Source organism: Juglans regia, chromosome 10 (assembly GCF_001411555.2).
Source record: "Juglans regia cultivar Chandler chromosome 10, Walnut 2.0, whole genome shotgun sequence".
Classification (NCBI taxonomy): domain Eukaryota; kingdom Viridiplantae; phylum Streptophyta; class Magnoliopsida; order Fagales; family Juglandaceae; genus Juglans; species Juglans regia.
The window spans coordinates 33,365,240-33,437,328 of NC_049910.1; the positions used below are offsets into that span (position 1 = coordinate 33,365,240).

Sequence of the window (72,089 nt, forward strand, 5' to 3'; positions counted from 1 at the left end):
CGTTGGAATAGAGCATATTATTAGCGGCGATTAATAAAATTTTAACGACGACTATAATTCACCGCAAAAGTTTTCCCGACGATTTAATAGACAAATGTAATGGGTATTTGCAGCGTTTTATTTTGAATTTGCTGCGAAAAAAAATCGTTGGAAAATATAACATTTTTTGCAGCAATTTTTTACTTCCGTTGGGGTAGATCAGAAGTGGAGGGATAATACTGGAGAATATGTAGCGATTTTTAAATCGCTGGAAAAAGTTAATGACGGTGATTTAGAGACTTTTCCCAGCAAAAAAAATCGTTGGGAAAAGTCATTTCTCTTGTAGTGGAGCCATGTTTGGCTTCCGGCCCTATGCTCCCAAGGACACAGCCAGCACAGAGCTTGTCGCTTGGAAGGATAATGTAATTGAAAGAAGCATTTAGGAAGCTTACATTAATGCCATTAGATGAGCAAAAAGCTTCACACACATTGAAATCTTTCTTGGGAGCTCATTCGGCTGGAATTCACATGCCTTGAAGGTTGAGGAAATTGGTGATGTGAATCTTATTCCAAAAGAACTGTCACTCAAGATTGTCATTCCAATGTGGCCTGAGGGTATCCCGGATAGTGCATCCGTGTAGGAAATATTGAATTAGCAGAACAAGACAATGTAGATGATGTACAAGGGCATAGTTCAGGCCCTCCAAACCTTCACAGAAGCCAGAACATTACGTGACACACTTAGCCTACGAGAATGGAGTGTTACAATTTGGTATCAGAGTTGGTCGAGAGATTCTGTAAACTTTTTGAAAAGAAAAACAATTACTATTAATTCTAAGATAAAGTTACCTTGGATGCTTTTGACCCGCTCGAGAGTTATTGGAATATTTCATATTAAAATAAGTCGTTTATTAGCTTTCAGTAGATAGTACTATGATATTGTTACTGTACTCGGAATTACTGTTATTATTATTGTTTTAACAGAAGCCAGAACATGATTTTGATTACTGTAGAGCTCATATTCATGCTAAGATGATGATAGGTAAATTGGTTCATCAATGTTTTCTAGAAGGATTGAAGTACCTAGCTAGCTATCTCAGTGTCCTTCAATATGATCTCTCCATTTTAGCGGAGAAAAAACAAGAGGGTGCATCCAAAATCCATATAAATATCAACTCAAACTTCATACATAAATCCATTTAAAATCAACTATGCTTTTTTTATGATTGAGTCATTTAGATTCTTGCCTGGCCATTTGCTCTGTTAGTCCATTGATCTTACTGAAGATTGAAAGGTGATCACAGAGCGAACTGGGATAGAATTCTTCGCAGACACCAAATCTGAAGTTCTCGGATCCAAGTCTAATTAACTTACTTCTGACTCCGATTCTCACAACATAATTGCCTTGCTCTGATTTTAAGAGACAAGCTGTTTCTTTTGTCATATGAGGTCTCGTTTAGATAGTGAGATGAGATGATCTGTAAATATTAATGAAATGATTTGTGAATAATATTGAAATTGTTTGAGTTAGTATGTTTTATAAAATTTTAAAAGTTGAATACAAATATTATAAAGTTAACATATTATTATAATATTATTTTCTTAATATTATTTTTATTTTAAAATTTAAAAAATTGAATTATTTTATATATTTTATTTAGAAGTTTGGAAATGATAATGATAGACTTACTACTTCCTACCACCTATTTATTATTCTCTTTATTTTTTTAATTTTTATTGTTATTTTCTTTTACTTAATAATTAAAGAAGTAAGGATGTTATAAATTACTTAAAAGAAAATAATAATAAAATAATAATAAAAAAAAAATACACTATGGAGTAGTAAAGATAGGGGTGGTACGAAGTAATTAGTTTATCATTATTCTTTTGGTATTTAGATATTAAAATAAGATAAGATGAAATAAATTACGAAAAATTTTCTATCAACTTAAAATTCCCAATGAAATGGATGTTTGTTAGATCTATTTTAAAAATTGCTCATAAAAACTAATTAAGAACTGATCATCAGATCCTGACATCCTGTCAGGTCAGCATTTATCATTTCATAATTAATAAAAATATACAACAGCTCATAGTTTAGGGATTTAAAGTTTACTTAATCCCTAATTAAATATGGTATATATAGGAAGATGATAAATGCTAGGTTGTTGTATATATATATATATGTGATAAACGTGGATATAACACTGAATTTGAGGCTTTGCATGCTATCATAATTTATATAAAGATCAACTTGATAGATAACCCTAAACTCATAGCTACAAGTCCTTAGTACATTAAATATTGTCAGTTTGTCAAATTTATATGGCAACCGCATGGATTAAGTAATCGGTCCCCCACCAAACTAGGGCTTGGGAAATCCTCAGCGCCCTTATCCACTCAGGATGACATTATTAATTACTTTGAATTCTTTATTCAATCATAATCTTCTTCTTCTCCTCCTCTCACTCTGTTTTTTTTTATTTGAAAAAAAAAAAAAGAGCTGGTAACCCCACACACAGTTATCCCGGCCCAAACTTATTAAAAAACCCTCACTTATCACGAAAGAATACCGTGATTACAATTCATATACTTGGAATTACAACATTCATCGATAAACCAAATCCCAAGTATTCAAGAAACACAACCAACTTATTAAAAACCAATAGCCAACAAATCACTCTGTATGTAATACCAATATGAATAAGGAAATACTCTTAGCTACAAAGAGATTACACAAAAGTAATCTCACAAACTGACGTGGTTTGATGTGGTTCGTCAGATTATAAAGTTACTTTTATTGTAAAGTAGATCTAACGGATCAGATAAAATCACGTCAGTTTGTATGATTGTTTTTGTATAATTTCTTTGTAGATGTAGCAGTCATCTTCAAATCAATCATTAATGAGATTCACTACTTTTTTAATTTTTTATAAAAAAAAAAAAGTTAAATTCATCTCAACTTACTTCATACATTTCAACTTAAAAAGTTAAACACGTCTCAACTTAAAAAAGTTAAACACATCTCAATATGACCTATAAAATACTACTATTTACAACTCGATTTAACTCATCTTAATATTTAAATATAGTCTTATAATCTTCATCTTTTTATATTTTCGACCCTTTTGTTTTGAATGTATTTTTTTTTTTTTAATAAATCACGTAGCGCCAACATAATAGTACCATATCAAAAAGATCATCTAGACAATAAGTTTCAGATAGTACAATAACAATACTCTACCAATATTCAATGTTTTCAACTGAATTGGGGTTGCTAAATAGTGACCAACTAACTGCTTTGAAATTGAAGCCAAAACTGCACCTTGTTCACACTACACCTTTTCTTTTTCTGGTAGGTTCAGGCATCTAATTTCAAATATCTAATTAAGTACTCTATCGGATCATCATGAAAAATAAAATAAAGTAGTTTCACTTCTACAAGGCTTGCAGATTCTTCAAGACCATAGTACGTAAGCTAAAAAAATAATAATAATCTAGAAGAGATTTGGATGGTTCCTCGTCTTCATGCAGTTCACACGACTTCCTTAATTACCCCTTTTTTCCTTCTACAGTTTCAGTAATCTCTATTATTTGGTCTCACGGAAAACTATAGCCACAAATTAATTAGATGCCTTAAATGTCATATCATACGATTAAATTGTGAAAAGGTTGTATCAATATTATCCGATCATTATTAGGTAGAACTGAATTCTCATTATAAGAAAAATAAATATTTGTGACGAATTATTTGTAATGATAATGACTATTTATAATAAAAATAAACTCATTTTAATAGGAACTAATCATTTTCACAAAAAATAACTATCTATAAATATGCAATTTTATTATAATAGATCTAGAAGAAATATTATAATTTTGGCTAATTTTTAAAAACATCGTATGGAACATGTATTTAGATCGTGAACGTAACAACAACAACATAATAATAATAATATGAACAGTGTCATGGAGCTATTGGGTCAGCCTTGGGAGTTGGGAGTCGAAGGTCTGAATACAATATGTGATAATTAAATTAATAATTCCCGTCGGTCTTTAGGAATGGAATGGCATGCATATTGCATGACTTAAGGTCAGGGATGACACATGCTACGTATATTTAACGAAAAACTGTCATTGTGGAACATGTAAGTTGCACGCGCTCTTCTACAATTTGGGATCTACTCTCAATTCATAGGATTGTAGTTATTAAATAGTCTTTGAAATATGGATAAAATATCAAAAATAAGCCCGTATTATCACAATTGAAATAATCAATTTTTAATAATATGATATTCAGGGACCAACTTCAAGTCAATCAAGCTTAATGATATATAGTAATCATATTCCTCAACTTGTTTTACAACTAATTAAGTTATATAAATATATATAATTGTGTAAATTATTTTCATAACTACTCCCTATTATTACCTAATAATGACCCAAATCCCAATTTGATAAAAATAGATTTCTAAACTTGTGCCGTTATATTATTCATTTCTTTTTCTTTATGAAAATCTTAAAACATGATTAAAGAGAGACACGTCAACAATTTCATAAATTCTAAAATTGGCCAGATGCTAACACTTCTTTCGATCGCTCTCTTCCTCTTCTCTGACTCCTTACTCTCACCAAACTCTCTCTCCTCCACAAGCTCTCTCTCCTCACTCAACAAATTCTCTCTCTCTTCAACTTTGATTCATAGTCAATCTCTCTCTTCTCACTTTGTGAAAAATTAACGTTTCGTTTGTTTTCAGAAAGCATCTCATTTCATCTTATCTCATATCATCTAATCATTATAACTTTTTCAACTTTTAATACAAAATAAAATAAACAATTCAACTTTTTTAAATTTTAAAATAAAAATAATATTAAAAATATATTCTATCAATATTTTATTCAACTTTTTAACTTTAATTTCATCTTATTTGTAAAAACAAACGGACCTAAATTGAAAGAAATGAAATTTATGAAGATGGAATTTGATTTGTTAGGAGGGATTACTGGCAGGTTTGGGGCCAAAACCAAAACACAAAATTCTCATCTCATCTCATCTCATCTCATCATTACACCTTTTTCAAATCTTCATACAAAATATAATAAACAATTCAACTTTTTCAAATCCCAATACATATTTTTCAAATCTCAAAACAATAATAATATTAAAACTTAATATTTTAAACTTTAAAACAAAACACAAAATTCTCATCTCAATCCCCAAACCTACCCTTAAGGCTTTTTATTGTATGATTAGGTTAATGTATTGGAGATTTGTTGTAAATAATTATTAAAAATTTGTTATAAAGACTTTTCAAATAGCATTACTAAAAAAGTCTCTCAAATTTTTATTTGAACGAGAGAGGCTCAACGTACAAATTCCGGAAATGAATATACCCGACAAACTGGCTTACACGCGCAGCCATGACGCTGGTGGTGAGTGAATTCACGACCCATGTGAGACACACGAGCTAGTTAAGCCTGTCTTTGGCACTGCCGTGCGGGGCACGGGCAAAAAGGTTGGTTGACGGTCGCTTCCTTCAAAAGCCAAAAACACATGCCATTGCTGACATGCATCCTCATTCTTCTACATTTTATTAATTTTAAAAAAATAATATTTACAGTTATAAAATATAAAAATATTATACAATTATTTTAAAAAAAATAAATAAATATATGATCCACATAAAAGAATTAATTATTTTAATAATATATATCATTCTTTTTTAAATAATTACTCAACATTTATATACTTTATAATTATATATAACATTATTTTTAATTTAATTTTAATCCAATCAAAAAACAACCTACGAATAACGAATCAAAATTCAAAGAAAATAATATAAAATAAACCCCCAACCAACCAACCCTTCATTCACACTCTCAAATAAAATAGGACGATGCTACAGCCCCGATGGGCTTTCGCTGGGGTGTAGTATTGTTTTAATTTATGTATTATATAAATTTTTTAACATTTTTATATATTTAAAAAAAATAAAAAAATATTTTAAATATTATTAAAAAATATTTTTTTAATCAAAAGTAAAAAAGAATTATTAAAAACACTTTCTTAATCATGAAGTAAATACTTCATGATTAAGAAAATATTTTTTAATAATATTATAAATTTTTTTATTTTTTTTAAATATTTAAAATCATTAACAAAATCTATATAAAAAAATTAAATAAAAATACATAAAAAAAAAAAAAACACACATAGCCAGAGCGGGACGCTTAGCATCTTCTAATAAAATAATACCGATTTTGATTCCATTACAATATTTTTAAAATCTGGTCCTACGTCACCAGTCACACCACCATCTTCGAACTGAAGAAGAACTATAGTCCCCCCAAACCCCAAGAAAAAGAAAAATAAAAATAAAATAAAATAAAATCCTCAGCCTTTTTCATCATCTCATTTATATATAAATATACTTGTGGTTGAGTCTGGCTTGCTTCTTTCTTTCTTTCTTTCTTGTAGCGCCATGTCTTCCATAATAAGTCCACAAAGTATGGTCCTGGCGACGGCCATGGCTATCTCCGGCACCGTCGTCCTCCTCGTGCTTCGCCTCCAGAAGTCTCTCCCAGTCCCAGCTACACAATTGCACGTTGACCCAGTTTCCCAGTCCTTGCCGCCGACGACAATTCTACGTTCTTGTATCTCAACTGGTACGCCAAAGTGAATACTCCTCCTCACATGCATTCAATATTTCTTTCTGTCTCTGCTAACGGGTGGTGTCTTTTCTTTTTTTTTTTGTATTATTTTATACTGTATATAGAGGGGACGAAGAGTAGTGAGAAGAAAAAGAAAAGGAGAGTGCACTTTGCAGAAGATGTGGTGGATCCGAGTGGGGATGGGGAGCAGTATAGGAGAAGACAGATATTTAACAAATCTTCTTCTTGTTATTCTTCATCAACTTCACCATCAACAAAGCTGGAAAAGAGCAGCAGAGGTGAAAGCAGAGGAATAATGGATATGCCTGCCAATAGGGTGGCTCTCTACAATGGAATTCTCAGGAATCGTGGGGTTCAACGATTGGCCTACTCTCACTGATTTCTGAACTTTGTGTCTACAACCTTTTCAAGTTCATTGTCTGCAGCGTGGGCTTTGTTCCAGCTTTCTACATCCAGTTCTCAGAAGCTGATTAATTGGGTATAGCTAGGTTGGTTGGATCCTCTTTAAAGTGATGGTTTCTGTTGATAATCCCAGGAGAAATTTTCTTGGGTTTTGTTCATAGTTGGTGTCTAAAGAACTGATCTCTTTTGTTTTTTACTTTCCTCTTGCCTTTTCTAATTTGCTTGTTCTCTGTTTCGCACATGTATTCAAACAAATCACATGTAACCATAGTCTTTTTTTTCTTTTACCCCCTCTTCTCAAACTTCATTAATATTTAATTTGTAGGTATTTTCATTTCTTTTCTTCGTCTGACATGTAAATATATCGACTGCTTGTATAAAGCAAATATTAAGTGCACTTTTTATTAGTTAATTTGGTTAATTTCTTTTAAATGGGCTTTGGAATTTGACTCGTCTTCGTTTAGATAATGGGATGAGATGATATAATTTTAAATGAGTTAAATAAAATATTATTAGAATATTATTTTTTAATATTATTATTGTTGTGATATTTGAAAAAATTGAATTATTTATTATATTATATATAGAAATTTAAAAATGTTGTAATCATAAATGAGATGAAATGAGATGAGTTGAAAGTGTTTTTATATCCAAACGATGCTAAACTACATATCATTTTTTGCACGAATTTCATAAAATATAATTATTAGGTAATATATGAATGAAGCCATGGAATCATCCTTACCATATTTTTTTTTTAGAGAAAACTACCGTATTAATGGTTTTTTTACTTCTTTTTTATTTTCAAAAGTGATATTCGTGGTTTTAAGAAGTTTCAAAGTAATAATTATATTTATGGTCAACTTTCAAATTGGTCTCTCAGTCAATAAAATTAATAATAATAAAAAATTCATAGCCAAATATACATGTACAATAATTTTTCTTATTTTTTAGCATATTTTTATTTTGTGACACTTTTTTTTTATTTTTATATACAACTTTGAAGGAGAGAAAAGGGAAGAGAACTAGGTTTTGTGAGGTGGGCCAATGAGTAGTCTTGCTCACATGCATATGCCTATGTCTGTAAATGCACACAATGCATAATGTGAACATGACTTTCCGCATAGATTCCTCTCCTTTTTCAACCCAAAGCTCTTTCTCTCAACCACCCAACTTAAAAAAAAAAAAAAAAAAACTCTCTCCATTGACCCATTGACCCATAAAGCCATATAATTGAAGTCAACAAAACTTCGAGACCATGAAAATTTAAATTATCAAACTTTTTTCTATTTCTCAATTATTGATCAAGTCTATTTATAACTTGATCACTAATTTTTCTTACGATCATACTAATTGATGCTTTGCATTTTAAGTAATTCGTAAATTAATCAACAAGCAACTGAGAATTAATTTTGGTGGGTTGAATTCGTGACTGCAACAAAATCATTTTATCTGCTGCTTTGTGATCATCTTCTCGTGCATTTTTTGAGAAAAAAATATATTTATAACTGTGAATTGTATAATTATCGCGTAATTATTTTGAAAAAAATAAATAAATTAAATATGACACTCACATAAAAAAAATTATTTTTTTAATAATAAACTCTATTTTTTTTTTAAATAATTACGTGATAATTATATATTTTATAATTATACGTAGAATTACTCTTTTATGAGTGTAGTGGTATCATCACCTCGTCGTTTGTGGGGGTTCCTTTTGAGACCGATATTTCCTTTGTTATTATTATATTTTATTTACCTAAATATTATTATATTTCAAAAGAAGAAGAAGAAAACATTTCTGGGTCCCTAGTGCCTGCAGCAACTACGTGTTCTAAAATTCCAAAAGGCTGGGTTACAAGGTAAGGTTACTCGACCTATGCAGATTCGATGTTATGAACAATCATCCGCACAACCAATAAAAGATAGAAAACTTAGAAGTAGTAGGCTTTGTCACTCTGATGAATAATTAAGGTATCAATTCACTTTAATCACTTTCCTAACAATGATTTTTTCCGCTAAATTGGGCAATTGCCCATCCTTTGTATGAACAAGTCTGATTTCAACAATACTTTTGCTTAAAAAAAGGATCATATGGAGGATTGAAAATAGTAAATCAGTCAGAATTTGGTCTGACAAATGGTTGCCTCAACCAATTACTTTCAAAGTACAAAGCCCTATTAACATTTTGGATGTAGAAGCTAAGGTTGAGGAGTTAATCAACTCAGATACAATGAACTGAAAACTTAGTTTATTCAAAGAAATCTTTACAACAGAAGAAGCAGATCTCATTAGTCAATTACCCATCTGTCACACAAATAGGCCAGATAAATTAATATGGAGATGTTCAACAAATGGATTATTCAATGTAAGGAGTACATATCATCTGCAATGAGAAATACAAAGTAGAACATAAGGCCAATCTTCACAAGAAAGACAAAAGGCAGAAGAATGGACCAAATTGTGGAAATTGTCACTCCCTTCATCAACAAAAACATTTTTGTGGAGAGCTTGTCTTAACATTCTGCCAACTAAACTCAACTTGTGTAAAAAGAAAATCTTGATAGATCCTATTTATCCTTTATGTTTGCAGGAACCAGAATCTATAGAATATATACTATGGGACTGCATATCAACAAGGGATGCTTGGGGATAGTGCTCTATGAAAATTCAAAAAAGCACTGGTTTATTCAAGAGCTTTCAAGATCTTTTGAAAATCCTGTTTATAAGGCTAAACAAATAGGAGATGGAGGAATTGTCAATAGTGCTATGGAAGCTATGGTGGAGAAGGAATGACTTTATCTTCAGAAACACTTTTACTCTTCCTAATCTTCTAGTGAAACAAGCTTATTAGTTTTTGCAGGACTTTAGAGCATCTCAGGTATCGGTAAACAATCAACTTTCAAACTCTTTTGCTAGGAATGCAGGTTGGGTACCTCCCCCAAATGACTTTGCCAAAATTAATTGGGATGATGCTGTGGATAGGGTTAATTGTTAGATAGGAATTGGGATAGTGATGCATGACAGTGAAGGAAAAATTTTGGCAACAATGAAGAAGAAACATGTTTTACTCCCTAATCCTTTATTGGCAGAGACTTATGCTGCCCTTCATGTAACTATCTTAGGAAAGTTATATTGGAGTGAGATTCAAATAATGTTATGCAGGTTATTCAAGGACGTATGGAAGATTTGAATTCTGTAGAGATGCTAGTAGCAGATATAAGGACCAAGCTTCAATGCTTTGAAAGCAGTTCCATCAAACACATTCCTAGGGAAGCAAATGTAATTGCACACACGTTAGGCAAGAATGCCTTAAATCTGTCTGAATGTATTGTAGACATTGAGGATCCTCCCCACTGTATTCTGTCTCTACTATAGAGACTTTTATCTATGGGAAGTAACACATATTCAAAAAAAAAAAAGAAAAGGGTATCAATTCACTTTCGTAAAATTTTTCTTATCATATAATCTCATATTATCTAATCATTACAATTTTTTCAAATTCTTAATAAAATATAATAACAAATTTAACTTTTTTAAATCTCAAAACAAAAATAATATTAAAAGAATATATTCTAACAATATTTTATTAAACTTTCAATTTTTTTTTCAACTTATATCATCGCATCTCATCTCATCTGCAAAAATAAACAAGACCTAAATTACAGCTGAGCTGGGAGGTTGAAATGATCTCAGATAATTTGAATTAATTTATTAATAGTAATATTTTATAAATCTCGTTGAGATGTATTTGAATGTAAATATATTAAAATATGTATTTAAATATATAAAATATGCTAAAATGAATTTTAACTTTTTATGTGAGATTAACAAAATAATAATTCTCATTAATGATTGATTTCAAATGATTTTATCTTTCAAACAAAGCCTACAAGTAGATGAATAAGCACTCTATTTATTATAATTATAAAAAAATATTTTTTACCAGTTGATGTGACAGACATTCACATTAGTACACCGATGTGTTAACTGTTTAGCATGTCAATAAATAGATTTGCAAATAAAAATTATTATGAGCTATGCTACGGCCACTGAAAAAGTGATCTGAAAAATTGTCCGAATGATGTATTTTATTTTTTTATTTTTTATGTATTTTTTAATCTTCATAAATATTTTTTTTAAAAAATAAAAAATTTACAACATCATAAAAAAAATATTTTCTTAACCACTAAGTTAAAATAATAATAATAATAATAATAAAATAATCATTCGGGAACCAACGCATTTCTGAATTATTATCTTCTCACCACTCGTCCGAGTATGTTTGGGCTGAGATTTGATTGAGCTAGTAGCCATGTGAAACCTGCATATTTCTAGACTGAAATACAATGAGTGAACCAAATTAATCGTGTATGCACAGAGATGCAGAGCAGAGCTGGTGTGAGAAAATCCAAGGAAAAGAGACAGGCGGCCGGGAGGGACAAGAATTACAAAGATTAAGATTGAAATATTTGAAATGATATGGCTGTTGCATTTGGGCACACCACACCACACCACACACATTCCTATTCCTAGTGACCAACATCTACATAGAGGAGAAATTTGCATTTGACAAGTATACGTACCTCTGTTACAAATGCTTTTTTTTTTTTTTATCTTGTAATGATATATGTTCAATGAACCCACCAATTTCTCAATTTCCAAAACATATTTCAAGTTTGTTTTTGTTTGCAATTAATCCATATATATATTCTTCATCTCAGCACTTTCGAAAGTTGAAGGGAAAAAACCATATATATATATATATATATATATATATATGTTTTTAATATTTTTCTTAAATGATCTGAACGTGGCCGAATTGACAATTTGTAGTGACCTGCATGGGAGAAAAAATTGTATACCTCTGTCCAAAGACGACGAATCTTGGGACCAAATTGTACGTTTTGTTCAAAGAAGCTAGCTATATAGAACAAGCATGATCATCATGTGTCGTGCAAAATGAGCAAAATATATAAATATCATGAAGAGATCGATCGATAGGTCACCGTGCGTGGACGCAAACGAATATCCAATCATACCACGTTTTTAAGTAGATGGATGAACACGTACACAGAATAGAGACAACTCTGATCTTCTCTAATTGTTATGTCCTATCAGGATTTGAACTCGTGGGCGCATCTCTGCCAAACTTTATAATGTTGCATTTACAAATTATATATAGTCGTAGAGTGTGCAAGTGTCATGCAGTCGCTTTAAAAAATAGTAGAGTCTATTATTATAAAATTAATTTCTTTTCATGTAGGTCTTATATTTTTTTATTTTTTTTAAAGTGATTGCACGGCGTTTACGTACTCACAACTGCAACTATCATTTCTCACAATCAAATTGTTTATTTCAATTTGAATGTTGGGTACAACATGCAGAAAAACCAACTTTCACAAACTAGAATGGGCATGATCACTTATGCATTCATGGTTCCCAAAAGAACATTTGATTGTGTGACCAGAACCTTCCCAAATTGGTAGATGCCTTTACTAGTCAGCAGTGGAGCATGACATATCCCATTCACAATCATCCTATCAAGAATTACAACCTCCATCAGTAAAGGAACGTGACGCCTGAAAATCAAAAGATCAAAGAGATGGGTACTTTTGAGCGTGGGTTATGGGGTTTTCTTACTAGCTAGTGTCTCTTTTTTTTAAGAAAAAGAGCCAATGCTTTTGCTTAATTCAATAGTGCCAGCTCCCTTGCAACATATAATGAAGTCACGATTGTGTATCTTCCATTATTAATCAAACCCAAATTAAGAACAAAAAGTGAAACAGTAGTTATACATTCATCACCAACTTCTTGCCAATCATGTTTGCTTGTGTAATTCATATATACCTCATCAAAAGGCGCTTTGAAGATAAAGATTAGCTTAATTTAGTGATGATGTTGATCTCAATCGGATTTATTAATTGTTGTATGCTTCATTAATTAGTGGCAATGACGATGGATGATGTGGCCTCTATTTAAGGTTGGAACATCCCCTAACACTAACTAATTTGTTGCAACCATTAGCCATCTTTCACCCAAAAAAAAAGAAGAAGAAGAAGAAGAAGTAATACGCATTACCATGTAACCAACAGAAAGTCAAATAGGTCGATTTAAAAATGCCAATGCCTATATAAAATAATGATAGGGTTACGATTTTATTACTATTCATTTACTACTCAATTTATATTTGATTTTTTTTTAATTCTTTATTTTATTTAATGATTAAGAAAGTAAATATTAATAAAATTATATATTTTTTTAATTTTTTCTTAGTGATTAAAGATGTTAAAAAAATACTTAAAAAAATGATAAAAAAATAAAAAAATTTGAAATGTACTTGGATAGTAGATGGGTAGTAACCCTATCACTACCCATGTCTATATACTTAACTGCTGATCATCTATAGTGATCATGATATAATTTTATTTATTGATATGATAAATATATCTTAAACCTTCAAATTATAAAATATTTTATATTTTGTACCCAAAACTATTAAAATTAGAGAAATAATATTTACAATCGTGAGTATATAAATGCCGTATAGTCGTTTTAAAAAAAGTAAATAAATATGAGACTCATATGAAAAGAAATTAATTTTTTAATAGTAAATCTTACTTTTTTTTTAAATAATTATACGACACTTGTACACTCCACAATTATTCATAGAATTAGTCTTAAAACTAACACACGGGATTGTGTTACAATACCAACTTTTTTTTATTCATCGCATATGTCATGATTTAATTAATTGGGGCACTGGACCAGTGCCCCCGTGATTGCGATAGGACTCCTGATAGTAAATTAAATTCTCCTATGGGCATCGGGGCTGGGGCAACAAAATTAAAATCTCCTTTATTTTTATAGATGAAATGATAGATGAGATAAATTAAAATTAAAGTTAAAAATTAAATAAAATATTTTTAAAATATTTTTTTAATATTATTTTTAAGATTTAAAAAAATTTAATTTTTTATTTTATTTTATATAAAAATTTAAAAAAATTATAATAATGAGATAAAATGAATCAAAGTAATTGTGAAAACCCCAAGTTAGTCTTGAACCTCATCCCATCTCGCTAACTATTTGCCCATTGGTCTGTGACTCTGTGCTGGGCCAGACCCGGCCCAAGTCTCCTAGTTTCAACTGTTGAAACTGACCCGCACCGTCTCCCTATACACCGAGCACAGAAGCCGTAGTCCGAGAAGACATTGTTCTGAGCAAAACGCCTGCCCCCACCAAACAGGTATTTATCTTTCCATCTTCTCCTCCATTTTCTAATCGCTTAAGGTTTCGAAGAACCGTCGGGGGGTTTCTGTAATTATGAACTATAATTATTTACTGGTTTCTCTGTCATGCGACTGGCTAATGAGGTTTGCAAGTAATTTGATTGAGAGTGTCTTTTCTGTGCGTAGATTTGAGTGTGATTGCGGAATTTAAGGGGAAATATTGGTTCTTTTTGGGTACCGTTTGTTTCGGCGGAAGAATTGCCCCTTTATCGCTTATGTTTGTTTGTCTTTTTTTTTTTCGCCTTTTAATTTTACTTTGTGGCACCCCATGTGTGCTTCCTCTGCAAAATTTGCTTCTGGTTTATGTGTAAAAAAGTAACTGTGTAGGTAAAGGACCGCATGTGATTAATACGAACTTGGTCTTGAACTGATGGGAATGTAGAAACAATGTAGTACTACATGTTCTTAATACTTCACTAAAATAAGGTTAGTGAAGTTTGTATGTTTCGAAGATCACCTTGATGGTAATTGATCTTGATTTAGAGTTCTATGCGGTTTCCTAGAAAAACAAAATTAAAATTCTATGCAGTGATAGGGTTTGGGCAGCCACAAATATGTGCCAATTTGTATGTAAATTGTAATATAATCTTTAGGTTTAACATATTTTCTTCCCGTGTATTTTCTCCCTTCCTTTTTATATCTGAAAGCAAGTGGAAACATCCCACACCATATTCCAAGATCCATGGTGTAGACACAGCCGTTGGATGCGCTCTGGGTATCGTTGAGCAGGCTGCTTCTTGGGTTAATGATTTTTGGATTTTTGACTATGTGGTTAGAGATGTGCATTTACTGTTTTTCACAATCCCCTCTTCACTGTAAGAAAATGACCAAGTTTTAAGAAGTGAAAGCTTTGGTGCTTCGGAGATCAGTGGATGAGCTTTAATTTTTCTTCATTAAAACCCTATTTCTTTGGGTGGTTACTCATATTTGTGGTACTAATCTCCAAAATCAGCATTTCTTCTTTCTTTCTTTTCTGATGTTTAGACACATCTATTGTGTTTTGTGCTTGGATAGCACTACTTTTTGAGATTGAATAAATTACATTGACTTATAAAAAAGAAGTGAATGCAAACCTTTTTGTGATATCAACTATTGTCGGAAAAGGTCCCCCCCCCCCCCCCCCAAAAAAAAAAAATGATGGTCTTCTACCAATGTAATCCATTTAATTTTTTTTATTATTATTATGGAGCCATTTTTCGTAATTCATATGGTGCTTCCTTTCTTCCTATATAATATATATTGTTCTTTGATGGTTTTTAGCATCCTACTTATTATGATATAGGTTGATCGCTTTGCTAGATACATGTAACTCTATTAAGTCGCGTAACTCTATTAAATCACAACTTGTTGTTTTACATTTGATGGCATCTTAGTTTTGATCTTCAGTAGCAATGAAGGTGCGGTCATCAGTTAAGAAGATGTGTGAATTTTGCAAGACAGTCAAACGCCGTGGCCGTGTTTATGTACTATGCACAGCTAACCCCAAGCATAAGCAACGACAAGGCCTGTCAACATTTGCATATGAAGGCTCATCTGATCCTACGTATGCATCTTTTATTTCATTCCTCTCTCTCTCTCTCTCTCTCTCTCTCTCTCTCTCCATCCATGATTTTCCCCTTTTTTCTTTATGTTGATGCAATAATGATGGGGAACATAAGTTCCTCATAAAAAATGACATTAACATATATATATATATATATATTGCCTCAATACTTATAAAAAAAAATATATTGCCTCAATATGCTCAAAGTTTTCAGCATTGTCAAAGTATGAACCTATATGTCTGCCATATCTGCATCAATATGAAACCTTTACTCATTTGCTGGATGGGCCGGCCACTTTGCTTGATGGAAATGAAGTTGCCACCTATTTTGAATTATTATCCAATGAGTTGCGGCACTAGCACAAATTATGAACTGTTTATTTTAATTTTCAGGTCTTCAGACACGAGTGCCAAACTGGAGAGTTTGCCTAGTCACAACCTCCGGGCTGGTCTGGCTTCTCTTATACCCAGAAAGCAGGAGCCTTTAATAATGTATGGATGGAGGGCAAGCCTAGCATCCATCCTGTTCAAAAAGGTCAATTAGCATCCTCCTACTCGAAAGGGTGAGAATGATTTAGGACAGAAAGTTTGATAATGAATTGATTTTTGCCTAGTTACTCATAAAAAACGAAGTGATTTTTTCCTCGTTGAATCTTGTTTTGTGCTGTTATCTCCGTTGTGCATCTCTTGACCCTTTTTTGGTATTCTGTTTAATTCCGATGCCATATTGGGGAATGGTGAGTTGGGTAAACAAGAAGGCCAGAAAATACAGATAACAATTTTTTCCTTTAACCTCGTTGGTATTTCCCCCCCCTCCAAATTTTTGCCTTCTTGCTACTCATGATTTGGAATCCCATGATTGTGGAGAAGAAATGTTGGCCGAGATGAGGGGTCTGTTTTCTTCTGACCTCTCTGTGGAAGGGAGAGGAGGTAGTTTCCAAGCCAGGAAGTATTCTCCAGTTCAATGAAGTTAGAGAATTATATTCTACTTGCATCTTGTCATCCTCAGTTACATTTGTTGATGTAATACATTTTAAATAGTTGTTCATTTAAGTAATAGAAATACAAAACCATTTAAAATATACCACATCATAAATAGGTTATTTATATTAAATTTTATGATTTTATCTACAATTTTTTACTATTATGTTCTGCATTTATATAAAGAATAATGATAAGAGTTACTACTCTACTACTACCTATCTACTACTCTTTTTGTATTTGATTTTTTTTTTTTAATTTTTTTTACTTAATGATTAAGGAAGTGAGTATTAGTAAAGTTAATATCTTTATATAATTTATATATATGGGATCATATGTCATGATAACTAAATTGATATTCTATTTAAACAACATGTATTGCATTAAGAATATGAGTCATTATTGTTTTGTTGAACTTAAAATTATTTTCAGTGTAAAATTAAAAAATATTATCATATGAAATAATAGATTCTATATGGCTTATATGATTTGAGACAGATTTATATTGAGTATAGCTTATTTAATATTCAAGATTAAAGTTTTGTTCGACCTTGATTCATTTAATGTTTAAGATTATTTTATTTTTCAGTCTTGATTTTTTTGTTAAATTATATTTAAGATTATATTTAAGTTTTGTTCGAATGCAAATTGTTCATTAGGGGCAAGGATATTGAGTGCTGATACATTTACGGGCTGGCAGTCACAAGAAATCCATGGTTCATAACTTCATTGCACTGTTCATTGCACTGTTCATTGCATTGTGTATCGACTTATTATAATTATAGTATATACTATTAATTACAATATTTATCCGAGACAACCCACGAAAATAAGTTTTTATTTTCTGTTGAGTAATAGTTCTAGTATGTCTAAGGTGCGGTTTGCAATCATGACCTAAACTCAATTTTGACAATCAAATCATAAATGTATTATTTTTTTGTATCCAAAAATTCTAAATTACTCCTAACAATGTTCAAAAATACAACGTAACAATATTAAATTAAGAAACCTAGAAAAGAAGTTACCCAAAAAATGTAAACCAAAAGAAAAATAGTTAAGAGGAGAAAATTTATTTATAACTTTCAAGAGTCCGGGGCACGAAATTAAAGTTTATTCTGGAAGAGGTCCAAAAAGTTGTCTTGGAGAGGTTTTCGACATAAAAAAAATATATTTATAAATATTAATTTTTTATGGTTCTAAATCCCTCGGTAGTTTAAGAGAGTTATTTGAATTTTCTTCTAAAATATAATTAAGAAAAGAGATGCAAGCATTTCTTTGCAAAATATCCATTCTAATGGCTCCATTACCATGTTGCTGTTATTCAATTACTGTTAAATTAAAATGTCCACTGTGAGAAAAATGAAAAACATTCTTCTAAATATTATTTATAATTAAGTAAACAGAAATAATATATATAAACTTTCCACTTTTTTATTATATGTATTTTGAGTTTGAGATTTTTTTCTAATTTTTTTATTAGATTGTTTTTAAATATATAATTTAAAGAAACCTATACTTATGCTTAATTTGGATACTAAGATATTTTAGGTATTCTGATAATAATTTATTATTATTTTTTATTACTATTTAACATTATATTATTATTTTTTTACTTTTTTTTACAAAATATCTGAAATATGTCACTGTTCAAATGAATCTTACTATATATATATATATATATATATATATTTTTATGATAAAAAGGTTGTTGAGAATAATAATTAAAGAAAATGATTACACAGATAATTATAGTAAAGAATGGGGTCCATTACTTTTGTCACTGTTCATCACCCCAATCATCCAGTGGGCAAGAAAGTGGCAGAGGCGCAGCCACTTCGAAAGTGTGAAATCTGAAAAATCACCCAATCAATGCCCTGATAATCCCATATCCGCGGGAATTCAGCTTTCTGATTCTCGATAAATAAACGTAGAAAGAAAAATCACGAATATTTTGGATTTTGATTCGATTTTTGTTTTCTTACTACCATTTTAGAATCTAGGGTTGCCTCTGTTGGTTTTCTTGGAATCATGTCTAACTGCTGAGTTTTGCTTTGATTTTTGGCGATTATGGTGACGATAAATAGCTCGATCGCTGCTTGGATCAGTCACTTTCTTGCTTGCATGGGGTAAGTCCTAGGTTTCGAGCCCTAATTGCTGATAATCAGTTTTATTCGGATTGGATTTGATATTTGGAAGTACTTTTCTTGCCTTTTTGGGTGTCTTTAATTGCTGCCATTTTTGTTCCCAAAAAGCAAGGAGAGTACTTCAGTTAGGGATGTTTCTGCTATTAATGTTAAGTTTTGGCTTTCAACCTTTTTTTCAAAAAACAAAAAATGGCCCTTTTTGGAATGACCGTTGACTTGTTTGTTCCCGATCTTATATCTTTTTTTTGGTTAGCACGTTGTATTTGTCTCTATTAATAGTAATCTGATCCTTTTTTTTCCAAGTAGAGTATTCAAAGTTCAAGTCATCAAGGCAATATAAAGTTTTACTTCGTCCATATATGTATGCAAGTATGTCTGTATGTGAGTTGCATCTAGTCATCTCTAATTAACTTTTCATGGATGAGCATGCTTACAAAATTGGCGTTGGATTACATTGCCTCCTCGTACCCATTATGCACCAAAATATCAAGATGGTTGGAGATTAAAAACCAATCCCATCTATAAAGTATACAAATTTAGTTAGATATATATATATATATATAGTAAAAATACTGCTCATGTCTGATCATTCAAAAAGACCAGCTAAGCATCATTGGCTTTGCAAGCAAAAGTTCCTAGATTCATGGAGATATAGAACATCATATGAGCTACCATGCTTGCATATCCACCAGTTGAGTCTCCACTAATTGTTCCAATAATTACATATCTGATTTGACCTATGGACAAACATCACGAGCAGCGTCGCTGCTTGAAGCCTTCATCGGCAAGAAGGGGTCATTTGCTTTCTGGCCATCACAGTTCTAGTTGCTGGTTGGGCCAGTTTGATTGGCCGGTCTGCTCTGCTTTTAAACATTAGAAAGATAAGAAAACTAAGTGAGTGTATAGATGATAAATTTACTCACGGAGAGACTAGTTGAAACTGAATGAAGAAATCAAAGCTGCATTAGGTCATTGGCCATCACATGGGAAAAATGGTTGAGAAACTGCACCTGAAGTTATTTTTGTATATTGCCCCTGATAATTGTGAATCAGGTTTGATGGCACACTGTTGATACTGTATCTGGACTTCACAACTGTTGAACTTGAATTCTTTTACTCCTAATTGTGAAAAGGAAAAGGGAATAAATGTTAATGAGTACTACTTATACCGGTTCAAGTGCTGACACTTACTGATCTGGCCTTAATGCTGTATTATTTTGGCTGTGCTGCATTTATTGTATACGTGGTTTAACTTGGTTTGTAACAGAACAGTGGTTGCTTTGGATGTTGTACTGGACCCACACCAATTATTGCTGTTGATGAGCCATCAAAGGGGCTAAAAATTCAGGGGCGCATGGTGAGAAAACCTAGTATATCGGATGATTTTTGGAGTACCAGCACATATGATCTGGATAACTGCACTGTTCAGTCTCTAAAAAGCATCTCATCTATCAGCACATCAAACCAAAATCTCAATTGTGACAGTGGCATTGGTAGCACAAGCAGCAATTCTGACTTTGTAAATCATGGCAAGCTTTCTTACATTATTTCTTTCTTTCCTGCTTTATTTACTGAGACAAATATGGTTGTTTCTATATGGAGCCATCTAGCATATTTTGATCACCCGTTTTGGTGAGTTATGTTCATGATTTATGGGTTTATGGCTTGTACTTCCTGTTTAGTGCAATTTGGGTTTGTGAGACAATATCAATAACGTGTACATTTTGCCCATTGCAGGTCTTCTTCTCTGGAATCAAACCAGGCTTCAATGGATTGGAAGTAGCAGGTTCAGAGATCAGTCGCATCAAAGTCGGGAACCCAGATTAAGGTGTCTTACTTGTGTCTTTTATGATGGGTTCATTACTTGTAATCCTGTGTCAACCATCCAGCAAGTTAATAGATTAACCACTACTATTTCCCATCTACTAAAATCAAAGCCATCACCTTTTAAATGGTTTCTTAAATCATTGTGCTTTTTATGCTTTTTAATGAGTAATGATAGTAGTTCCTTTTGATTTCCACACTTTTTGAAATGAAGGATCAGTAATGATCAATATGTGATGGGAACCAAGGTGGGCCTATTGTGGGTTCAAGGGATTCCATTCCTGTCGGTTCATATCAATATATATTTTCATAATTTCATTAAGAAAGGAGAAATCATATGGAGGGGTGATTATAAACACATGTATCTGGCTAGAATCCCCATTACTCACGTCATGACTTGTTGTATCTTTCAGTTGGAATGCAAGCTATGAAAGTTTGCTTGGGACCAAACAGTCTTTACCCCAGCCCATTCCTCTATCTGTAAGTGTGCTGTGTAATTTGGTAATCTTGCTTTATGTTGTTGGATTAATTTGCTAATTTCACATTCTGATATGCGTTTATAAAATTTAATTGATAGGAGATGATAGAGTTTCTTGTTGATGTATGGGAGCAGGAAGGGCTGTATGATTAAGTGTATTCGTATCAAGATAAGAGTCTTTTGTATATAGTTGAGGGCTAAGGAGGAACAAAAGGATCGAACACATTTTTCTGTTTCACTTGTAATACAACACACTAATGACAGTACTCTCTCTCTCTCTCTCTCTCTCTCTCTCTCTCTCTCTCTCTCCCCCCCTCTGTATATGCTTTATTGGACATGCCCTTTTACCATATTCAAACTGAACATAGATGCAAGTGTGTACATAAAATACATAAACTTGCTGTTCTCTTCTTCTTGTTGTTGGGTTGTTATGGTCATTCTTTCTCGTTTTATTTATAAGAAAATTAAACTATATGTTGTTATATCTGTCGGATTGACTGTTGCGTATACGAGTGTGGTGCATCCACAAAGAGTTAGATGTGCTGGGCACGCACCCTCAGAAGAACATTGTAATATTGGATACAATGTTGTGCCTAATCAAGGCACAACAAGGCATCAATTGTCGGTTAGTGTGAATACACCGAACATGGCCTGACCTTGTGATATGCCGGGAAGGAGCCTAAAGCTTATATGTTCTTTATCGATGTTCTTCTATAGGGCTGGTTTGTGATTCATGCACACAAGGACTTTGTTACATGTGGTTCAAGTATGTTAGGTTGCTTTTCCAATTACTTATGGAGAGCATGAAGTTTCCATCCTGCCGTCGAACTACATCCAGGGAGATGTTGTCCCTAGGACTCTCAAGCTTCCAACTCAATTTGGGATTGTTTCAAGAATAACGGTACTAGTCTTCAACTTGAAATTTTCTTCCTTGGCCATTTATACTTTGCTTATCTGGGGGGCTTTTTAACACCTTTCTAATTATGTCAACCGCCAAAATGAAAAATCAATCAACTGGAGTGAGGAGATAATAAGATTCAGATTAAAAAAATAGCATTTCTCATTATTCAACCCTGGGTTGTGAGGACTATATATGGCTTATCATCGAGGGCTGCTTTACATGAAAAGAACGATAAAGAAGTGCTATGTCTAGCGCCGTAAATAAACACGACAAGTCGTCTAAGATCGGATTGGTCAAACTCGAAAGTGACTTGATTCGTTTAATAAATGAGTTGTTAACTTGATCATGAATACAAAAACGATACAGCTCATACAAAACTTGGTTGGACCCGTAAAAGTTCATATAAACTCAAATAATTTTATATATATTGTTTTTTACAGTATTATCTTTATATGTATAATGAAAATATTTAAAATACTCAGAGATTAGTGTTAGTAATGTTCCTAATACTACACGTTACTTGAGTCCCCCTCAAATATTTAACAAGCTGTTCATGAACATAAAATCTAACTCGTTTTACACCCATTACTCACTCGAACTCGACTCGTTTACATTCCATTTATGGGACTTTTACACATGCAGAGATAAAGAGAGGGAGAGAGATGTTGAATTAGAAGCACATCAAATAGTATTGGCTCTTTCAGATTCAGTGAAACATATTAGGTGGTTGGTTGTTGCGATGTTTTCATGATGAAAAACATATGCCTCTTTTTAAGCAAAATCTTTGCATTTGTCCCTCCATTTGTGAGGTGATGGGTCTAGAAGATTTAGAATTCAAAGAATCCATATGGTTCACCAAATGAATGATCTTGATAAAATAATTATCAATTATTAAAAGCTTTCCCATCATTCAAAAATAAATAAATAAATAAAAAAGAAAATGGTGTTGAAATTTCTATATTTGTAAGTCAATTTTGTTCGACTTGTTTTAACCCCTTGTTCTGTCCTCTCCTTCCTTTTGTTTTGAAGGCTGTTTATAGTCAATGTGGTATCAAAAACAGATAAGCATAATGACTCACAAGTAGTGGCCTTACATGATTTTTCTTAGCATTTTTCACACAATATATGAGCGAATATCTTATGAAATTCTTGTCCGAATTGTAGAGTTTAAAACAAGAAAGAGGTATATATATATATATATATATATATAAAGTGAATCTAATTAGAAGAAGATCATTCCAAGGGAGGAAACCCATTTCCAGAACCAGGTTTTATTTTACTAAAAACAAAAATCAGCCCGCCCTCCATAATTTCTGCATTAGTTTGCAAAAGCTACAAAGAATAAATGGTAAAATAAAAATAGATACATGCGCGCGCGCAGATAGATCAGAGACCTTCTAATTCACATCCCCATTCAATGGATCATATTCCTAACACTACAATACAAAAAATCTAAAGCTTGAATAGTAGTAGAGCGAAAAGACCAACTTTTGTTTGTATATGTTCCTGGCCGGCCATACCACACACGTACTCATGCACTTACTGTGAATCTGGGCTTCTTATAAATGTCCTAATTAACTTGTATTATTTTATTTTTATCCTTTTTATTATCATGATTTTTTCCCTCGATTTGTATGCATATGAATCTATGATGGTGTTCTGCTTTAATTAGTAATTTATTGGATAGAAAGCTTTGCATAAACTATAATCCACCACCCCCACTGTCTACATAATGGACCCAAACTCTGATTAAAACAAAAATATTCTCGATATACAAAAACAATCTTATAAATTGATTTGGTTTCATCTGATTCGTTAGATCTACTTTATAATAAGGGATCGTTTAGATAGTGAGATGAGATGAGATGTGATGGTTTTGGATGAGTTGAATAAAATATTGTTAGAATATTATTATTATTTTCGGATTAGAAAAAGTTGAATTTTTAATTATATTTTGTATGAGAATTTGATAAACTTGTAATGATGAGATGAGATGAAACTATATATGAATCCAAACAGGGCAAAGTAACTTTATAATCTGACGAACAATATCAAACTGCATGTCAGTTTATGAAATTATTTTTATGTAATATTCTCTTTGTGACTAGAGTATTTCTCTAAAAAAATGAAAAACAAGAAAAAAAACAATACGCAAAATCGAAAATATAGTTTTTTAATTTTTATGTTTTAGTTTGGAGATTGTGTAAAATATAGATCCAAATATATATGTTTTTAGCCTTGTATTGCATGCACTTAATTTCTTTTCCCTGTCGCCAATTTTAGCTTCTGCCCTACCCGCCCGCCACACCTTGTACTTGTATAATTCTTAAAGGTTCTTCTTCTCCAAGTTAGCCAAGTTGCCAACTAATGTTCAATGCATGCACCTCCAACGTCACTTCTTTTTAAGGAGCTCACCAACTTTGCCTCATACATATCCTCTAAAATGACATTCACATATCTTAATTATTATTCAAATTTAAAGACTTTTAAGTAAGAGAATATGGATATATATATATATAGTGTCTTACAATATATCTTTCTTGCAAATATAATTCTACCTGAATATTTATACAAACATGATCAATAAATATTATATAATCAATATCATGTGTCTATCCTTTTTTCACTTTTGATTTTCCAGTTCTAATATGGATGTTGAAGGAGGCAAAAATGATATGCCCATATATACTAGGTCTAGCCCATCAAAGGGCCACCATCACGAAGCAAGTGAGAAGAGACAAGGAGATAACAAAGAAAAACAAATGTAAAAGAAGAAAAAGAGAGAAAAACGATAAAGAGAGGGACCACGCAAAGAAATAGTGAAATAAAGCTGATTTCATCACCTACCACTGATAGGGTCACAATAAAAAGAGATTTGAGGAAATGGGACTTCGAGACGGTTAAGCGAAGATTACGAGAACACATAGGTCATCTTCGACTTGAGAACAAGAGTTCCAAGATATTATCTTCTCCAAAAAAGATATATCCGACTTCCATTGTACAAAGAGAAATGAGAGACTATAAAATACTCATATTATAATAGATTTGCCCTCCAAACGACCTGTGGACGTATATCCAGTATCGAACCATATAAATATGTGTGTCTCCATCTCTATTTACATTTTTTGTATTTATTTTCTATTCACTGTTATGAATGTACGTACGAACTATCTCATCTAGTCTTAGACTACTTCAGTGAGCCAAGAATTACTATTTCTCCCATTCCAGTCTATTGTGTGATTTTTGACATTAACAGATATTTTTTTTTATCAAAACCATTAATTGCATACCGAAAAAGATGTCATATATCTATGCTTACAAAGAACCCAAAATTTTATGTTTGAACCTTCCCTTTTCTTATTAATTTGTTTTTTGGATAAGGAAAGACCGAAAGCAGAAGAGATGCCATGCACAGAACCATATTATTGGATGATATAGTAGTGACGATGAACTAATTTGGTTAAAAGTTGTGGTAATAATTAATTAAGGGGATTTTAACGATCGGCTTTGCATCTTTACATGTTCTTTCTTTCTTTGCATGGTTAAGAAGAGTGATGAGAAAATGTTGCACGCAATTAACACATGCATTGTACTGTGTCTTCTATATTAATGAATCTCACTTATAATACAAAACACATGCATTGTACAATGTCTATACGTGTCATCTTCCTGTGTGTGTGAACGAGATGAACGAGAAGGACGACAGTGGAGGGTCAAAATCGTGGTGAAGGGGAGAAGAAGCTTCACCAGCACAAGGCCGGTTTCTTTCCCTTTAAAAAATATATATTGTTACTTTAAATTAAAACTTATAGAGAAAATAATATTTTATCATGAGAAATTCTACGTAAAAATCTTACACCACACACCTCCACCTAATCAAAATATAATTTATTTGTCCTTCTATCCTAATGCTTAAATATATATGTGTTTAAATAAAAAAACAAAAATCACTAATCACACGTTAGTTAGGTATTAGATGTGTGTGATATAAGACTTTCTTGTAGCATTTATCGTTTATCATTTTATGAAAATAGAGAGATTTTCTTTTCTTTTAAAGAAAATTGTTAATTAATAGATAAATTGTATATGAAAGTGAGAGATTGTAGAACCTATAACTCTTTAGGGGTTGGCTGAAGTGATGATAAGTGTCTTTGTTTTAGTGGTATGCTCGATCCCTCGAGGTCTAAGGTTTAAATTCTCGAGTTTAATATTTATAAACCTCGCACAATTCATTTCTAAAAGAGTAATGTTAGAAAGAAGTCACTATTGCAATGCACACTTTGCATTCACTGCGTGACTACTTCTAGTTGATTGTTCCCAACATTCACTTAGGAAGATGTGTAGTCTAGATAATACTACATCATGTGTGTAAAATAGATGCTCTCAATAGTGACTTCTATCTATATTTATTCTTTCTAAAATAGTGAGACCAATATGAAAAGATCCATAAACATTTTTCTTTTAAATAAGATATGGCTAATTTAATACGGATCAAAGTAAAGAACTTTTAACTAATTATACTTTTTTAAATAAATTTTAATTTATTATATATTTCAAATGGAAAGAAAAGAAAAGAAGAAGGCCGGGTGCCGGAGATGGTCGGCAATTTCTTGGAGTAATCTGCGCTCACACGTACACGTACGAAATGAGATGAGAGATCCATTGATTCTAAGCCACTGTTATAACAAAATATCTTAGCATGCATTGGACCCTCCCACATCTAATTCATATTAATATTCCAAATCATGCAAGTTCATTGTACATCCCAACCACCACCTTTTTTTTTTTTTGGTCTAAAATAAAAGAACCATCAAAATCGTAGGTATCAATTAATTATATATATACCCCACCACATATGACATGGGTCCCTCTCGATCAGTACCAAGTCTATGTTTTTCCCAAGTCAACCTATTCGGATTCACTGTTTCTCCCTCTCTCTCTCTCTCTCTACTGCTAAGGAAGCATTTCTTGACCACTCCGATCAAACTGGTCGAAGCTCGGACCAGTTGACCTTAAATATTATTTTGTCATGAAAAACATTTATTCATAAACAAGTATATATTTATATAAATTAATAAAAAAACATTAATATTTAAACTAGTTTTATGATTATAACAAGTCCCCAAGGTAAAAAAAAAAACAAAATGCAAGTGTAAAAGATTATGACAAATTTTCATTTAAGAGAAATGATAGTTACAATCGTGAATATGCAAACGTCGTGTAATTATTAAAAAAAATGAATAAATAAGAGATCTACGTAAAAAAATTAATTTTTTAATAATAGATCCTAAATTTTTTTAAAACAATTATGTAATACTTACCTATTTTATGATTGTATATAGTATTACTCTTCATTTAAATTGTTGGGTTTAAATCTTGTTAAAAAAATTATGGCTAAGCTTTAATTCCATTGGACAATATTTCTAGCAGGATGGATGACAAGTACGTGATAACAAAATAGCAATAATTAATGTACGTTGCTAGCAATTGTGCAAGCGAGAGATAAAGCCCACTCTTTCATAACCACTAACAAAGAAATGATGACATTAATCTTAATCACTATAAAAGTGATTAGACAGAAAATTATAATTAAGTTTCGTTTAAATAGTTAGAAAATTTCATTTCATCTTATAATTATAATTTTTTTAAAATTTTTATATAAAAATATAATAAATAATTCAATTTTTTTAAATTCTAAAATAATAATATTATTATAAAATAATATTTTATTTAATTTTTAATTTTAATTTAAAATCATTTCATCCCTTCTCACTATACAAATCGCATCTAAAGGTTCCAACAAAAATCAAAAGACCATTTCAAATGATTTGGACCTCCAAAAAGCATCACCCAATAACTTTTATTCTATCTTATGCTAATATATCCAATATTAATCTCATTTCTAGGCATCATCATCTTGTTCTTGATGGAAAACATCATCCAATAAGTTGACAAGGATTGTTCCGTGTTTAGAATTTATAAAATTATCGATATATTACCGCACTTAATACATTATCGATATAGAAACCTACCGCATCAATGAAAGCTTATTGCACCGTTGAAATTTAAAAAATATATATATATTTATTATGATTAATGCGATTTAACAATAAACAGTGTATTTATGATCGGCATATAAGTGTTCAAAATCCATATTTGTTACCAAGTTGTTATATTTATGAAGCTAAATGAATGGTAAAAATAAAAGAAAATTGTTGATACATGAATTGGTAATATTTTCATCTCATCTCATTTCATTTTTTTATTTTTATTTTATTCAATTTTTTTTCTCATATTTTTTAAAATCTCATAAAATAAAATAACTCAAATCATTTTATTAATATCCATAATCATTTCTTTACTATTCGTAGATTTCATCTCCTCTAGTAAAACCATTATTATATATTGTTTATCCGAGCTGATCAGAAAAGCACACGGCTTTCTTCTTAGCCGATCGAGAGCTGTGAGTAAAGAAAATTAACCACAACTAGCAAAAGTATACTCCTTTTTTGGCTTTTTTTCTTAGTTTTTTTAAGTGTCATTATATTAATTAATTAAAGTTCCATTTGCACATCTTGTTCTATTAATGCATTTTAATCTCATTTTGAATGATGATAATCTTTTGGCCTGTGGTGGTGATAATAAGTACGTTCTCCCAAAAAGTACAATTTATTTATGTTCCCAAATTTCCAGCCATTTTATATCACTTCTTTTATCATAATGGATTAAAAATTTAAAATTTTAATCAAATTAATATCTAACAGTTATTGAATTTTTTTTATCAATAATTAAATATTTAATAATTGATATCAAACTAAGGACCATGTCACGTACAAATCACGGAATGAACGACCTATAAATTGAATTAAAATATCTTAATATTACATATGAGCATGGTGCTAAGCTATTGAATATAGATAAATGGATGAAATTACTAAAAAGATAAATAGCTACTATTGAGTTAATATTGATGGAGTGAGCCGCTGTGAAAATCAAATTCAAAAACATGATAGAATGTTATGATCATAAAGATTAGAGACTTAATCAAATTAATATCTAATAGTCATAAATCTTTTGACTTTAACATCTTCATATATTTTATCTCCTTTTACCTTAAAAATTGGGATAGAAGCGCGAGATTACAATCCTAAACATTGTTTTTTTTTCACTCTCTTTAAAGGATGTTTATGATCATAAATTTACAATGATGCTTAATGTTTAGGTGAATATTTCGAACCTTAAATAATAGGTATATAGTAAATTTCAAATGAAGGCAAATCAACATTTAGGACTGTAATTGAATTAGTCTGTACGAATGTTTGCTCGATACTCATTTAGTTAAATTCGAACTGAGCTCAACTTGTGAAAGAAAAAACTCGATTGTGAAAGTAAAAACACCCTCGATTAGTAAATAACATATACTTAATTAAACTTGACTCAACTTAGTTAAAGACTATTAAGACTCGCTGGTTTATGCTCGATCCGATTAGAGCTCGATCATTCATTGTTAAATATGCATATATATATATACACGTATATATAATTTATTCCTATATATTAATATTCTTATATTTATATATATCTAATATGTATGTATATATATTAAATTTAATAATATAAATATACTAACCTTTATAATTAAATATATAACATGTAACACATTTACTAATATAATGCCTAGTCATTTATGCCTATATATTGAATGTAATCCATAGTTATATGTTATTTAGTAAGTACTTAAGTGATTAAATTAGAGTGACTACTTTATAATATATTAATATTTAGTAGGTTAGACATAGTAGTTTTATATCCTATTATGTAGGAACTATATAAGAAATGTTGATATATGCTGTTGCATAATGTGTATACTACCATACACATATCATGTCACCATTGCAAAATTAATATATATATATATATAATATAGATATAATATATATTACTAATAAGTAACTTATGTAGATATACAATAAATGGTTATTAGGGATAAGAGAAAATATATTTGCATCGTGAATTGTGCAACTGTCACGTAATCGCTTTAAAAAAAGTAAATAAAATATGAGATCCATGTGAAAAAAATTAATTTTTTAGTAATAGATTCTACTCTTTTTCAAAACGATTACGTGACATTTATGTAGTTTATGATTGTATGTAGAATTACTCAATGTGATAAATATTGATCAGTTACGTATTGTAATCTTATAATTTAATAAGAGAAATGATATTTGTAATTTTTAAGTACACAAATCTCGCGTAAATTTATATATTAGTATTACAAATTTCATAAAGTTTAAGATTGTTTTTAGTAATTTAGTAATTTTAATTATTAAATTTTATTTAAAATAAATAAAAAATATTTTAAAAAAATCCAAACAAAACTTGAAAAATAACTCGAAAGTCGGCTTCGCTCGTAAACTCCCAAACTCGAGCTCGAATTATTTATATCAAAGTTGATTCGATAATCCAAGAGATCAACTCAGCTCGAATCAGTATCAGCACTGCAATCATGTCATCCATATATTATGCGTAAATGCACTTACAATTACTCTAATGACTTGTAAAAGAATAAAATTAATTGGAAAAAGGAGAAGGAAAGAAAGGTCAATTCCGGGAATTCGCTTTCTGGCTCTGCGAATTCTGAATGGCGGTTTGACTTGGGGCCTGAGAGCGGTTTGGGAAGGAAGATACATTGCACTTTGCATGTAAACAAAAAGGCAATATTAATGTACCTGATGAGTCTCATGTGACAACTTTTTTTCCCCACTTTCCAATATATATATTGGCTTTTTGCCGTTGTATGAGTGAATTATATACAGATACACGCACATACATTTGAGTCCCAAGACTCCTTCTGTCTTTCTCCTTTTTTTTCCCTACTTGTTAGGGTTTCAAATGCTCTTCAGCCTTGTTTTTGTATCACTAGTTGTGTTTCTTTTTGGTCTGAGTATTGGGTTTTGCTCTGAGGCTCGGTTTGGATTTGGATTCCTGGGGATTGAAAGTGTTTGCTCATGTCTACCCTCGTCAATTACCGTGGTAAGTTTTTCTGGGTCTTTGATTTTTCTTTTCTTTTGCTTCTTTGGTTGATTAGTTCTTGGCGGATTTGGCTTTACGGGTATTCTTTATTTTTGTTTGATATTAATGGGTAAGGGTTGGTTTCTGACATAGCTTGAGATCTTGACTATATCTTTGATCTGGGAATGGTTTGGATCATTAACCGACTAGGAGACAAAAATTGTTTGGATGTATAATTAAGAGTTGAAGCCTAAAATCTTGGTTGATTGGTTGTATTTCGTGTTATGTTTAAACTCACTTCATCTTTTGGACCTTTGGGGAGTCTGTTTTTGAGAAATGATTCGTTCTTTTTTTTTTTTTTCTTTTTTAGAAATGTTTCTTTCTCCCACCGGCACAAGTAGGAGACGTTTAGGTAAATCAAGATCGATGTTTTCTTATAGAAAACTTAAACAGCTATGATAGATTGCGCTTGAGTTAAATGGTAGATCCTAATTCAATTATTTTTGGAAAAAAATCGCGGATATCATATTTTTCTTAGTAAGGGAAGCTTAGATCTTCTTTTAGTAATAGCATGGAAGAAATCGTTTAGCAGGGAAATCGCTAGATTTTCTTAGTTATAAACAATTTTGTGTGCTTGATCCAAAAGGGGGACAGTTTTAGCTGATATCAGTTTTTTCACTGGGTTTTCAGGTGAAGATGAATTCTGTCCTGGGGGCTCTTTTTACTCAAATCCTGTGGATTTGGGTCGCTTGTTCTCAATTGGTCCCCATGTGGACATGTACTGCCCTCCTAGCAAGCGGGCTCGGATTGGTACCCCATTCGACTTTGGAGGAAATGAGTTTGAGCAGGATAAGAAACCTTCCATTGAAGTTCTTCCTGAGGAATGTCTATTTGAGATATTCAGACGCCTCCCCGAAGGCAAAGAAAGGAGCTCCTGTGCTTGCGTCTCCAAGCGTTGGCTTATGCTTCTGAGTAACATCCGTAAGGCTGAAAATTGCAAGGAGGTGTCTGCTTCTAATGAGGTTGATATGGTCACTAGTGGTGAAGATCAAGATCTTGAAAGTGATGGTTACCTTAGCAGGTGTTTGGACGGGAAGAAAGCTACTGATATAAGACTTGCAGCAATTGCAGTTGGAACCAGGGGCCGTGGGGGGCTAGGAAAGCTGTCCATCCGAGGAAACAATTCTCCTCGTGGAGTCACTGATCTTGGCCTCTCTGCTGTTGCCCACGGTTGCCCTTCTCTCAAGGTTCTTTCTTTGTGGAATACTTTTTCTGTAGGGGATGATGGCCTATCTGAGATTGCTAGAGGATGTCATTTGTTGGAGAAGCTTGACCTTTGCCACTGTCCCTCAATATCTAACAAGGGGTTGATTGCAATTGCAGAGAACTGCCCTAATTTGATTGCGTTGAATATCGAATCATGTTCAAATATTGGGAATGAGGGCTTGCAAGCTGTTGGAAGGTTTTGCACCAAGCTGCAGTCTGTCTCTGTCAAAGACTGCCCCCTTGTTAGGGATCATGGAATATCAAGTCTCTTGTCATCAGCTCTTGTGCTATCAAAGGTAAAGCTGCAGTCCTTGAACATCACAGATTTCTCCCTTGCCGTTATTGGGCACTATGGCCAAGCCATTACAAATCTAGTCCTTGGTGGTCTACAAAATGTGAGTGAGAAGGGCTTTTGGGTCATGGGTATTGCTCAGGGTCTACAAAAACTGGCATCTTTGTCAGTTACTTCTTGTCGGGGGGTGACAGATGTGAGTCTTGAAGCCATTGGCAAGGGATGCATCAACCTGAAGCAGATGTGCCTTCGCAAATGCTGCTTTGTATCCAACGATGGGTTGGTAGCTTTTGCTAAAGCTGCAGGATCACTGGAGAGCCTGCAGTTGGAAGAGTGTAACAGGGTCTCCCAACTAGGGGTTATTGGCGCCCTCTCAAACTGTGGAACCAAGTTGAAGTCTCTTACCCTAGTGAAGTGCTTGGGAATTAGGGATGTGCCTATGGGGTTTCCTGTACCCTCTCCCTGCACATCTCTTCGATCCTTGTCCATTCGAAATTGCCCTGGGTTTGGTAGTGCTAGTCTGGCCATGGTGGGTAAATTGTGCCCTGGGATTCAGCACGTAGACCTGACTGGGCTTCATGGAATAACAGATTCTGGGCTTCTCCCTCTTCTAGAGAGCTGCGATGCAGGACTTGTCAAGGTGATAGTTAGCAGCTGCTTGAATTTGACAGATGAAGTAATTTTGGCCTTGACTAGGCTACATGGGGGAACCCTTGAACTGCTGAATCTTGATGGATGCAGGAAGATTACTGATGCGAGCTTGGTGGCAATTGCTGACAATTGCCTGTTACTCAATGATCTAGATGTCTCAAAGTGTGCAATCACTGATTGTGGCATCGAAGTGCTTTCTTGTGCAGAGCAGCTCAATTTGCAGGTCCTTTCATTGTCGGGATGTTCTGAAGTGTCAAACAAGAGCATGCCCTTCTTGGAGAAACTGGGGAAGACCCTGATGGGGCTGAATCTTCAACACTGCAATTCAATCAGCAGTGGCACCATTGAACTGCTTGTGGAGAGCTTGTGGAGATGCGATATTCTCTCTTAATCGGGGATGGAGCATATGCATGTTTGGACCTTAGAGGTGGATATAGAATAGGATTAGGAAATCCAAGAACTTGACGGATGGTAGATGCATAAAGCTTGTACACTCAACTCACACGGGTAGCAGCATTCAGCATACGTTTTTAGCCGACAGCAGTGGGGTTCCGGTAGCTTAGTGGCTTGGTTATTTTTCAGGGGACCATGGCGGATCACTTGTTGGTCCATTTTTTGCAGGCTTTCCTGACAATGGAAAGCTTGTTTCACATATTTAGCTTACCATTGAAGGGAGGCTGCTGCTTTTATGGCCGTGGTTCCCCGAGAATACAGTTACCAAGTCCTGCTTTAAGGGTGTACCCACTGGCTCCTGGTTTTGTTTTGCTGGATGTTGAAGGCCCAGTGTTTTTGCTTGTTCACTCGTCTTTGATAGTGCTAAGCTTTTCAATATTTCCAGTCTCACAAAGTCTGTTGTCAGATTCAGTCAATGTTAGTTTGTCGAGTCTTTTAAGGTTCCTGCACATGTTTGGGATCCTTGTTTTCTCCCTTTCATTAGCGTGTGGTTGCTTTGGGCTGGTTCTAAGTATGGGTAGACTTAGGACTAATGGACTGAAGTGGTGGTGGCAGAGTTCATATCTGGTCTGCCGTGACAACCTTGTTTTTTTTTTTTCACTTCACACTTCTGTCCTTAGTTTTCAGGTTCATCCTGCTTGTATATTGTACTTTGCAACTTCTATGTGTTTCTTTCTCTCTCTAAGCTTGCAATTACTGCGTTGTTACAATTATTATTTGCTACGCAATTACTACGTTATCTGCCATTAGCAATATAGCATATCTCTAAACATCTGCTGCTATCAGAACACAGCATCTCGCATCCTACTTATGAGAGATGAACACGTTTGACTGTTGCTTGGAGTGAACCCACTGTTTTTTGTCTGAAATCATTACATTAGGGTCAAAAAATCTGAGAACTTGATGACAGATTTTTGGGGATATCTCATGACTGCCAATAGGATGCTCTTCTGTGGATTAATGTTTGGTTTGAACAGCGAGTTGACGTGAGGAAGATAAATTAAGATAAAAATTAAATAAAATATTATTAATTAATATTATTATTTTTATTATAAAATTAAAAAAAATTAAATTATTTATTATATTTTATATAAAAAAATAAAAAAATTCTAATGAATAGAAATCAAAATTCTAATTCAAGAGGACCAAAAACATCTTACCTCAATTTTAATAACTAATAAATATAGTTTCAATGTGCTCTACAAATTCTCAAATCCCAATGAGACACCTTTAATATCTCAATTGTCTGGATAAAATCTCTATTTTTATTTTTATTTAAAAAAAAACACTTGTCTGAGGTGCTGTGCAGCGTGTCGGTGTTCGAGTACTGGTATATAAATATTGAGTGGGATCACTATGCTGTCTCATTCTTACGTTTGGCATATCATCTAGTGGTTTTTTTTTTTGTTTATATTTTTTAAATATATTTAAATATTTTTAAAAAATAAAAATAAAAATTAATATATTTAAAATGTTTTAATTATTAAGTAAAAAACAATAATTTTTAATCAGCAGTTAGATGGAACGATCAAAATGTAGAGATGAAATAATTTTATTCATAAATATTTAATTTTATTAAAGAGAAAAAGTGATGCATGAAATAATTCAGTAGTGGTAGGGTAGTAGCTGGGCCTTGGCTCTACCTTTCATATCATTAATAATAACATCACCTTCCTCAGCCTACCTCCATGTGCTTCTTCTGATTTCTGAGGCCGACCTGGTACAGATCCAGGCTCTTTGCGTGTCAACCCCTCCCTTTTTCTTTTTTTCCAAAGAATATTATAAGATATTCCACAAAATGCAAACCAGCTTTCTTTGCATGTCACTAATCTCTGCTGTACATGCTTATATTTGTTAGATGTATATAACTTAATATGTGTGAAATATCTTATAATAGGGTTCTTTTAGGTATTGGTTGGGTTGATGTCCAATGACTCAAAGAAGAGTTTAAGGTTATGTTTGGTTGCAAGATTTAGTTGAGATTAATTCAGTTCAGTTTAATTTTAAGTTGAGTGTAACATTCAAATACCCAATTCTCAAATTACTAAACTCATTTCAACTCAAAACTTCCTTACACTTAGGATCTACAATTTTTTTTAACTCAACATATTTTTATATGTTAGACTCGTAATCTTTTTCAATTTTTCATAAATAGTACTAAACTCATCTTAACATCTAAATACATCTAAATTTATTTTAAGTAGACTCCACATAACTCATTACTATTCACAAAAAATCAGCTCAACTTAACTTAGCTTAACTCAACTTATCATCCCAACGTAACCTAAACCAACCCTTTAGATGAACTGTTTTCTTTTTTTTTTTTTTGCAAAAAACAATTGATGAAATAATTCTGGTCTTAGAATAGGGTTTTAAAAATTAAGTAAAGATAGGGAACTGGGTAGGGAAGTATCCCCTACATGGAGCATATGTGAGAACCCTTGACTAGAAATGCATCTCCTCAATTAGTCAATGCAATAGTACTCGATCACTCAATTCCTTTTGACATTTTTACCTGACTACTTGAGCAACTTCTTCTTCTTCTTAGGGCACTGGCAATGGACTAGCCATTGCCAAGTCCAACTTTAATTTGCATCAGATTTTGGGATAAAATCCCTAGCATTGGACTCGGCAAAGACATTATTTTCTAATTTATGCTACAGTAATTTTAAGTCTCTCGCCAATGTTGGCGAGCTTCTGTAGCAAGATCAAAAGAGTATTTTAATGTTTTCCGCCCAACTGCCCCTTTCTTTTTCCCTCGTTTTCCATTTCCCTCGTGTTTTCCTCGTCCCTCATCTCTCGTCTTTCCCTCTTTCTCTCGCAATTTTTTTTCTACGTCGCCCCTCTTCTCTCCCTCGCTCCGTAGCTCATCTCTCCCTCTTCTCTCAGTCCACCATTTTTTTTTCTGAAACCTTTCTTCATCTTCTCTCCCTCGCTCCGTTGCTCGTCTCTCCCTCTTCTCTCAGTCCACGATTTTTTTTTTCTGAAACCCTTCTTCCTCTTCTCTCCCTCCATCCGTCGCTCGTCTCTCCCTCTTCTCAATCGATTTTATCTTCGTTCCTGGGTCGATCTTCACGGTTGTGCAATTTCATCTCTCTCTATCGGCTTGGCTCAACAACGCAGCAGCACTCTCTCTCGGTTTGGGTTGGTAAAACTACTGAAACTTTATTTGGGTAAGCTTTGTATTGATTTGAGTATGAATTTGTGAATTTCTGAAATGTGTATGGATTTGTTTGGGTAAGCTGGTTATACACAATTGCTGATTTTTCTGAAGTTTGTGCAATTAGTGTTGTTGATTTTTCTGAAATTTGTGTTGCTGAAATGGGTATCGCGTCCAGCCAGCCAACACCCCATGAGCTTGTATTTTTTTTTTCGGTTATTTTTTTTCTCTGTTAGCTAAATTTGCAACTTGGTTTTGTATTGTTTGCTATTATTGTTTTTGTGTTAATTAAGGGTTTTCTGTTAGCTAAATTTGCAACTTGTTAATTAAGACACTTGAAGTGAGATTTTCATTCGAAAATCTAGACTTGCTACTACATTCATCAGCAAATTGCAAATAAAAACACCAACATCTAGATAGGAATGGAAGTCAACAAAGAGTGCCTCTGTAACCATACCTCCTGAACTCATTTCCAAACAATACTCTCACCCTCATCAAGAAATTCTTGGATAGTTTTACTTTATCCCATTGAAGTACTTTCATATTAATTAATTAATTCACTCACGTTTGCATCATAAGCCAAATTGAAGTTTTATGTGATGACTCCAGTATTTTTATCATTGACATATGACCGAATTGTGGGGAGAAAATAAAGTCGAGAGGTTTTATGAAGAGAGGAGTTGAAGAGGAACTCTGTAAATTTCTTTTTGGTCAGACTACCTGGCATTATTGTCCACAGTTCTCTATATACAACTTTTAGCTGCTTGAAGCAACTACCTTGCTTTGCTCGATGTCACTGAACTTTCGCTTACTACAAAATCCTGAAGTATGTGCTCTTTAATCAAACATCTTCGGCAAGATAAAGTACCTATATGGAATTAATCATTCTAAATTTCTGTCTGTTGTTGCACTAGATGTTGATGACCTTGTTGTGACAGAGTGATAGGGAGGCAATAATATTAACATAAAAAGGATTATCTCAGTAGGGGTGTTCAATTGGGCTGTTATTGTCTCCTTGCCAGCTAAATTTGGAAGTCGTGTCATGCTTGATAATTTTTTTTCACTAGTGAAGACCTACCAAAACAAGAACATATATGGATACATGCATCATTACAAGCACTCTGTCCAGAGGCTTTTGGCTAAAACAAATTGAAGTTTTTTCCCTATTAACTTGCTATCCAGAGGCCTCCTCATACTGCTGCAATAAATTTTGAATCTGAATATTATCTTAACGTGTAGCTCGACAAAATAAAATACAATCATCAACAAAGAAAAGATTATTGAGAAGTGGGAAACCCCTACACAACTGGATCCCCCCATAAACAAGCATCATTTTTTGCCTTCTTTTGCTGAAATGGGTATCATGTTACACAAACTTATAAGCCTATAATCTCCAACCTTCTTTGGATTCTTCAATTTAGGAACCAAAATAATAAATGTATGATTTAAATCATTAGGTAATTGTCCATAATTCAAACTATGTAAAACATCAACAATAACTCCACCCACTAGATGAGGGTGCATTTGAGTCAACACAAAGGAATATTGTTGAAAGAAAAAAGGAAACATACCATGTGGTCCTAGGGAACTTATGAGGGTGCATTTGAGTCAACACAGTCCAGACTTCATTCGGGAAAATCAGCTTTGCAATTGGTGCAAATTTCTAACTGTGATAAATTTTACATAACAGTACCAATATGAATCCAGATGTCCAACTATCACATACAAAAACCAACCTTCCTGAGGGATTCTAGATTCAACAAGTACTCATGATAGACACTTCATGGGAAATGCCTCCCACAGAATCAGTGGCCAGCAGCTCCTACTTTACATAATGTATCTTACATAGAACTAATGAGATTTACATTGGAAAAGAAAGTGAAAATCTGCTCTTGAGTCCCATCATCCATTTTTCAAGTAAAAAACAACCAAAAAACTGAGGCCTAGATTGAAATATACTTAGTACATCAAAGGACAAAGTCATGGCATCCGTAACATGGCTTGCTATTGGATAATAAATCAGCCCCTTGGCCAAAATTAACAGAAGAGAAAACCTCTGTATTACGCCTCAAAATCTCAGCACACATCTCTCCATTGTCACACCAACAACCATCATCACTAATAATACTTGTAATTAGGTTTCATTTACATCTTTGCAAAGATTTCGACTGAAAATAATTACTGTTCAACAATTTTAACAACACTAATTGTAATCTTAAAAGGGAAACAAAACATTTGCAAAGAGCATGCACATTGTATCAGAATTTTAGACCTGGAGTTACATGGCTTGCTGTGGCACACGATTAGTGTGGTCATGAGTCAGTAGGAGAACTGTTTTCAAATGATCCCAATGCTTACATGAATTAATTTATTTTTCTGTTATTGTTTTCTATCGCTTTGCTGTGTCTATGTGTATTTATGTGTCTATGTAGTAGGATATGTTTGTGGGTAATGGCTTGGACGCTACATATAACGTGTGTGGCTATCCCAATTGATGGTTTCTTTCAATGCCATTTGATCTCGGAAAACACCACATATATTATTGATTATCAAAATTAAGTGTTTTTTCTGACTCCACAACCAAAAACAGAGTTTTTTTTTAATGCAAAGTTGCTGTTTTTCTTTGCAAAACAGAACAAGAGACTCAATTTTTGTTGCTGTTTTGCATTGTTCTGTTTTGCAAAGTTGCTGTTTTTCTTTGCAAAACAGAACAAGAAGTTGATTTTTCTACATATTTCTTTCCAAACCAGCTTATCCAAACAAATTGATGATGTAATATTTTTCTACATATTTCTAACTCCTTGAAAATGTAATATTTTTCAAGGATGGGCACACAAATTGATGATGATCCCTTCTTCACCACTCTATTACAAAGTGGAGGAGAGGGTTGTAATAGCACCCCAATGCAACCTTCTAATGTTGTGCTCCAAGCAACATTCAATGACGGTGAAAAGAGGCAACCTCCAAAAAAAGTTCAAAGGGGTGCATCTTTCACTGCAGAGGAGGATAACCTCCTCGTCTCAGCTTGGCTCAACATTAGTATCGATGCAATAAAGGGTACTGATCAAAAGTCCACTCAAATGTGGGAAAGAATTTCAGAATTTTATCATGAATATAAAAAACAGAACAATGAGAACCGTTCTGTAGTTTCTTTGATGAATCGGTGGTCCTCGATTCAGAAATGCACAAATAAGTTTTGTGCATTTTTAGCACAAGTAGAGTCATTGCATCCGAGTGGTGCAACGGAGCAAGATAAGGTATGTAACATTTTCCTTTAATTTTCACAAACATGTAGGACTGATTTATGAACTAACAATATTCCTATGTATTTGTAGATTGAGAAGGCAAAAATTATGTATAAAGAGATAGAGAAGAGTAACTTCACAATGGAGCACTGTTGGTGTCTTCTGAGACACCAACAGAAATGGCAACAACACATCTCCACCCTTGGGACGAGGAGAAGGCCACAAGGTGAAGCTGCTCTTGACACGGTGGAGGAGAACATAGAGGTCTTTGCTGAGAGACCTCTAGGTAAAAAAACTGAGAAAGAAATGGAGAGGAAGCGGAAGTCGATGGAAGGCAAAGAGTCTGAGATCAGCATTTCCTTAGCTAAAATGACCGAGGATAGAGCCACGACCATGGAAGAGTGGAGAAATGCTCAACTCAAGGCAGACGAAAAAAGTGAGAAAATATTTGAACTAAAGAAGAAGAAGTTTGAACTAGAGAAGAAGAAATTTGAAAGCAAGATGATGATGCTAGATCTACGTGGCATGAATGCCATGCAACAAGAATATTTTCATAATATTCAAGTTGCAATTTTTGAGAATTCGAAGTCTCATTCCGGAGGTAGATCTAACTCTCCTTCGACACCTTAATATGTAGATATCTAACTTGTAATATTTATAGAACTAATTTTTTTGAGAATTAGTGGCTGCCCAGCCACATGTGGGCTGGATAAATATGTGGCTGGGTAGCAACTAAATTCGTGGACTGTGGATATTATCTTTGTTGGTAATTTGTGAACAGTTTTGGTTCTAATTTATGGATATGGATATGAGACTGTGTTGGTGGACTATTTATGGGACTGTGTTGCTAAATTTTGAATGCCTTTGTTCATCAGGTCTCTATCTCTCTCTCACACAATTTTGATGTCCGCATGATTCATTGTGAGATTTGATTACACTTGCAATTTTATTGAAAGTGATATTATAATGGATGTGGTTAAAAAAATTCGGTTAATATTAGTATGAAATGTTAATTAATATTAGGTTGAGGAAACAAATTATTAATTAAATGTTAATTAAGTAAAATGTAAATTATTCGGTTAATATTAGTATGAAATGTTAATTAAGTAAAATGTAAATTATTAATTAATATATGAAGTGTATTTGTAAAATATAAAAAAAATATATAAAATATTATTAAATAATATAACATAATATTATTAATTTGACTTTAAGATGGCTAGTACAATGTGAACATACCTAGCCAAAAGTTAAAGTTATAGTCAAAACTTGTACTTTTAGTTAAAATTTAGACTTGGCAATGACCATTGCCAATGCTCTTATGGTTTGATCACAGGCTCAGACAGTGAAACAACACTGCTCTTCCATGCTATAGCTTTATAGGATTTAGTGAGTCCTATTGTACAAGATCTATGCGACTGCATGCACAAAGTACCAAAGGGCAAAGGCACCAGAAACTGTTTTTAGATGGTCTTTTTATCTTTCAATCATACATCTTGATCATAGGTTATCTAATCGTGGAGTGGATGAGCATCGCTTAATCAATTTGAAAAAAGTGAAATTGTTATTAAAAAATTATACAATAATAATAGTAAAATAATAATAAAAAATAAATAGAAAATATACTAAAAGAGTTGTGTTCTCAGCAAAGAGATCATTGACTAGTGCCAAACAGCCTAGAGAGGTAATCCCTTTATCCATTGATCTTTCATAAATCAAGTAAAAAACTGTAGCAAGAGATCATTGACTGATAGCTTTCCTTAAAGAAAAACAAACAGGAGTGGGAACATTGATTAAACTTTAAAGCAATGTAGTGTAGCCTCATCTTGTGTGATGACAAAAAAGTGTACTACAATAATTCGTAAAGGTAACAAGGGATTGTCCAGACAGGCAGCAAAAGATGGGGTTAAACAGTGACTTCTGTCATCCACACTGAAAACCGAAAGTCAGAGCTACTGTTGCTCCAAAGAAATTTCAAAACCAAGTTATTGATCTATTGGGAAGCTCAAGATAGCTAGGTGCAGTGCAGTGTAGTGATGAGCAAATCAAAACAAACAAACAAAACAAGACCAACAATCACCTCCACTGTTTGCAGTACCATTGTATGTATCGCTTCCACTTCAAACAAACTCCCAAACTCCTCTGCAAATTTTCATGTTCCTTTCTTTTATTTGAAGAAGAAAGGATTGATGGCTTCATCAAGAAGAGATCTAAATGGGTTAAAGATTGCAGTTATTGTGATGCTCTTCTTTTCTCTCGAATTCTTTTCTTCTAAATCAGGTAAGAAAAGATCAAATCATTGCATTTAAGCTCTGCACTGGTGAAATACCTCATAATAAGTGCATTTACTGTCACAGCTTATAATAAATATATTGCAATAAGCTTTAATTGCTATATCTTGCTTTTGTCTCTCCTCTGGCAGCTGCGTCAATGTTACCAAGAGACAGAGAGCGTCTGAAGCAAATGAAATTAGTTTTGGGTTCAAGGCCTCCTCGGTGTGTGAACAAGTGCTTGAATTGCCGGCCCTGCACAGCTGCTTTAATTGCATCTCCACACCACAAGACTGATTTCAATGTATCATCTCAGCCAGATGAGAGCTATTATCTTCTCTCATGGAAGTGCAAATGTAAAGATAAGTTTTTCCAACCTTGAATTTTTATAGGCTAATCTGAGTCATTCCTATGTATACTGTAGCTATGGTACAGACTCCTCCTCCACTCTCTCATTACTCTCTCTCTCTCTCTCTCTCTCTCTCTCTCGGTTCAGGGATTTTAGTGCTAATCTCTGTGAGATTGTCTCTTATAGCTCTTGGTAATTAAGAAAAACAATGTGTTGTATTTTTTAATTTGTTGGTTTCTTAAAGAGTGAAGTTGATGGAACATAAGTAGAACATGCAGTACTCAGTGTGATTTTGGCTTCATTTAAAGAAGAGTCAGTTCTCCACGTTAGTTAATTGGCCACAAGCCGACAGAGCTATCCAGAAATCATTTGGTACCATGTTCTTCACGGATTCTCACTTTCTTCTGAGAAATTTGAACGAGGCTTAGGAAATGGCAGCAACTTCTGCTCTTGAAAATGGCTAGGACCTTGATCCCCCCCTTTTTTTTTCAGAAAATTCACCAAATCACTCACCAAATGTACTGAATAAGTGCAAATGTAAGCACCCTGATTCAACCAGAAACAGCAAAATATGAAATTCTCAAGGGCAAGTTCAGTTAGGTCTTCCCTTTTCCCCCATTGAAAATAAAATAAAAGGATGTGCCTCATTTTTTTTTTTTATTTTTTTTTTGTTTTACTCTTCCTAAACTAATTAAATTCTTCTACTCATCATTCATACACCACACATTTGATAAGAGAAAAAAAAAAAATTATGTGGTGTGGTGTAAGGATGATGAGTAGAATTTTTCTTGAATTAATGTTAAAAGGGAGAAGCCTGCTTATATGCATAGGAGTTAGCATGACTGTCAACTGAAAAAACAATACCTTTGGAAAGCATACGCTACTGTCGATTAAGTATGTTTATATGAATGATTATCTGAACGTTGCTTATGTATCAGCCAGTCCTGTGGCTCAAAAGGTAGGCCAGGGACCTCTCAAAAAAGTAGGCGAGTGAAATCTAAGTGGAGATGCATGGAGAATAGGGTTGTATGAGCTGAGTTGAATGAGTATTAAGTAACTATTTGAGCTCTGTTTGTCGATTTTTTATTCAATTACGAGTTGAGATCGAATTTATCATCAAACTATATTTAATTTTACACGTCTGGTTTAGCTATTTTTTGAATGAAGTAGAGCATATTCATGAGGGCAGTAATTAATTGATTATTTTAAAAATGAAATAAATCTCATTCTTGAAATAATAATAATTTCATATTAACAATGAGTTACTCAATCATATGAACTTACAAAAATTAAATTAACAAATCTTTGTACAAATGATTAATCTTATGAAATTTTCTATCCTTTTGCCGAACAGACAAAGATTTACCTCCTCAAAAAAGATGGTTAATTCAAATCGACATGAGAGTGCAAGTACACCGTGTTGCATTGTCGGAATTCACGTTGTATATTTGTAAATGATGTGTATTGCATGGTTATGTTAGTGGTAAAGATGATTAAGTTCAAATGTTGTGTAATTAAGAAATTCAATCTTATATAACAAAATTGCTCCTATCATGTTGAGACGACCTTCCTGATTTACACAAGCCTCTAAATACAAGTATTGCAAGTCTCCTCAAGTGTAACAGTGAGGAAAGAAACTACACAATTTATTGATACATTCTCATTTTGTAATTCATCTTATAGTCTGATCTCTAAAGTAACAAGTGCACCATAATTGACAAGATATGGGGCCCTGTAAAAGCAAGATTCAGGAATGGCCACCCGTTGTTGATCTGCTTAGAGAGTAGCATCACACCCATGAAACTGGATCAGCAAGTCATTGTTCTAATACAGACTTTGGCTAGCCACACCATCCGTTGGTTTCCAAATGATATTGTCTAGTTTGGCACATAAATCCTTGTAAAACTACAAAAAGAGCCAACAAGATGTTACCATAATTGATAGACATACAAAAGGATCAGAAGTTGAATTTGCGCAGGTTTTGCACCATTGGGCGCCATAACAAAACAAACCAAATGTCTCCAACTTGTAGAAGCTCCATATACCCATCACTGATGGCTAGTTGTCCAATTGACACCAATAAACAAGAGGTAAAAATTTAAGCCTAGCGGAAATGATGTTGAAATTGACAAGTGGTAAGTAATGAAAGTAAAGAACAACGTCTAATGGTATTAAGTCACTATTAGAGGTAGCATCAATTGAGAAAAAACCAGGCAAGATGGTTAAGGTCCAGTCAGAAACTGTCTCAGATGCAATAAAGGCCAATATCTGCACCAACAAGAACTTAGGTACATGTTTAATGTTGAAGGCGCTAAAGGGACCCAAAAGATGATTGAGATCAAGAGAAAAGACAAAATGTATCTCATAATAAATGTGGCCAATAGAGCATAATAAAATGGACAGAAACACGGCAATGGATACAAGTAGAAGCTAACCTTGTGATATTCAAGGGTGTCCCCAGCAGCCTTTCGAACATCTACCATGAAAAGAGATGGTGCAACTTCAAAAACCTATATACAAAATCAAGGTTTGTTGCTACCCAAAAAAAAAAAAAAAATACTACACAATAGAAACAATGATGTAGAAAAGAAATTCTGGGAAGTTACTTCCAAGACCACAGCAAATTGTCCAGCCTTATTTGCAGATATTCCTTCAAGCCTTGTCTGTGGGGAAATTATGTTAATGAAAATAAAAATCAAAGCACAGTCAACTTTAAAGAGAGGGTAAAAAAGTTAATGGAACTAGAATTAGCAGTATGCGCTTTTTATCCATTGTATTTCTTTTGCAAATCCTAAGACAAATATGAGTAACCCTCATATTGACTGGACACTAGTTTGTCAACAACAACATGTGTCCGGGTCAGCTTGCGCGCACCTCGACTAATCCCATGGGATCCTGAAGTTAATGACTAGATAAACCTCCAATGGTCCATCCTAAGGGGACTCGAACTAGTGACCATTGGAGAGCAAACTCAAGGCCGGACCAGCTGAGCTACTCCTCTGGGTTATCTTGTATTGGTTTAAAGAGCCCAGAGCATCTGAAAATTATAATTATAAAATAAGCAGGGTCAAAGGCTGCTTACGATGGCCGTGATAGAATCGGTGGCTGAGATGCAGTATACGTGCATTTAAGCTTAGGAAATCTACATGAAGATAGACATTACGGACCATACCTTGAAATTGTGTGTATGAACCTTGAGACTCATCGATTCTGCAATAGCTTCAATAGTTGAAGTAATAAATTTTGCTGGTTTGCGAGAAACAAAACGAGTTTGCCGCTTAACATAATCCTGCCAGAGAACAAATACGTCCAAGAGAAAGGCACTTTAAACTTTCATATTTAGTCATTTAACACCCTACAGAAACACAGCATGAACTATCTAAAAGTCAAAGGTACCAATCAAGCATAAATAGTGGACGTCAAGCTTTTTTGCAGAGTAACGCGCCAGTAACAGTGCTAGAATACTTTTAAGAAAGAACATCAAAAGTTCTGGGCTTGTGAATTTTGTGATATTATTCTGGTACATGATTTAGTGGGTTTGGCTGTTTTTGTTGAATACATTGCAGAAGCACCATAACTTTCACCAATTCATTAGCGTATGTGAATCCAAAAATATACAGTTCTTCCTTTTATTAAATGTATTCAGAATATATTATATATATTACCCTGATTAGTATACAACCTATTGAAATCACAATATTATGTGTTTTTCATGGTTATAGTCTAGCAACAAGCTGCCACTGCTCTCACTTTTTCCAAAATCTAGTCTTCAGTGAACAAGAAAAATAGGGAACCCAAAATGCATACAAGATTTGAAACAAATAAATAAAATCATGACCATTTGGCTTCATAGAATCATTGGTATTCTGTAATTACACCATCCATCAGAATATACAGTTCACATTTAAATTATCTGAAAACTTGGCAAAATACAGAGAAAGCTGTCCGCGCTTCTAGTCAAGAATATTCTGTAGAAAGATCAGAATCAGTAAGGCTTACTTTTAAGGTTTTAACATTGGTATAGCTATTATGCTGGAACCAAAGGCACAATGGACTCATGGAATGGTAGAATTAGAGAACTAGTCAAGGACTTCAATTTGAGACACATGGTCACATAAAATCTGGAATGATAATCCTACCTGCCCCCTGTCAAACAACACCGATAAATTCAACCCCTGCGATAGGGTAATCATTTCGAATGCATTCATCATCAAAGGACCCGCTTCATGATTTTCTAACTTCTCAGCAACATAGTTATCTTGTAATGTACCGATAGTTGCCAAGCATAAGTAGAAGGAAATGCAAATGCATAACAATCTCCAAAGGCCCAAAGCTAAAGTTTAATACTCTGAACTTTGTACAATTATCAATAAAATATTATAAACTTGATAAACTACTATATATTTCAATACTTAAATTATAAAAACACAACTCTCTTAAGTTCTGATAGAAATCTCTTAATTAAACAAGAAAGAGTACATAGCAAAAGAGAAGCAATAGCAGACCTGAATATCATCAAAAACTGCACAAACATCATCCAAATTCACTTCCTCAACTTCTCTATGCTTTACAGGAACATAGTTTTTCCAAAACCACGGATCTTTTCTTATTCCTTCAATCTGAATGCGCTGCATTAAATGAGTTTCATAAATAAATTTAAGTGGCAACACTCTTCACCCATTCACCATCATGTTGACTTAAAGCATTAATATGATACCAAGGAATTTTTTCCTTTTGTTCATTTAGTAATACCCAGCATTACATATTCTTGGAGTAAGAAGCAAATAACACAAAGTAGCTCAATGAGTATTCAAATCTTAGAGTTATCACTATTACTGCATAACGGGCATTAGACCAATCACCTAAGTCGATTGTAAGAAAGAATCACCATCTAACAGATCCCAATAGTAGGAAAACATGTTTGAAATGAAAACCATTATCTACTAGATACCAAAAGTTATTGCAAACCTTACCCATCAAGTGAATCAGACCACAGAGAAGAAATTAGCACCATTGGATTTCCTAAAAGATTTATCATATTTACAAACGTATGCATAAAATAAAAATAACAATTCTGTTTTCTGCAGATAATGAAACAGGGTACTGATTGTAGGATCTGAAGATGGTGAACAAAATACTTACTGTTTTAGGATTAGGATCAAGTATCTTATGTATCAATGACTTCACCCCGAAACAAAACCAAAACGGGCAAGAAAATTCTGCTGCATTTATCTACACATCAACCACAAGAGTAGTAACAAATGTTATCGTGATTCACGTTATGTCCTCTGAGTAATAAAAGAAAAAATAGGAGGCTTTAGTAGCTAAGCCCTGTACATGAGAAGGAAGGCATGCCGTAGTGTCTTTATAGGTTACACTTATGATCGGAAACCTCCCGAGGACAACTTAAGCCGGTACACAGGAAAAGAGGTGGGGACAGGACAGCCCTTGTGACATAAATATATGTACACAACTTAATACTGAGGGAAACAAATACGTTGAAAGTGTGGGCACTAAAAGCTGTTGATTGTATAAATATAGCAGGATACATTTTTGAATGTGTGGGCAACTTAATTCAAATCTATTGAATTAATCCTGAGTAAAATTATGGCAGGAGACTTTTTTGTAAAGAGTTGGAAGGTTTATCTCATCAAATGGCAGATAACCAGTCAATAAAACATAGAGGATGACTCCACATGACCATACATCAGAAGCTCCACCATCATAACCCTGGTTTCTGAGCACCTGTTAGGCAATTATTCAATGTAAGCATGTGAAATAAAAAATAAGTAAATAATCTCTCTATTATGAAAATAAACAAATGAAGAAATTGAACCACCTAAATTCTAGGATACGCAAACTTGTGGCAGACGTGAAGAAAAACTAGAGAATTTTTTAAAGTAATCACAGTTGCACACATGAAATTCAACAGATACCATAATAATTATAATTCCAAAAACTATTTAAAGAAAGATACAAAAAGACCAAGTAGAAAGCAACTAGAGGTCCAGAGTATAACATCCTTCAGCAAGTTAAAAGGATCATTTCCAGCTTCTGATGCAGCTCATTTTGTTGAAATATTCAAAATTTCCGGTAAAGATTTTCTTTATAAGTATTTTTATAAGCATTCAGCTAGATGGATGAATGTACAGAAAATATACAATTCAGTAACATGCACCTATAATTTAGTGAGTTCCAGCATGAGTAACCATATACTAAGCAACAGAACTTGTTTTTCTCCCATAAGTATAGTTGTCTTATTTCTTCAAGAATAGATAAAGTTATTGATCAAAAGTTCAAAACTAGTCAACTAATAGACCACCATTCTGAGGGGCAAGAAAGTTAGGGTACTTTACCTTAAAAGGATTAATTCACCTAAAAATTATCACATATGTTCTCAAGATTATGGGAATGAGCATTCAAATTACCTTCAATTTTTACCAAAGAATTTCCAGTTTAATTTTACAAATTCTTTGGCGGAATGTGGAGAATTTACCCACGCAGGTACTTCCAAAATCATATGCATTCCCATTCACATAAGTTAGAGAAAGCCTCAAGTGATCCACGTAAAACCCTAACTTAAATAAAATAAAATAAATATAAATCTCTTTCAAATTATAAGCAAAAATTACTACTGATTCTCATTGGAAAGATGATGTGTGGTTATGTTACAAATATATACGCCTCCACAGTAGATTTTGTCTATCTGTCCAGGACTGTTAAAATGAAAGGATATAGCAATTAGCAAACACAATGACTTAAGTCAACTAAAACAAATTTGGGAAAGAGTCCGATGAAATAGCAAAGCATAGGAGGCACTTTCAACATTTATTGCTAATCTAAAAATTGGATATACCTCTGGTGCAACATAGTTTGGGGTTCCACATGTTGTGCGGAGAAGGCCAACCCCCTGCTCATAAACATAAGCGTGCGGTTGAGAGAGACTGAGTAATGACTAAGAAAAATATGTACATAGTTTAAAATTTTTGGGTAATTAATGCAAACATGCTCACTTGCTGGGGCAAAGCACTCAGTCCAAAGTCTAAAACCTTAATATTTCCACATGCATCAAGAAGAAGATTTTCAGGCTGTGCGTCATGAGGAAAGAAGGAAGGATATGTCAACCAGAAATGATATATCATGAAGTTACAATTGATGGAAAAAAAAGTCCAGATGAACTATTGACGGTACCTTTAGGTCTCTATGGTACACACCCTTATTGTGGCAATGAGCAACTGCATCTATAAGCTGTTGAAAGTATTCCCTGCGTTCATTTTCAGGAAGCTTTCCCTGGTGAACCTACGAATCAAAATCAAGTGTAAAAATGCACATATCCTGCATAAAAATATATGTGTAAGGAAAGCATAAAAGGTTATGCCATATGGAAAGTATTTGATTAGAGAAAGTTGAGAAATTGGAAGCCTTAAAAAAAGATTTGGTGACGCGAATATTGTCTTGCTTCAAATTTGCCAAGCAACCTAATTATATGAACTTTCATTCCTTACAAACATAAGAACAAGAGAAACCTTACAATTTTATCAAATAGCCGTCCTCCAGTTACAAACTCGAGAATTATATATATCTTTGTCGTGCCAGCCAAAACCTTCAAATTGATAATGGATATGAGAGGAGAGAAAAGGGAGAGCTATCAATACCATAAATAACATGTAATAAAAGTAGAGGAATGTCATATTTTAAAGACTACAAGCATACCTCATGCAGCCTTACTATATAGGGATGCCCAACAATCTTCATTATCGATATCTCTCTTTTAATCTGAAACCCAGTTCATGAAAAGGTTAGCCAAATCATCTACACAGAGGAGCAGGAAGTGGAAAACCAACTCCATCATTATTATCATTATACCATATAAACACAAACTAAAAGCACATTAGAGTAATACTATGGTGACAGTTTAAACAAGACTGATGTAAGGGGCCCATGTAGTTGGGACAAAGGCTTTGTTTAGTTCAACAAAATGCTGAGTCAAACCTTGCATCAAGTTTAACCACTGCTTTGCCTTTTCCTGCCCATCTCCAAGGACAAGGTGTACATGCACCAAATGGAACCAGACAATTGAGAGAGAGGGAGAGAGATCCAGGTTCTACTTAATCTAATGTTTTCATGATCCCGTCACTGTCTGTGATAAACACAAGCAGAGTTCCTTCTACTTAAAGGTACTTAGTAACCACGAAACAAGTCCCAAACAAGAAATCTCAAGAATCGGAGATTAACACTATCAAGAATAACAACAAGAACAAGTAAAATAACAAGAAATAAAGAAAGGATAAAGGATAAGAAATACAAACAGATATTATGTGGTTCGGCCCTAATGGCCTACATCCACGGCAGGAACAGCCTCAGAGATTATTCTTAATTGCGCAATCTTCAAAAGCCAATGTATATACACAGATCAAGCTAATACTGAGCCAAAATACAAGCCTCAATACAGCTTTATTTCTTCCCTCAGTAAAACCCTAGATTCCCTCACATATGTACAAAGCTCTCTCTCCGTCTCTCTTCGAAACGGCAGAAAACAATTGCTCACAATAATCCCGTAACCCTAACACGGCTAAGAGGCATATATATATGTACTAAAGAGATGGCAGCACGTGTCTTTAATCCAGCGGCTGGAAACACAAGAGTCAGAAGGCCAAAGATTGCTCACGTGTGAAGCACATGATCTCATCTCTGCATATCAATAAGTGCCACTGCTTATCACCAAGAGTCCCACCCTTTAATAATGCTGCATATACACGGTGTTAGAGAAACAAATAGAGAGATGGGAATAATAATTGACACAGTATTCACAATTCTCCACCTTGACAATATTAAAACCATCACTTCTATCCTACTCTCATATCGGCTGTTCCTGCAAAGTCCCTCTATTAGGGATCCTTAACAGTCTACATGTTAATAAGGTTCAGACAGTGTCTGAACTTTGCTACTGGAAGGGACTTAGTCATCATGTCTGAGGGATTTTCCTCAGTTGGAATTTTCTCTACTCCAACTTCCTTAGACTCTATTACATCTCTTACAAAATGAAGCCTAATATCTATATGCTTAGTCCTTTCATGATATACTTGATTTTTGGCCAAGTATATAGAACTTTGGTTATCACAATGTACAGTAATATTTCCTTTGAAAATCCCTAATTCTCGTGATATACCATTTAGCCATATGGCTTCCTTTATAGCTTCTGTCAAAGCTATATACTCAGCCTCAGTAGTAGACAAGGCCACAACAGATTGTAAGTTTGACTTCCAACTAATAGCCCCCCCATAGGTAGTAAAAACATATCCTGTTAAGGATTTCTTGGTATCCACATTACTAACATAATCAGCATCTACAAAACCCTCCAACTCACAACCTTCTTTAACATTTGATCTATATTTCAGGCCCAAATTTATAGTTCCAGAAATATACCTTAAAAGCCATTTAATAGCTTGCCAGTGAGCCTTACTAGGATTACTCATAAACATACTAACAACACTAATAGCATAAGTAAGATCTGGTCTTGTGCATACCATTGCATACATCACACTTCCCACCATGCTAGTATAGGGAATTTATTGCATGAATTCTATTTCAGATTCTAATTCTGGGGCCTGACTAGTGGACAGCTTGTAATGCTGACCCAGAGGTGTGCATGCAGGTTTAACTTGGTCCAAACCAAACCTTTTTAGAATTTTTAAGAAATAATTTTTCTGAGATAGGTACAGACATCCCTCTGACCTATCTCTAATAATATCCATTCCTAAAATTCTACTAGCAGGTCCTAGTTCCTTCATGTCAAATTCAGATTTCAATATACACTTAGCCTGTTTGATTAAAACAGGGTCTTTACAAGCCACTAACATATCATCTACATACAGTAAAAGATATAATAATATTCCATTAACATCTTTATAGTAAACACAGCTGTCATAACAGCTTATTTTAAAATCATTTTCAAGCATGTAATTATCAAATCTTTTATACCACTGTCTAGGAGATTGTTTTAGACCATATAAAGATTTTTTAAGTAAACAAACTTGATTGCTCTAATATCTTTTACGAACCCTTCAGGGGGTTGCATGTAAATAACCTCTTCTAATTCTCCATGTAAAAAAACAGTTTTTACATCCAGCTGTTCTAAGTGCAAATCATGATATGCAATGTAAGACAAAAGCAATCTAATGGAACTATGCTTAACCACATGAGAGAATATCTCATTAAAACCTATTCCCTCTCTTTGAGTGAAACCTTTAGCCACTAACCTTGCCTTGAACCTAGTACCTTCTATCCCTGGTATGCCTTCCTTTCTTTTAAAGATCCACTTGGATCCCACTAGTCTAACCCCATTAGGTTTGGTAACTAGTTCCCAAGTTTTGTTTTTATTTAAAGACTCCATTTCATCATGCATAGCAAGTATCCACTTAGTGGCATCCTTGCTGGAGATAGCCTCTTTATAGGTTCTTGGTTTTTGATAAACAACCTCATCTGCAACAGTCAAGGCAAATGCTGTAAGTTCAGCTTGACCATACCTTAGAGATGGTTTTATAATCCTTTTCTTTCTGTCTCTTACCAAATTGTAAGAATCAGAACCTGGTTTATCTAATTCCTCTGAATTTGAGTCCTCAGAGTTACTATTTTGCCCAGTCTTAGGATCTATTGAGGTGTTTGCCCTCTCCACCTCAAAATGTACCTTTTCCCTAGTGATACTAGGTCTTTGATCTACCTCTGCCTTAGGTACCCTAGCCATTTGGGATTCATTAAAGACCACATCTCTGCTGATGATGCACTTATGTCTACCAGGTTCATCAAGCAACAATTTATGCCCCTTAACACCCTCAGGATATCCCACAAAAATACACTTGAGAGCCCTAGGGTCTAACTTATATGTTTTTGAGTGTGCATAAGCTGTACAACCAAAAATTCTAAGATAATCATAACTAGGTGGTTTTCCAGTCCACATTTCTTGTGGTGTCTTAAAATTTATGGCAGAGGAAGGACACTTATTAATTAAGTGTACTGCTGTGGCAGCAGCTTCTGCCCAGAAAGTTTTAGGTAACCCAGCATTAGATAACATACATCTCACTCTCTCTAGAATAGTCCTATTCATCCTTTCTGCAAGACCATTCTGTTGGGGAGTTTCCCTCACAATTTTGTGTCTTAAAATCCCCTCCTTTTGATAGAAAACATTAAACTCTATTGACAGAAACTCTAGCCCATTATCAGTCCTTAGAATTTTTAGTTTCCTGTCAACCTGATTCTCAACTAAGGATTTCCAGTCCTTGAAAGTTTTAAAAGTGTCACTCTTGTGTTTGAGAATGTAAATCCATACCTTCCTAGAGTAGTCATCAATGATGGAGAGGAAATAATTCTCTCCACCATGAGAAGCTACTCTAGAAGGTCCCCAAAGGTCAGAGTGTACATAATCAAGGGTCTGAGTAGTCATATGAGTTGCCCTTTTAAAACTGATTCTTTTAGCCTTTCCATAGACACAGTCTTCACAGAAAGGTAAATTTTACAGGCCAGCATCAGTCAACAATCCTTGTTTGTGTAATTCTAAAAGTCCTCTTTGACTAACATGCCCTAACCTCCTGTGCCAAAGCACAGATTTATTCTCAATGGCATTCTGCACAGGGGATGCTTCCCCTACAGTGGTTTTACCAACTAGAGTATAAAGGTCATTTTTAATTACCCCTTTCATAATAGTGAGTGAACCTTTAGTAACTTTAAAGACCCCTGCTTCAGACTTAAAGGAATAACCTGAATTCTCAAGTGTGCCAAGAGAAATCAAATTTCTCTTTAAGTCAGGTATAAATCTGACCTCCCTCAAAAGTCTCTCCATCCCATCATGTAATTTTAGTCTTATACACCTAATTCCCATGATTTTACAGGATTTATTATTCCCTAGAATTACATGTCCACCATCTAATTCAGAAAATGTTTCAAACCAGTCTCTGTTGGTACACATGTGAAAAGAGCAACCAGAATCTAAAATCCACTCTTTTCCAGACCCTACCTCAAATACATTCAGTACCTCAGCACTTTCATACCCATCTAACAACACTGCTACATCTCCATCCTCTTTAATTTTGTTACCTGCCTGAGTTTTTCTATCAGGACAATCTCTCTTGAAATGTCCTTCTTTATGACAAAGAAAACATTTTAATTGTTTTCGTTTTGACTTAGACCTTCATTTCTTAAAATCTAATTTATTTTTCTTGCCTCTCTTTTCTGGTCTTCCTCTAACAGACAAGCCCTCACCATGTTCTCGTTTGGTATCTTCTTTATTTTGTAATTCCCTAGCATGAAGAACAGACTGCACTTCATCTAGAGACAGGGTATCTCTACCATACATCATGGTCTCCTTAAGATTTTGGTATGAAGAGTCCAAAGAACTCAGCAAGAGGATTGCTTGATCCTCATCCTCCACCTTAATATCTATATTAGCTAGGTCTAATATAATTTTGTTAAAGGTATCCAGATGTTCCCCTATTTGAGTTCCAGGAGTCATCTTGAGAGTATATAACCTAGTTTTCTTACAAAGTCTATTAGCCAGAGATTTTGTCATATAGAGATGTTCTAGCTTAAGCCAAATACCAGCAGCAGTTTCCTCACTTGCCACTTCCCCAAAAAATTTATCTCCTAAAGACAAAATAAGAACACTGTGGGCCTTTTGGAGAATGTCCTTTTGGACTTCTCCATTTCCTTCCTCTTTCGAGGAAGAGCCCCTTTTCTCAAAGGTGAGAGCATCCTGTAAGCCCTGTTGGACTAACAAAGCTCTCATCTTTATTCTCCATAACCCGAAGTCATTAAGCCCTGTAAATTTCTCAACATCAAATTTCGTGGTCCCCATTTAACCTAAGCTCTTGATACCAATTGTGATAAACACAAGCAGAGTTCCTTCTACTTAAAGGTACTCAGTAACCATGAAACAAGTCCCAAACAAGAAATCTCAAGAATCAGAGATTAACGCTATCAAGAATAACAACAAGAACAAGTAAAATAACAAGAAATAAAGAAAGGATGAAGGATAAGAAATACAAACAGATATTACGTGGTTCGGCCCTAATGGCCTACATCTACGACAGGAACAGCCTCAGAGATTATTCTTTATTGCGCAATCTTCAAAAGCCAATGTATATACACAGATCAAGCTAATACTGAGCCAAAATACAAGCCTCAATACAGCTTTATTTCTTCCCTCAGTAAAACCCTAGATTCCCTCACATATGTACAAAGCTCTCTCTCTGTCTCTCTTCGAAACGGCAGAAAACAATTGCTCACAATAATCCCGTAGCCCTAACACGGCTAAGAGGCATATATATATGTACTAAAGAGATGGCAGCACGTGTCTTTAATCCAGCGGCTGGAAACACAAGAGTCAGAAGGCCAAAGATTGCTCACGTGTGAAGCACATGATCTCATCTCTGCATATCAATAAGTGCCACTGCTTATCACCAAGAGTCCCACCCTTTAATAATGCTGCATATACACAGTGTTAGAGAAACAAATAGAGAGATGGGAATAATAATTGACACAATATTCACACTCTCAAATATGTTCCCTCGTGGGTCACCTTCCTGAATACTCACCTATATGACAATAAGTACTAGAATAGATTCATAACTCAGGCAAGAAATATGAGGGTATATTAGTAATAGAGAGGAAAGCATGGTTGTATGAGAAAATTGTTAGGAAAAGGTTAATAGCATCTTGCCGGTCAATACTTATGCTGGCAAGCTGCATATATGAAATAAAAACTCTTACAATCAAACAACGCAATTACCCCAGGAAAGTCCAAGCAACATTTGGACTTATAATTCAAAATAACTAGTCAAGGTTACAATTGGAGCTCTTTAGAATCATTATAAGCCATAAGAACTTCTTTATATCTCAAGCAATGCGGGATCTTGTTTACCAAACTATCATAATAAATCCGGAGTATTAAAAAAAAAAAAATGAGTAGAATATGCCAAAGGGCTTTTTATTATCTTTAATAGACCTTATGGTACGTTCTGCCTCACTTTCTTAGCATTGCACACAGCGCACATATATGCCAGGCTGACTTTATCTGATTGGAATTGTGAGCTGGAAAGTAGAACTGAAGGCACCGTTTCATATCAGTTGGATTGCGTTACATACAAATGGTTAAGAATTTCACAACAAACAAAGAAAGAAGGTCAAATTTCAATTCCATCAAGCCTGAAATCGATATTCCAAAAAAAAAAAAAAAAAACCAGCTTGCTGCAACCAGCTGCTGCTTAATTTAATCCAGAAAATTTAATGCAGAAACCATAAGTCGCTGTAATGAATCCATTGAGAGTCAACAGGCAGTGTATGTGAACGAGGAAAAAGAATCTGGATTGAGATCTCCGAATATCTACCGAATTAGTTGATCAGATTCAGAGAGACAGACAAAATATATGGGTTCCTGTGTCCATAGAGAATAGGGGCTCACATGCAGTGTCTCACTCTCTGTATTTAACCATTTAATTTCAGGCACTATCTCAGTGAATATACGGTGCTCTAGGCAACCGGGATCAATTTCAATTTGGCCTCTTGAATAGGAAGAAAAAGGGGCAGAAAGTACCACAAACTTAAAAATCATTAGCAGCCAGAAATATGGTTTAGTAAGCTAAGAAGTCCGATAGATTATTCAGTAATTAGACGATATTACTGTTATTAAGATGGATGCTTGTCAAATAAACTCGCGTACACACGCTATATATATGACTCCATCTAGGATTTATGAAAAAATTAGGTACCTGATCAACCATTTTGTGCTTCAGAATGGTGGTCCTTGCCAAGACTTTCATGGCCACACTCTCGCCGGTCTCTGTGTTCCGTGCAAACTTAACCTTGGCGAAAGTTCCCTCACCGATGGTTTGGCCAACCTCATACTTCCCGACTTTCTTGATACTTTCTTCATGTCCTCACCAAGCTCATTGCCCACAAACGTTACTCACGTTCTTCTCCGTTTAAACCTAGCAAAGCATAAAGAACATCGAATCTGTGCAAAAGCGACAAAACATCAGTTCCGGATGTGGGCATTTCCTAGTGTTTTATTGCCAAGTATAATTATGATTTTCTCAGCAAATCTGTCAACTCATGAGTAAATAAATAACATTTATGTCTATCGATACGTGCGGTCTTGGTCCATCAGTAATTACAACTGTTGGAAATATGATCCTCATTTATGGTGACAGTTGCATTTCTGATCATGATCATCAAAGGTATTTTAGATCTTTTGCATATTTAAGTTCTTTTCATTTCTGGGATTAGTTACTGATTCTACTCTGATATCAACTTATATTTGTTGGGAATTAACTGGAGTGTGTTAACAAAGCTAAAAATCACATAAACTCGGAAAAAATTATAAAACAAACTTGACGTCTCTGTTTTGAATTGATGAGTAAAACAGGGAAAAGAAAAGAAAATGGACGAAATAACGTGCACGCTCAATTATGTCAGTGAAATTCCCATGCTTATAAGAAACTAACGCCAGTTAGTACAGAAAGGAAAGCATATATAAACCCTCGTCTGATGCGGATGATCGAAGGAAAAGAGGAAAAAAAAAACGAAAACTCCAGATATCTACGGCAGTCAATGCGAACAACACGAAGGAAGTTCCCGCGAGAGTCTTACCAAACAAGAAGAAGTTCGGAGGTCTTTCCCCGGAGAATCGGGTTGTCAGTAGCTGGCGATGGAGTTTGGGGTTCCTTTGGTTAGCTTCGAGACAGACAGAGAGAGGGCATTACGTGAAAGAGTCGGAGTAGTGCATGTGAAAATGAAAGGTCCATGAATCGGCTGCTCACAACACAAACGCAACACGCAAAAGGACTTCGGCTTGGCTTTGGGTTATAGCGTGACGCTCCAAGTTTTAGGTTGCGTTCAATGTTAAAGTGAGTTGAGTTGAGTCGAGTCGAGATGATAAAATATTATTAGAATATTATTTTTTAATATTATTATTATTTTAAAATTTAAAAAAATTAAATTATTTATTATATTTTATATTAAGATTTAAAAAAATTATAATAATAAATTGAGATGAGTTGAGAAATGTTTAATAATCCAAAGAAGCCTTACATATTTAATCCAATCAATTTGGTTGAAATTGACACGCAAATTAATGTACTTTCTATCTCGTTGTTCCAGACTGCCCAAATATTATCATTTAATTTGTCTCTAATTTAAAATTAAGTTATTATTATCTTTTGTTAAGATTGAAATAAACTATATATATATATATATATATATATATATATTAGTGAAGCGATATAACTTTAAATTTTTAATGAAGAAATCTAAAAATAAAAGAAAAAGTACAATAATAATGAGAGTTTTGTAAATAAACATATATGTATTTTTCCAAACAAATAAACATAGATAATTTATGATTTTTTTTGCTCCTTTAATCACAACAATCTCTTAGTTCTATTTTTTATTTCTTTATTGTGTTATATAATTGGAAGCACCATTTGTGTTATATGATATGTCTAACTACATTTACAAGAAATATTATTAGTCCGATTCTCTTGACCGAGTATAGATAATATGGTATTGTCATCCTATTATAAAAGAGTTCTTATAGTCAGCAACCCTACACCGTACACTTACTAAGAGATAAAAAATAAAATAAAAAATAAAAAAAATAAAAACAGGTGTATGGTATAGAGATAATAAATAGTATTTTTCAATATAAAATATTATTTCATTAAAATTACTTACATAATTTTTAATTTTTAATTTTGAATGCCATGCTAACCTATATATGATAATATAAAAGTCTAATGTGTAATACTTCAAATCTAACTAATAGATATTCATTCACAAGGGTGTGTGTGGGTGTATATATACATATATATATATATATATATGTAGGCTTGTTGAAAAATGGATCCAATTATTCCTACCTAATCCATGACCCATAGGTAAATGGAGCTATTATATATTTGTATGAAAAAGAAATACAAAGACTCTCATCTCTTTTAAAACTAACCATTTATAGAAAAATAATTTAAGACAGCTTCAATTTGAAGCTCGGGATTCTTACGAGACTTAGCCGAAAGTTTTTCCTACATTAAATGGAAGTAGGCAATAAGATGAGAGGAGGAGTCTTGAAAATAACTTTGGCTGAGTTTTTATATTCTCACATTGGTGTGTAAGACTCTTAATATGTAAAATTTTTAATTATATCATTTAAATAATAAGATTTGATTTGTAAAACTTAAATTTTAGAATTTATCTTTTAAATCAAATTATATCATGTAAGTATTTTATAAAGTGTACTCTACACACCGACTTGAGAATAAATTTTTTTCACTCTAATATATATATATATAATTACCTTAATGGCCTAACATCGCCATACTCTTGAAAACATGAGCGCCAAATGAAGGTGGGTTTGACAAATGGGATGAGATACAAAATCTTCATCTCATCTCATATCATCATTAAAAATTTTTTAAAATTTCACACAAAATATAATAAACAATTCAACTTTTTTAAATCTCAATTCAACTTTCTCAAATCTCATGACATTAAAAAATAATATTTTAAACTTTCATCAAAAATAAAAAAATTCTCATCTCACTATCCAAACCTTCTGGACCATATACATGATGCTGCGACTTGTTTGGGGGGATTTTCATATTTTAATCTTTTTGCAAGTACTATACCTTATAATTCTAAATCCTAAAATCTAATCCCTGAACTTTTAAAACCTAAAATCTAAACTCAAAACCTAAATTCCTAAAACCCCAAACCTTAAATCATTTTAGGACCACCACCAACTACCACTTCGGCTATCCCTTCGGATGGTGGAAATTTGTCCCAGTGGGTGGGTTGGAGACCAAACCCTAAAATGCACCGTTGTGGATAATATCCCTCAAGGTGGCCACTTCCATCCCAAAAATTGTTAGAGATCCAATCAACATGGAGTGGTGGGACACCTCGTGCCCAGGTGAATCTGGTACGTACGTGTCGGTTGGATTATATTGATTGAGAGTGTTGGGTTGTGGGACCTAGCTCCTAGCTCGAACAAAGGTAAACCGAGAGTTTGCTCGACACATCACTCGAGTGAAGCTCAGATAGAGTTTGTTTGAGGCTTGCTCGACAGTTGGTATGAGTGAAGATCAGACAAAGAGTCCGCTCTATACTCATACGATATTTGGCTCGAGCGAAACTCAGGCAGAGAGTTTCGAGTCTCACTCGAGCAAACAATAAACATAAAGTTCTCTCGAGTTGCCTCGACACCTTGTTCGACCGAATAACCCAATAATCTGCCACCTTAGGGTTTTCACAATGCCGCATAGATATATCAATGTATTGAAATAGTTTTTTACAACAGAGTGAAAAATAGATGGACGAATTTCAGGGAAATTGAGAGGCATCTAGAGAGAGAAAGAGAGAGTGACTCTAAGAAGAGAGAAATCTTGTATTCTCACTGTGTACTTCAACTTCCATTTGAATAAAAATTTCTCACAACTCTGTAGGTGTAGGCACATTGTCTAACCACATAAATCTTATGTCGTGTGTGATGTATTTCTATTTTTGCCTTACTATTTTCTCCTCATCATTTTCCCAACAGAGAGAGATTAAATGAAATTACTTTGATCATCTTTGGAGAACACCCGATAGCTAGGGATGTGATGTAAGGAGATCCAAGTCAGATGCTGTTGAATTGTCAGATTGCACATTGATGACACTGAACTACCTCAAGATGATAGATGAGTGCAAGGATAGCGGGCAATTGCCATTTTTCCTTGATTTGTGACAGTTTTGAGCACGTGTCAGTATTTTGGCCAAAACTTTAGCTATGGGTATCGAATTCACTCATATGACCCCAATTTGGAAAGCTCTTTTCGGTGCGCATGCCGTGGTCACCAACTTTGCTCGGTATGCATCGTTTTTGAGCTCAAAACCAGCTATTTTTCCTTTCAAATCTCCAATTTTAGATATTTTTATTTTATTTTATGGTAATATTTCATTTATCGGTTAGGAAGTAATTTTGAACCTGATTTTGGAAAAAAATTTGGCAGATTGCTTCTTTAATTATGTATTTATTTTTGGTGTGTTTATTGAAATTTTTCTATTTTTGGTCAAATTTTGATATTTTCAGATTTACAATTATTTCAGCCCAACTTGTCGGTTTGTTGAACAATTTTGAAGTTGTGATCATTTTCAATTCAAAACAGAGTTGCTTTCTCTATGTTTTTGATGAATATCTTGTCTTCCTTGTTTCGATTATCTATTAAAATTAACCGCCATAATTAATCGAAATTCTATGTCAGGATGCTTTGATTTGGGCTGTTATCTTAGACCATCTTTAATTAATGTCTTGAGAAGGGATTCTAGGATATTTATTGGAAGGGATCAAATCATTAAAAGGCAACTAAAAAGTGGAGATGCTTCATAAGGTTTCAACTTCTTCGTGTTGTACCATGGTGCTGTTAGAAATCAAGAGCGAACTTAGATTAAAAATGGCAAACAGTGAGGCGATTGTCAATCTATTTCTTAGAAAAATATTGTCTCTCACTCACGTATTGAGTTCTGTAAAAGAGAATCTGGCAAGTATGCCCTCAGGATACAACATTGTTTATATAGTGTGCAGATTGTAAATTCCGAACACTAATCTTAGAACAAACAGATGTAATAACAGCAGTTGTAATTTTTCATTTGAATTTAAATAAAACAGTTTCTATTAGAAAGGTGTGAAGTAACTATCATTGACAGTTAATAATAACTGTAAAAAAAAAAGATGAAAAAACGCATAATTTCATTTGAATTAATACCATTCCGTCACTTGCGACGATGCGTAATTGCTAAGTGTGTCTATGTGTCGCGCATGTGTGCATGAGACACTACTATTGTGTGTCTACCCTTATATTCTAATTTATGTCTTGGGAAACTCAATCACTTATAAACCATAAAAAATTTGCTTGTCTTTCCAATGTGAGACTAACAAAAAATCATATTGGAGAGAAATTCAAAAGAAGTCAAAGTCAAATTGAGGGAATATTTAAAATAATCCAATAGGTGCATGCATGCTCGTTATTTTGGTGGAAAGAGCTTTTGATGAATTGAGATTGTTTTCTTAATTTCCCTAATAATGGTACTTTACTCTCTCTTCTTTTACTAAAAATCATGTACGACTTTGGATGTAAATTTGATCATTTATTTTTCAACAAATAGAATGATGAAATGGCTAACCTGGTTGGACACAATATTTGATCAACTACGTACTCAGATTGGACACAATATTTGTGCAAGCTTTCACTTACACACACACACACATTGAAAATATTACCATTGTTAATTAAGCTGATGTGAAATTTTAGCTAGGGTCGGCGCCTGATCCTAATTAATCCAATCTATATATTGTTGTTATGTTTAAGAAAGAATTTCAGGTGATGGTAGAATATATTCTAAAGAGAAGTGCTCTATTGTATTTCTAGAGAACATTGGAATATATATAGGAGTGCTTCCTCTAATGAATAATTAGAGAAGAAGACATCATCACCCCAATATGTTGTACGTGCATGGGAGGAAAGTTGAGTTTGTTGAAATGGCTAAGTACTACTGGCTCCTTGTTAGTGATAGCCGAATGGGTGTGGGTGGGCATCTGGCTAAAAATAGGTTAGACTCAAAAGACTTGAAACTTGTACATATGCCGAAATTTGGTCAAATAATACTTTTGCCTTAATTATAATTAATGAGACCTTTCTGAAACAGAAAACTTCAATGGAGTCGAAGTTGAATAAGAGGGTGCATGGTTTCGCGCAATGGTGGCAATCGCAGACTCAACGAAAGGATTCTATCATTTTTTTGTTAAAACTGATCTAATTAAGTAGCCTTGCTTCTTCTAGCCTTGACTCAGTTTATTTAGTAGCCATCTTTGAGGGCTTTTGTCCTAATATTCAATTCCTTTGGGTGCAAGCAGTGGTGCGTACCGATTGCATACTAACTGCTTACGTGGAGAGTTTTATCAGAGATTTAAAAAAAAAAAAAAAAAACAACGTAGAGGAGAAAAGAAAGATTCCGCATTTTCATCTCCCCCAAATTTCTTGATTCTCAACGCATTCATCTCCCCTAAATCTCTTCCTCATCATATTCATCTCCCCCAAATCTCTTCCTCAATACCATTCATCTCCCCCAAATGTATTCCTCAACGCAGGTAGGTAGCTCCTATGAGCGCGATGACGATGGGATAACAACGGTTTCCTCTGTGCGCGACGACAACAGACTCCTTTATGTCGATGGTCTCAGGTACTCCATCCCCTGTAAAAAAAAAAAAAAAAAAGTATGTGAATATTATGATTCATCTCTATGCTCTGGGGTGAAATTGGTAACATGATGATTTTATTTATATGGTTGAATGTTGATAGGTTTCACATTATGTAAAGTAGGTATGTTACTAGCTGTCTGAAGATAGATAGTAGCTTGTAATGAGATTTGCTTTACAGTTTGGTTCTCTCGAATACATGAGGCTGTTAGCGATGCTGCTATTGGGCATTTCATTGCATGGAAAACCTCATTTGCACATCATCGATGTTATTATGGCCATTCAAAATGCACTCACATACTTTAAATGCTTGTTGAGCACTAGAAATAGTTGAAACTGTTGTTTTCAATGCCAATTGAGTAATAGGAAGTGAAGCAATATTTAGCATAAAAAAATTATCAAATGCACTTTTCCCATTTTTCTTAATTTTTACATGGATGCTAAAAAATGGTTTAATTCTCATGCAGGATACTTTTACCCATTGAATCATTCTAGGACTAAAAGAACTTTGATCAAATTAAAGAAATAGTCGCCTTTAGATCTTACCATGTTGATGTTAGATAGCTCAACTGCCTTGACATGTACCACGCACAACATGAACAATTTCCTGTTATGTGGAATTGCATGAACAATTTCCAAAATGGATAAACTTAAATCCTGTCATGGGGTACTCCTTGTTTAGTTCATCTGCTCTGTTAACCAAAGTGACAGATTTAGACAATGATAACCAATAAAATAGCTTGATATTGGGCGCCTCTTTCCTGGATAATTAGCCTTGCACTAGAAGATCATGGTGTGTTCATGCCGGTATGCATTTCACATATGAAAATGGCAATTGAAAAACATAACCATAGGTTTCTAAGAGATGTTGAGCAATGTGGTTTCAATTTAGTTAGTATTTCTTCAATGCTCAACATACATGCATTTTGGAAAATCTTTGATAAAATTGGTCTATGGTCATGGTTGAAAATCTGGTTGAGAGGATCTTTATAAAAAAAAAAAAAAAAAATTGTACAGAGGATTAAATAGTTAGTCTTCCAATCAGGTATTAATCTGGAGTATCAACATCTTAAATTCTCAAGTGGCTTTGTTTTCTGTGGATCTTGGGCATTTAATAGTAATTAATTAAAATATGCTTTTGTGAGAGATCATTGGCTCTTTTGAGTAGAATTTTCAATGAAAAAGGTCAAATAAAAATAGCCCTGACATTGGAGCTTGGAGACACAAATATTTGTCTTGTGATTAAAGGTTGTTGGATGTCTATACAGTATAATTGTACAATTTATTGATGTTGAGCAATGTTACTCTCCATCTTAAATCTTGCCATTCACAATCACACATGTTGTGTGAACCATTGCTAGTGGTTTTTTTTTTCCCTATCAATCACTTAAATGACACCCATTTGAATCATGTCACATCACCAAGTGTGAATGAGGATGACAGAGAAGTGGTGAAGAAGAGCATTTCTCAATTGTTTATGCTGTAGTCTGCTTTTAAAATTAGTCCCTATTCATCCATTTATTTTTTCTTTTCTACTAACTATTCCATGGACACTGAGTTGTTGCTCAGTATGTAGATAATGACTTAAGTTTCTAATTTGTCTTGGCATATTTCAGTCAGCTACGCTATTATTGTTATAAAATATTGATTGTTGATTGACTTCAAAGGTTGCTAGATAATTATTTATTGTTATAATATTGGTAAATATTATGTAGATGGAGAAAGGGAAAGAGCACACATCTCCTATCACACCTCCTACCACAGATCCATCAACAAATCCATCAAATTAGATGATATCAAGACCATTTTATACATATTTGTCAACACCTCCTAGCATAGATCCATCTGTCAATCTAGCAACCTAGATATTACGAATATTAATTCGACACCATAGTTATATTAATGTCTATATTTATTACTACATCTTTGGTTAATTGTCATTATTGATCTATATGTTAGGTGATATTAATGTCTTTTTTATCCAGATTTCTCAAGCTATATTCATGGGGGCCATGCACCAATGCCACATGCTTGGTTCCCACCATTCTTACTTTTTCTTAATGCCAACCCATCTCCATGGACTTGTCAGGTGATCAATTAAATTTTTAAATAGCGTATGTATTTTTCAAAATGGTTAAATTGATTCAAAATATTGTTGTAAACTGAATGTAAACCTTATGTCGGAATTTCAGTCATTAGCCCCCCTCTCCGATTGGTTAAACTTTGCAAACTCAAGCCATGTGGAAGAAATTCAGGAGCCCACACCTGACTCAAGGGAGTTGAAACCTTGTCTATGCCCTCTGAATCCAAAGATTACAATGAGTCATTGACACAAATTACAGTGCATACTGAGGGGACCGATATCATTGAGTAGCTGAAGTTGGAGATGGTGTTTAAATCTGAAGAATAATTAGTTTCTTACTATAAAAGTTATGGGAAACAATTCGGTTTTGGAATAATGACACAAATGAGTCATAGGTTTGAGGATGAGAGGTTCAGATATGTCACATTGAGTTGTGCTCGTGGTGGGAAGGCATGGAACCAGACCACAAATGTTTTTTAACCACGTCCAACATCAAAGACAGGCTGTAATGTAAGGATAAATGCTACGTTTATTGAAGGAGTGTTGAAATTGTTGACTGTTCACAATACCCACAATCACGGACGAAGTCAACAAAAGTCGAGGTTCTTTCGCTGCAACAGAGAAGTGAGTTTGTTTGTTAAGAGAATGTTAGATACAAATGATCAAACTGGTATCAGAATGAATAAGAGTTTCGCCGCTCTTGTGCAAGAAGCAGGTGGGTTTGAGAACTTGTCATTCAATGAAAAAGACTGTCGTAACTATATTGACAAGGCACGTTACCTTCGACTTGGGAAAGGTGGCGGTGGAACCCTCCATGAGTATTTTGCTAGAATGCAATATAAGAATAATAGATTCTTTTCACAAATTGATATGAATGATTATGAGAGGTTGAAAAAAGTCTTCTGGGCAGATGTACGAAGTAGGGCATCATACAAATATTTTGGCGATGTTGTCACGTTCGACACCACATATTTGACAAATAGGTATGAGATGCCGTTTGCATCATTTGTTAGTGTAAACCACCATCGTCAGTCAATCCTTTAGGGGACATGATTGATTTCTAATGAGGATATAAAAACATCCACATGGTTGTTTCAGAGTTGGTTGAACTGTATGGATGGTGAAACTCTAAAGGCTATTATCACAGATCAAGATAGAGCCATGAAAAATGAGATTGCACTCGTCTTTTCGAATACCCGACACTGATTTTACTTATGGCACATACTGAAGAAAGTACTTGAAAAACTCGGTTCACATGGTGCATAAAAAAATGGGTTGAAAAGTCAGTTGCTAAAGTGTATGCATGACTCTAAAATAATAGAGGAGTTTGAGAAATGTTGGGAAGTGATGATTACAACATACAACTTGCAGGAGAATGCTTGGTTGCAGAGTTGGTTGCAGGTTTATACGCTGAGCGTACTTATTGGGCATCGGTGTTCATGAAACAAGTTTTCCGGGCTGAAATGAGTACAACCCAACGAAGCGAGAGTATGAATGCTTTCTTTGACGGGTATGTTTATGCTAGGAAAAATTTTAAAGAGTTTGTTAATCAATTCGATAATGCGTTGAGAAATAAGATTGAGAATGAAAATGGGGCAGACTTTCACTCGTTGAACGTCACAATTCCCGCCATCTCTATTTCTCCACTTGAAAAGATATTTCAAGCTACATACCGTAACTCTAAATTTAGAGAAGTTTAAAAAGAAGTAATGTGAATACTTGGTGTTCTTCCAACTCTACACCAGAAGGATGGTGTAATTGCAATGTATCATGTAGAAGATGAAGTCTGTGTTGATGATTTCATCAAGGAGGTTACCCAAACGTTGTACTTTAATGAAGTTGAAGTTAATGTGAAGTGTTCATGTGCACTGCTCAAAATGAGACGGATATTGTGTAGACATGTATTAGCCATTATGAGAGTTAACAAAGTGAAAAATATGTCAGAAAAATACATATTAGATCAATGGAGGAAAGACATTAAAATGACATACACTCTTATATGAAGTACTTATGATTCAGTTGATGCGAGGTCATAAGTGAGCAGATATTCACGCATATTGAAGGTATGCTATGACGTTGCCACAAATACAGTGTCATGTGATGAGCATGCTGATGATATGATAGATAAGTTACATGTAATGAACATCGTCTACCGCACCAAGAAGTTGCCCCAACGACCCTTAGAACTACAGCTGGGAGTTCAAAGAAAGTCCTGATAGAATCCAGCCATGAAAAGTAAACTTGGCATTATTTGTCCCCATGAAAGTTCTTTAAACAAGTTGATACCAGATATGGTCCTAATACATCAGTAGACAGATCATGGCAAATTGGTTGGCAAAAAGAAGCCATCCACAAATTACATGGAAAATTTCACAACTCAATAGAATAACCTCAAGTCCCTAATTTCACTTTAACAAAATATAACTTCATTATATACAAGATTTCATTGCATATACCTGTAACATACTCCCTACTTCACAAGTATTAATTAACACTTACAACTCAAAATCCCAACCTCTCATAATTACACAAACATAATCATAACATAAACAAGTCTCAACCATGGAATGAAATACACCAACAAAATTATAAACAAATGAAAGTATTTCAACATCTTCAGTCCTGCACGTGTCCACGATCTTCATCCCATCTACAGCTTTATGAAGCTCTAATTGTGCCCCATTCCCAAATTGGGTTTCACTAAAGTCCAACACTTCGGTAGTGTTTTGGGGAGGCTAACAATAACAAATTGTCTCACAAAGATTATACTTCCCAACTTCATACAATGAAATTATATACAAGATTATTGATGCGCATGCATCGTTTACAACTCAATTTCTCAATTAGTTGCTATACACAACAAAGGCCACAAAATTATATACAAAGTTCCCTCACGTAATATGGTTTCATTGTTTACAGATGCAATACAATGAAATTAATATAAAAATAATCCAAGAGATTCTAAGTAGTGTGTGTTCACGCCAGATGTCTGCTTGTTGCCTTTGAATATCAAGTTGGTCGTTGTGGATTCCCAACTTATACTTTACAATCTCTTCCTCTCTTCTTCGAAGCTCTTCCTCATTCCTTAATAACTTAATTTCTATCGTCATAAGTTATTTTCCTCTTTTCTCACTGCAATTTGCCCATTTGAAATAGTTGCAGTGTGGTAATCCCCGATTATAAATAAACAAACGTAAAATATCAAATTTTTGTAGAAACCAAAATGCACGTCAAAGTTCAAAAAAACTTTTCTACCTCTGTATTGTAGTTTGAACACTCAAAAAATGATCGGCTCAGATTTCTTGGCGTATTCGATGTTCTAAGTTTTGCGGGCTTCTCATAGGTACACATTGGGTTGTTCGTCGAAGTCCATGAAGAAGCTAACGATAACATCCTAATGAAGAAGTGGGCTTCAACAAACATGTTCCCAATGTACAGCTCATAAACAAAGTTTTGTAAGGTATAAAAATTATGTAAGGTATTAAAATTTTGTACAAACCCAAATACTTAAAAATAAATAATTAAAATTATTTCTACCTTTGTATTGTACTTTGGACACCCAAAGAATGATTACCCCGGATGTGTTGGCATATACCAAAAATTCCTCTACTATTATCTTCATGGGCACATAACAACTAAGCCAATGCAAATTCTGAATGGTATAAAAAGGCATTACTAAACACAAATTCTGATCTCTCATTTGTAGTGAAAGTAATGGGCCAAATGCAAATTTTGGTAGGAATTGCCAAGATTTGACAAGAATAGGCTAAAGACAGTCTGGAATGCAAGGCAAAACAGAATGAGATATATTGTACTAGTTACTACACCATTCAATGAAAAATGTAGGCCAAAATAACTAAAAAAGAACATATTGCTATGCTCGGATTGATGGGGCCCCAATCCAAGGCAACAAAGTCTCGTTGATACAATTGGCTCATTTTCAAATAGTACAAGTGAACTACTAAACTCAGTCCTGTTGAAATAATCTGAATGCAGCTTTAGACAAAAAAACATTCCAGAGAGAGAACAGAAAAAACAAAAAGAAAAAACAGATAAAACTTCACATGTGAGTCCACAACAATTGAAACTATAGCAAACCAACTTGCATTTCTTATTGTGACAAAAAAATAAGAAACAGATAAAACTCAGTCCTGATCCAACCAATTGAAACTATACCAATTCACATGTGGGTCCACAATAATGCAGCGATGGTCCAATTCCCAAATAAGATAAAACTTCCCAACCTGTGTTCATTACACAATATCAACTGAAGCATTCAATTTCTAGTCATGACTTATTTCTAATCATAAGACTAGAAAATCTAAAAAATACTCAATGTGTCTTAGAATCCAGATCAATGTGAGATCAACAATCCCTCAAGCCTACTTTGAAAGCACAATGAAGATAATAGTAGAGAAATAATCGATGGCCTATTGGAAGAACTCAATCTGGCTGGAAAGATAGTCTCTATTGGACCTGGTGATGATCCACTTCCGTGTTATTATAGAAAGATTCTCTTTTTGGACTCTGATAGTAAGGTACACGTGTGCGATCCTATAGAATCTTATTAGTAGCAGAGCATTCTAGTTTGTGTCAGCCAAGACGGCGAAATGAGAAAAGAAATAGCTATGATTACCTTCGCAGAAACCTACATTATATTGGAAAATTTTGACTGAAAATTCCTAAACAAATGAACTCAACAAATCAACCTAAATTTACTGAAAATCACATAAAGAGAGAGAGATAGAGATATATACCCCAGATTGAGAAAAATTCCACATTGCCTTCAACGACAAATCACGGAGAACACAGGGTTAGGGTTCGGAAGCTTTAATGGGGGTTCCAAAGCATGAAATGGAGACGACGGTGCATGAGACGACGGGGAGAAGAAGAGAATGGAGGAGAGAAGTCTGAGAATGGAGGAGGGAAGTATGAGATGGAGGAGAGAATCGTTTCAAGTTGTAGAGAAATGGAGAGAGAGAGAGAGAGAGAGAGAGAGAGAGAGAGAGAACGAAGACGGAGAACATAACTCACCGTTTCAAGCTCGCAAAAGTCTATGTCCCGAATGAAACACACCGTTTCATTAAAGCCTTCTAAATTCCATTCATCTTCATTTAAATTCCATCCCTTCCAGCGTGCAAAGTAACCCGAATTTCATTTAAGAAAAACTCACCGTTTTACTAAGTGGCGTGGAGATTGGTGCGCTTCGGTACGCGAAATAGGTTGCATTCAGACTTTTCCCTTAATAATATTGTTCTTAACTTTGGCACTGGCCATCATCTCTTGCAACTTGGATTATCGAGATCGCGCGTCAACTACTGCATGTAGTAGTACTAGCTAGGTCTTAGCGAAGTAGAAGATAGATCATAGCTAGATTAAGGGTGTGTTTGGGTACTAAAGTATTTTCAATACTTTCCAAGTATTCTTGTACTTTTGAAAATACTTCACATGCCAAATAACTTAAAATACTCTCAATGGGACTCACAAACCCACTTCAATCTCTACTCATAACTATTCACAAACATTCTATAATACTTATCACTATTATATATAAATAAAAAATAAAATCACTATAATATATAAATAAAAAATAAAATCACTATAATATATAAATAAAAAAATATAAATCACTATTATATATAAATAAAAAATAAAATCGCTATAATATATAAATAAAAAATAAAATCACTATAATATATAAATAAAAAATAAAATCACTATAATATATAGATAAAAAATATTTATCACTATTATATATAAATAAAAAATAAAATCGCTATAATATATAAATAAAAAATAAAATCACTATAAT

The 72,089-nt window shown here is 33.8% G+C and overlaps 5 protein-coding genes and 1 pseudogene across 13 annotated transcripts; 5 read left to right on the forward strand and 1 right to left on the reverse strand.

Annotated features, from left to right (window-relative positions):
- The first annotated feature begins 6,430 nt into the window (after positions 1 to 6,430).
- LOC109010752 lies at positions 6,431 to 7,453 on the forward strand. Its single transcript, XM_018991662.2, has 2 exons — positions 6,431 to 6,648; positions 6,759 to 7,453. The coding sequence occupies exons 1-2, from the start codon at positions 6,465 to 6,467 to the stop codon at positions 7,031 to 7,033; spliced, it is 459 nt and encodes a 152-aa protein (XP_018847207.2). The 5' UTR covers positions 6,431 to 6,464; the 3' UTR covers positions 7,034 to 7,453.
- A 6,747-nt stretch (positions 7,454 to 14,200) lies between these two features.
- On the forward strand, positions 14,201 to 21,730 carry LOC109010750. 4 transcript variants are annotated; one of them, XM_018991660.2, is made up of 8 exons: positions 14,201 to 14,305; positions 15,735 to 15,891; positions 16,285 to 16,454; positions 18,957 to 18,998; positions 20,289 to 20,545; positions 20,754 to 20,844; positions 21,254 to 21,320; positions 21,418 to 21,730. In XM_018991660.2, the coding sequence occupies exons 3-8, from the start codon at positions 16,390 to 16,392 to the stop codon at positions 21,469 to 21,471; spliced, it is 576 nt and encodes a 191-aa protein (XP_018847205.2). In that variant the 5' UTR covers positions 14,201 to 14,305; positions 15,735 to 15,891; positions 16,285 to 16,389; the 3' UTR covers positions 21,472 to 21,730. The 4 variants fall into 4 exon arrangements, with proteins under 4 accessions (XP_018847205.2, XP_035550984.1, XP_035550983.1 ...); XM_035695091.1 differs by having other exon boundaries at positions 14,209 to 14,305; positions 15,738 to 15,891; XM_035695090.1 differs by having other exon boundaries at positions 14,231 to 14,305; positions 15,722 to 15,891.
- Positions 21,731 to 30,946: 9,216 nt separating this feature from the next.
- On the forward strand, positions 30,947 to 34,584 carry LOC109010749 (EIN3-binding F-box protein 1-like). The gene is made up of 2 exons (XM_018991658.2): positions 30,947 to 31,252; positions 31,922 to 34,584. Exons 1-2 carry the CDS (start codon positions 31,228 to 31,230, stop codon positions 33,829 to 33,831), a joined length of 1,935 nt encoding a protein of 644 aa, XP_018847203.1. The 5' UTR covers positions 30,947 to 31,227; the 3' UTR covers positions 33,832 to 34,584.
- Positions 34,585 to 39,476: 4,892 nt separating this feature from the next.
- Positions 39,477 to 39,595, forward strand: LOC118349774 (annotated as a pseudogene).
- A 2,592-nt stretch (positions 39,596 to 42,187) lies between these two features.
- LOC109015940 (EPIDERMAL PATTERNING FACTOR-like protein 8) lies at positions 42,188 to 43,522 on the forward strand. 3 transcript variants are annotated; one of them, XM_018998391.2, is made up of 3 exons: positions 42,188 to 42,400; positions 42,476 to 42,578; positions 42,721 to 43,522. In XM_018998391.2, the coding sequence occupies exons 1-3, from the start codon at positions 42,335 to 42,337 to the stop codon at positions 42,948 to 42,950; spliced, it is 399 nt and encodes a 132-aa protein (XP_018853936.1). In that variant the 5' UTR covers positions 42,188 to 42,334; the 3' UTR covers positions 42,951 to 43,522. The 3 variants fall into 3 exon arrangements, with proteins under 3 accessions (XP_018853936.1, XP_035550948.1, XP_018853935.1); XM_035695055.1 differs by having other exon boundaries at positions 42,479 to 42,578; XM_018998390.2 differs by having other exon boundaries at positions 42,188 to 42,578.
- An 897-nt stretch (positions 43,523 to 44,419) lies between these two features.
- On the reverse strand, positions 44,420 to 58,747 carry LOC109022016 (CBL-interacting serine/threonine-protein kinase 24-like). Of its 4 annotated transcripts, none has more exons than XM_035695054.1 (14): positions 58,557 to 58,746; positions 57,677 to 57,921; positions 50,631 to 50,693; positions 50,449 to 50,520; positions 50,109 to 50,216; positions 49,931 to 50,005; positions 49,774 to 49,827; positions 48,537 to 48,662; positions 48,060 to 48,149; positions 47,423 to 47,545; positions 46,090 to 46,206; positions 45,524 to 45,580; positions 45,353 to 45,427; positions 44,420 to 44,822 (listed from the first exon to the last, which is right to left on the reverse strand). In XM_035695054.1, the coding sequence occupies exons 2-14, from the start codon at positions 57,725 to 57,727 to the stop codon at positions 44,742 to 44,744; spliced, it is 1,092 nt and encodes a 363-aa protein (XP_035550947.1). In that variant the 5' UTR covers positions 57,728 to 57,921; positions 58,557 to 58,746; the 3' UTR covers positions 44,420 to 44,741. The 4 variants fall into 4 exon arrangements, with proteins under 4 accessions (XP_035550947.1, XP_035550945.1, XP_035550946.1 ...); XM_035695052.1 differs by lacking the exon at positions 44,420 to 44,822 and adding an exon at positions 44,835 to 45,185 and having other exon boundaries at positions 58,557 to 58,747; XM_035695053.1 differs by lacking the exons at positions 44,420 to 44,822; positions 58,557 to 58,746 and adding an exon at positions 44,835 to 45,185 and having other exon boundaries at positions 57,677 to 58,181.
- Positions 58,748 to 72,089: the final 13,342 nt, after the last annotated feature.

Excerpts from the sequence above, each read along its gene's own strand:
- LOC109010752 (XM_018991662.2), top strand. The coding sequence starts at position 6,465 with ATGTCTTCCATAATAAGTCCACAAAGTATGGTCCTGGCGACGGCCATG. Across the intron at positions 6,649-6,758 it reads ACGTTCTTGTATCTCAACTG|AGGGGACGAAGAGTAGTGAG; the intron begins GTACGCCAAAGT and ends TACTGTATATAG.
- LOC109010750 (XM_018991660.2), top strand. The coding sequence starts at position 16,390 with ATGGAGGGCAAGCCTAGCATCCATCCTGTTCAAAAAGGTCAATTAGCA. Across the intron at positions 18,999-20,288 it reads CACTTTCTTGCTTGCATGGG|TGGTTGCTTTGGATGTTGTA; the intron begins GTAAGTCCTAGG and ends GTAACAGAACAG. Across the intron at positions 20,845-21,253 it reads AGTCGGGAACCCAGATTAAG|TTGGAATGCAAGCTATGAAA; the intron begins GTGTCTTACTTG and ends TGTATCTTTCAG.
- LOC109022016 (XM_035695052.1), bottom strand. The coding sequence starts at position 57,727 with ATGAAAGTCTTGGCAAGGACCACCATTCTGAAGCACAAAATGGTTGAT. Across the intron at positions 45,581-46,089 it reads TTCATACACACAATTTCAAG|ACAAGGCTTGAAGGAATATC; the intron begins GTATGGTCCGTA and ends ATTTCCCCACAG. Across the intron at positions 45,186-45,352 it reads ACACCCTTGAATATCACAAG|ATATTGGCCTTTATTGCATC; the intron begins GTTAGCTTCTAC and ends TTGTTGGTGCAG.
- LOC109010749 (XM_018991658.2), top strand. The coding sequence starts at position 31,228 with ATGTCTACCCTCGTCAATTACCGTG. Across the intron at positions 31,253-31,921 it reads TACCCTCGTCAATTACCGTG|GTGAAGATGAATTCTGTCCT; the intron begins GTAAGTTTTTCT and ends CTGGGTTTTCAG.
- LOC109015940 (XM_018998390.2), top strand. The coding sequence starts at position 42,335 with ATGAGCAAATCAAAACAAACAAACAAAACAAGACCAACAATCACCTCC. Across the intron at positions 42,579-42,720 it reads ATTCTTTTCTTCTAAATCAG|CTGCGTCAATGTTACCAAGA; the intron begins GTAAGAAAAGAT and ends CTCCTCTGGCAG.